The 72089-nt window shown below is 34.8% G+C and overlaps 3 protein-coding genes and 1 pseudogene across 3 annotated transcripts; 1 reads left to right on the plus strand and 3 right to left on the minus strand.

Moving 5' to 3' along the window:
- The first annotated feature begins 23586 nt into the window (after positions 1 to 23586).
- Positions 23587 to 26861, plus strand: LOC110867205 (annotated as a pseudogene).
- Positions 26862 to 27566: 705 nt separating this feature from the next.
- Positions 27567 to 28448, minus strand: LOC110867203 (ATP-dependent DNA helicase PIF1-like). The gene has a single exon (XM_022116333.1). The coding sequence runs from the start codon at positions 28446 to 28448 to the stop codon at positions 27567 to 27569; it is 882 nt and encodes a 293-aa protein (XP_021972025.1).
- Positions 28449 to 28517: 69 nt separating this feature from the next.
- On the minus strand, positions 28518 to 30852 carry LOC118480311. Its single transcript, XM_035975090.1, has 3 exons — positions 30645 to 30852; positions 29352 to 30572; positions 28518 to 29227 (listed from the first exon to the last, which is right to left on the minus strand). The coding sequence occupies exons 1-3, from the start codon at positions 30850 to 30852 to the stop codon at positions 28518 to 28520; spliced, it is 2139 nt and encodes a 712-aa protein (XP_035830983.1).
- Positions 30853 to 54632: 23780 nt separating this feature from the next.
- LOC118480506 (zinc finger BED domain-containing protein DAYSLEEPER-like) lies at positions 54633 to 55549 on the minus strand. Its single transcript, XM_035975411.1, has 4 exons — positions 55510 to 55549; positions 55133 to 55442; positions 54890 to 55046; positions 54633 to 54785 (listed from the first exon to the last, which is right to left on the minus strand). Exons 1-3 carry the CDS (start codon positions 55525 to 55527, stop codon positions 54910 to 54912), a joined length of 465 nt encoding a protein of 154 aa, XP_035831304.1. The 5' UTR covers positions 55528 to 55549; the 3' UTR covers positions 54633 to 54785; positions 54890 to 54909.
- Positions 55550 to 72089: the final 16540 nt, after the last annotated feature.

The following is a 72089-nucleotide window of genomic DNA, read 5'->3' on the forward strand; positions in this document are numbered from 1 at the left end:
CGCGTCGGATACGTGGCCACACCTGGGCTCGCCTGATCCTTTAGTTGTCGCGGCCCGCGTAAAGGTTTAGTGAGACCTTACGCGGCCCGCCTGAACCTTATTTTCTTTGTTTTTTTATTTATTTTTAATGTTATGTTATATTTCGGGCTCGGTTTTCACATATGGGGTGTATTTAAAGACATTTTGGGATATTTTAAATATTTTTAGGGTGTCGGAAAAATTATCAAGGGTGTCGGTTCAGGATTGTTATACCGGTATAATCCATTTTACTTGATAACTGAAACAATTGGGGGTTATTGGTACCGTGTCCGGACGTCCCGACTCATTAACTGTTAGGGCCATACGGAATAGCGTGCAGGGGTAGGCATACCAACTGTAAGACGCGTTTTATTCAACTTTGGTGTGTACCTTAATTATTATAGCACTGAAAATGACCGACTTTGATCTCTGGTTCCCATTGTATGACAAGTATATAAATCTGGTGACAAGAAAGAATCCCAAGAAATATTAAATGATTACTTACGAGTTTTCTCTATGTATAAAACTCTAGTTGAAAAACTGTTTTCAAAACAAGTCAGTTAATCGTATTTACCAGCGAAAGCTAACGTATTTTCAAAAGATTGAATCGAAGGTACCTTACCTTATTATAGGCTGGGAATCCGGGTCGGCTAGAATGAAGGCTAAGGAATTTTCAACTCCTAAACTTAAGGCCTATGATGTCTAAAGCTCTGTTTATTAGATCCCGCATGTGGGCTTATACTGAAAGACTTGTAGTACTTTTATATATTCAAGCTTTATTGTATTTAATAATTTTACTCCAATAATTCCGCTGCATGTTATTATATTGTGATACTGTTATCCAACCGTCACGATTATACCCACCCGGGCCCACCGGGAATCGGGGTGTGACAATATTGTACTCCACGTTCATAACTTTTTTGCCATTTTCATCCAATTCGCTAACATGGTTTATGTTTTCAGTTAACGAAGGGGCAATTTGGAAATTTTACTTCTATTTTTGTTTTTTATTATCTTTTCTATATGCTTTTAACATTTAAATAAAATTAAAAATAAAAAAAATATTATGAACCCTACGCCACCCCCACTCCCCCTCACTCTCTCTAAACCTCTACAACTATCTTTCTCTATCTCTAAACCTCATCAAAGCTTCCACTAAACACCATAAACCACCACCCCAATCTACCGGAAACCGACCACCATCGTAAACCTTCATCTGTAAGCATCATCAGCGTCAACCTGTCACCATCTGCCACTGTTGTTCCGGCAACATATAGTACCGGAAAACCCTAATTGTCGCTGCCCTTCATCCCCGTTGAACCCCTCCCCACATCCCACTACTATAAGGTCACGTCACGACTCACTAACAACAACATTCACCATACTTACCATCACAATCCTCTTCATATCGAGGATTCAATCGATCGGAATAAACAAGGGCACCAACGCCTCCCACACTCTGTCGCCGGCTCAGGTGGTTGAGCTACTTAAACTCAACAAAATCACCAAAGTTAAACTCTTCGACCCCAACCCATAGGTCCTGGAAGCCCTCTCTTCTGTCAAGTCTGCTGAAAGCTGGGTTCATGTTAAATTTGTGTGATTTGTGTTGAATTTGTGTGTGAAAAGTTTGTTTGAGGTATTTGTTGTGGGTTTGAGTAATAGTTATTGGTGACGACGTTATGTCAATTGGGATAATAAGAGGGGAAATTAGGTGCATAGGGGTAATTTCTAAGGTTTTTGAAGAGTTAGATCTGAAGGTGTTAGCCGAAGCCGGCAACGGTACTAGATCTGTTTTCCTGCGAATTTGTTGTAGCATGATGTTGTATGGGATTTTATTTATGCCAATTTGACTAGTGGTGTGGTGGTTAAGTGTATGTGGTGGTTGTGGTGGCAGTTGGTGATGATGGTTGTGGCAGCAATGGAGCTGGAGGTGTGGTGGTGATGGTTGTTTTTGTCACAGCCACCGATCCCTATCTCCCGGGAACGGGCGGCCGTGAGCCAGTTTCGGTGGTATCACATTCATTTATCCAATTTGGCAGCGGAAATTTTCATCAGGACCGTAGTTAGGAAATATTTTAATCAGAGTAAACCACCATGTTTTATAACATTAAACATATGGGTAAAAACCCAAGTTTCCAATACACACGTTTCATAGGAATAAATCCTATTTATTTAATAAAAACATCCATTTTATTCTTAGGTAACTTTATTGCCACTTTTCCAAGCCTTCAGTGCTGTCCAGCTGGCTTCTATTTGGCTTTCACATTTTGTTACCTGAAACGCGTTTTAAAAACATTTTGTCAGTGGGAAATACTGGTGAGTGAATCCCAGTTTAATCAAGTTTAAATAAAACCAATTTGCAGTATTGAGGGCACATCCGCAATTACATTTGTATCCAAGACATCACAATTAACATCAGTGGTACGGTCATACTCAACTTATGGGATGTTACCACGCCAGTAACCAATTTTGTATACAAAACCCCAACATACCCACTATAATTGTATTCTTTACAAATACTCAATAACTGCTTTGTATATATTTAATTAAGTGAGGTTTTGTAAAAACAGTAAACAAAAAGGTTTACAAAAGTGGATCAACTCACATTGCTGTCTTAGGTGATTCTTTAGGGTTTCCTGGTGAATATCTATAATTTACACAAATGCACGTGTGTTAGTATAATAACCCATTTTAACATTAGTAATACCCTCCCCGAGACGGCATTCCAACGACTACGTCGGGCAGAACCACGACAGCCGTTACGGAACCCTAGATCAATCGGGCAGCGTATCTAATACGTCTCCAGGGGTTATAATACTTACATCGTAGCAGAACCTCGCTATTTTAGGGGATATTGAACTCGGGTATAATGCCCACTATTTAAAAGTGTAGAGAGACAGAAAGAAAAGTGAACGAAAGCGGACTGAAGGCCGATGGCCTCCATTTATAGGGCTGTAATTGAGTCCCCTCGCGGCCCGCGTGGAGTTTGGGCCGGGCTCACGCGGCCCGCGTCAACTCCGGGTCAAAGCGTAGCTTGGTCCGGTCACTCACTAGGTTCGACACGCGCTGGACACGTGGCGGCTCCGGGTCATGCCACCATTTAGGACGTGCGCGGCCCGCATCAACTAAACCGAACATGTACGCGGCCCGCTTGGGCTTATGGTTTTAGTGATATACTGGTACATACTCGCGCGGCCCGCTTTAACTTGAGGTGAGGCCCTACGCGGCCCGCCTCAACTTAATAATTATTGTTTTTATTTATTTTATATAGTATAATCTATTTTGGGGCTCGGTTTTCACATACGGGGTGCATATAAAGACATATTGATATATTTAAAGATATATTAGGGTGTCGGAAATATTATGAGGATGTCGGTTTTACTGAGGGTTGTTATATCCTCCCCACCTTGTTTTAGAGCTCGTCCTCGAGATCTACTGGAACAAGTGTGGACATTTCTTTTTCATTTCCGATTCAAGTTCCCATGTGTACTCGGGTCCTCTTTTGGAATTCCATTTTACTTTGACCAGTACTAATCTCTTATGCTTGAGATTCTTAATCTTTCTATCTTCAATCTGTAGAGGCCTTTCTACAAATTTGAGTTGTTCATTAACCTCTATATCCTTGACAGGTACTACGAGTGATTCATCAGCTAAACACTTTTTGAGATTAGATACATGAAACACATCATGTATTCCTGCCATTTCTTCTGGCAGTTGTAGCTGATAGGCTACAGGTCCTATTCTTTTAAGAATTTTGAAAGGTCCAATATATCTGGGACTAAGCTTTCCTCTTTTGATGAATCTTACCACTCCTTTCCAGGGAGAGACTTTCAATAACACTTTATCTCCCACTTGAAATTCTAATGGTTTGCGTCTGTTATCAGCATAGCTCTTTTGGCGATCACGTGCTGTTTTCAGTCGTTCCTTGATTTGAATGATTTTATCAGTTGTTTTTTGTACTATCTCGGGTCCAGATAATTGTTTTTCCCCAATTTCTGCCCAACAGACTGGGGTTCTGCACTTTCGTCCATAAAGTGCTTCGAATGGTGCAGCATTGATACTTGTGTGGTAACTGTTATTATAAGAAAATTCTATTAAAGGTAAGTGTTCGTCCCAGTTACCTCCAAAATCAATTACACAAGCTCTAAGCATGTCCTCCATTGTCTGAATTGTCCTTTCGCTTTGTCCGTCCGTTTGAGGATGATAAGCTGTGCTTAGATTTAACCTGGTTCCCATTGCTTTTTGGAAACTTGACCAAAAATGAGAAGTAAAACGGCTATCTCTATCGGAAACGATTGATAAAGGAATGCCATGTAAAGAAACGATTTTATTTACATATAATTTGGCTAATTGTTCCATACTAAAGGTTTCCTTCATTGGTAAGAAATGAGCTGACTTGGTTAACCTATCTACAATCACCCAGATTGTATCATTACCTTTCCTTGTTTTAGGCAATTTGGTAACAAAATCCATTGTTATCAATTCCCATTTCCAAACTGGTATTTCTAATTGTTGTAACAATCCTGAGGGTTTCTGATGTTCAGCTTTAACTTGTGAGCAAGTTAAACATTTAGAAACATAAGCTGCTACATCCTTTTTCATTCCTATCCACCAGAAATTTTTCCTTAAATCCTGGTACATTTTATCACTTCCTGGATGCATCGTATATTTAGACTTATGGGCTTCTTCTAATATACGGTGACGTAAATTTCCTAATTTAGGTATCCACATTCTCTTTTTATGGAACCTCCAAATTCCATCTGTTCCTTGTTCTAATTCCTTAATCATTCCTTTTAACTTTTCAGTATCCTCCTTGATTACTGATTTTTGTGCTTTTCTAATTTGATTGTTTAAATCTACTTGTAGATTTAATTTAAGAGAACGTATCCTTTTTGGCTTTTCGTGATATTTTCGACTTAAAGCATCAGCCACCACATTGGCTTTTCCTGCATGATACTGGATATCACAATCATAGTCACTACGTAATTCCATCCAGCGTCTCTGTCTCATATTCAATTCTTTTTGCCCGAAGACATATCTTAAACTCTTATGATCCGTGAATATGGTAAACTTACTACCATAAAGATAATGTCTCCAAATCTTAAGGGCAAAAATTATGGCTCCTAATTCCAAATCATGGGTCGAATAATTTCCTTCATGACTCTTAAGCTGTCTAGATGCATAAGCTATAACCTTTTGGCGTTGCATTAATACGCATCCATAACCTAATTTAGAAGCGTCACAAAAGACTACAAAGTCTTCAGTTCCTTCTGGTAATGCTAGTATCGGTGCATGGGTTAATCTTTGCTTAAGGATTCTAAAGGCTTCTTCTTGTTTTGGTCCCCATTCAAACTTAACAGATTTACAGGTTAACTTAGTTAAAGGAATGGCTATTCTAGAAAAATCTCGAATAAATCTTCTATAATAACCGGCCAATCCTAAGAAACTTCTAACTTCAGTTGGTGACTCTAGGGTTTTCCATTTGGTAATTGCCTCGATTTTCCTTCATGGTTAACTAAATGTCCGAGGAATTGTACTTGTTCTAACCAAAACTCACACTTTGAAAACTTAGCATAAAGCTTCTCTTTTCTCAATAAACTTAAAAGTAAGTGCAAGTGCTTTGCATGCTCATCTTTACTTTTAGAGTAAATTAGAATATCATCTATGAAGACAATTATGAATTTATCCAAATATGGCTTACATATTCGGTTCATCATGTCCATAAATGCGGCTGGGGCATTGGTTAAACCAAATGGCATGACAGTAAATTCATAATGACCATACCTTGTTCTGAATGCGGTTTTAGGAATATCCTCTTCCTGTACCTTTAATTGATGATATCCTGATCTTAAATCGATTTTAGAGAAAAATCGAGCTCCTTGAAGTTGATCAAACAAATCATCGATCCTCGGTAATGGGTACCGATTCTTAATCGTGACTTTGTTCAATTCACGGTAGTCAATGCACATACGCATTGATCCGTCCTTCTTTTTAACAAATAAAATCGGCGCTCCCCATGGCGATGAGCTTGGCTGTATGAATCCCTTTTCCAACAACTCGTCTAGTTGTTTCTTCAGTTCTTGCATTTCCGCGGGTGCCAAACGGTAAGGTGCTTTGGCAATCGGTGCTGTTCCTGGTAACAGATGAATTCTGAATTCAACTTCCCTGTCTGGCGGTACTCCTGGCAATTCTTCTGGAAAGACATCTGAAAATTGGGATACTACTGGGATATCTTTTACTTCTTTTCCTTTAGTGTTAGTGATTATTGAAATCAAATACACTATAGATCCTTTTCTTATACAACTTGCAGTTTTCATCACAGAGATGAATTTAGTGGATCTGAAAGGTTTATCTCCTTTAATTGAGATCTTTTCACCTCTTGGTGATTTTAATTGAATTGTCTTTTGATCACATAAAATACTGGCTTTATTGGCTATTAACCAATCCATTCCTAATACTACATCAAATCCAACCAGATTCATTGGGTAAAGCTTTGCCATAAATTTTTGATTAAAAATTTCTATTCTTGCTCCCTGCAAGATTTCAGAAATCTTAACAGTTTCTCCATTTGCGGTTTCCACTAGACATTCTTGTGGTAGTTTAGTTAATGATTGATTTAGGAGTTTGCAAAACGAAGTATTAATAAAACTTTGGTTTGCACCAGAGTCAAATAATACTTTAGCAAAAATATCATTAACTAAAAACGTACCAGCAATTACGTCTGGAATCATCCTGGCTTCCTCTGTAGTTAGCACGAATGCTCTGGCATTTTTAGGATTTTTGTTGGTTGCAGCTGAAGCCAATTTCAGACAGTTTGTCCTAATGTGACCTTTTTCCCCACAATTGAAACACATTCCATTACTGGATTTCTTCTTGCAATTCTCTTCCTTGTGTCCTGGGGCCTTGCAAAAATTACAGTAAGTAGAGCATCTTCCAGAATGCTTCTTTCTGCAGGCTTTGCAGTAGGGTGCAGAGGTAGAACCTACATTCCTACGATTGGAATTCCCAGAACGGAATTCTTGAGTAAGCCTTTGGGTTAGGTTTCTCCTCTGGTCGTCTTCTCTAGTACAGATTAACTCATCTGTCAAGGTATTGGCTAGTTCTACAGCTTCCTCTATGGTTTGGGGTCTAGCTGCCTTGACTACATGTCTAATCTCTCCAATTAATCCCCAGATATAACGGGAGATTAATACCGGTTCAGGTGATGCAAGGGTAGGTACTATTCTAGCATATTCAAAGAATGTGGTAGTGTAACCCTTACTATCTACCCCGGTCATTCTTAGATTCAGAAACTTATTTGCTATCTGTTCTTTTTCATTGGGAGGGCAGAATTTCCTTTCTACCATGTTCTTGAATTCTTCCCATTCCATATTATAAATCCTATCACTTCCTCTGGATTGGAGGATAGCGTTCCACCATTCTAAGGCTGCATTTTTAAACAGATTTGAAGCAAACATTATTTTATCTTCTTCAGCACACTTGCTTATTTTCAGAACTGCCTCAGTTTTCTCTATCCAGCGTAAAGCTGCAATGGGTCCTTCATTGCCCGAGAATTCTATTGGTTTGCAGGACCAGAATTCCTTGTAAGAACAACCATGTGGCATGGTTCTTCTTCTTTTGGGGACGGGCGCTTGAAGTATGGGTCCATTGTTCACGCTGTTTTCTGGTTCAGTTGGTCGCTTACTGCTATGCTTACTTTTATTATTCGCTTCCTGAACTGTTTGAATAATAAATGGCATCGCATCTATAATTCCCTGTGCCACAATATGCTGAACGGCACTATTATCCATTTGGTTTCCGTTGTTATTATTGTCCGAATTCTCATTAACCACGTTAATGTTACTCTGGTTATCGTTATTCAGATTTTCTTGATTTCCCGCGTCGGCCATCTGAATTTTAGACATTTACCAAATATTAATATCACAAATAATATTTATATATAGCCAATCACATGACACGCACTTTTTAACCAAAAGCGTCGAGCATTGCGACTTTTACTCTTTTTATATAGTATGCATCAATACACACCAGTACAGAAATAAAATTTACAGTACCGACTGAAATGTAAAACTACAATACTAATAGTATGCATCCGTAGTTTTTTTTTTTTAACACATACACACATATATTATTATATTATTATTACTACTACCGTATCGTCATCACGTTTACTGATATGGATTCATCCAGAAATCCATATTACGCTCATCGTATTTCCATACGAGGCGTTCTCCCACCTGTCGCATACGATCACTGCTTTCTAAAATTTCCTCCCCAAAAGTCCTAAGTTCCTGGACATTTTCTGCACTCATTGGGGGTGCAGGTTCTAGGACTGGGTTTGGAAACTGAGGTACGGGTTCCTGATACGGAGGCATAGGGGCTTGGTACGGGTATGGATTTTCTAAAATTTCCCTAACATATGCGTCACTAATGTTGTAGGGATCTTGAGGATCTAACCCTGGATAAGCTCCTAAGTTGGGTATTGGCACATTTTCCTGAATTGGGTTTTGTTGCACGTAGTCCCTAACATCGTCCCACCAGGGGTCGTAATTGTTTGGGTCTAGAGGATCAGGTGCAGGTACCCTAGGTATCTCCTCCGGGTTGAATTCAGGCATTTCTATCTGGTTTTCTATTTCCATGGGTTGATCAGGATTTTGTGGTTGTGGTGCTAGCATTTGTTCCAGGTTTGGGTCGGCAGCAGTGGTTGCTAAAATATGGATATTAGTGATACCCCTATTGAGCATATCCTGATTATAAGCATCAGTTTCTCTTTTTGCTGCGGCTAACACTCGCTGTTTCTGCAACTTTTTCATTCTTTTCCTACGCTCGTGCGCTCCCCTACTGAACCATCCCCTCTTTTTCTGAGGAAATGGCTCTTCAGACTGAGCCTTAAACACAAAGATTCCTTCTTCTGTGTCAGCAGAATACCCTGAGAGGGCAGGCTGAGAAGAGGAGGTGCCTTCGCTCCTAGGCGAACCAGACAGTTGACGATAGGCGTCAGAAGGTCCTTGGTCACTCATACTGTAAACTAACAAATAGTCAGATAACACATAGCAAGAAATACAATTATACACGTATTTCCATAGTTTATTTCCTAACACTTTGAATTTTGATGTCAGCAGAACACTTCTGTGGCTGAATCAGTGGCATAGCTCTGATACCACCTTCTGTCACAGCCACCGATCCCTATCTCCCGGGAACGGGCGGCCGTGAGCCAGTTTCGGTGGTATCACATTCATTTATCCAATTTGGCAGCGGAAATTTTCATCAGGACCGTAGTTAGGAAATATTTTAATCAGAGTAAACCACCATGTTTTATAACATTAAACATATGGGTAAAAACCCAAGTTTCCAATACACACGTTTCATAGGAATAAATCCTATTTATTTAATAAAAACATCCATTTTATTCTTAGGTAACTTTATTGCCACTTTTCCAAGCCTTCAGTGCTGTCCAGCTGGCTTCTATTTGGCTTTCACATTTTGTTACCTGAAACGCGTTTTAAAAACATTTTGTCAGTGGGAAATACTGGTGAGTGAATCCCAGTTTAATCAAGTTTAAATAAAACCAATTTGCAGTATTGAGGGCACATCCGCAATTACATTTGTATCCAAGACATCACAATTAACATCAGTGGTACGGTCATACTCAACTTATGGGATGTTACCACGCCAGTAACCAATTTTGTATACAAAACCCCAACATACCCACTATAATTGTATTCTTTACAAATACTCAATAACTGCTTTGTATATATTTAATTAAGTGAGGTTTTGTAAAAACAGTAAACAAAAAGGTTTACAAAAGTGGATCAACTCACATTGCTGTCTTAGGTGATTCTTTAGGGTTTCCTGGTGAATATCTATAATTTACACAAATGCACGTGTGTTAGTATAATAACCCATTTTAACATTAGTAATACCCTCCCCGAGACGGCATTCCAACGACTACGTCGGGCAGAACCACGACAGCCGTTACGGAACCCTAGATCAATCGGGCAGCGTATCTAATACGTCTCCAGGGGTTATAATACTTACATCGTAGCAGAACCTCGCTATTTTAGGGGATATTGAACTCGGGTATAATGCCCACTATTTAAAAGTGTAGAGAGACAGAAAGAAAAGTGAACGAAAGCGGACTGAAGGCCGATGGCCTCCATTTATAGGGCTGTAATTGAGTCCCCTCGCGGCCCGCATGGAGTTTGGGCCGGGCTCACGCGGCCCGCGTCAACTCCGGGTCAAAGCGTAGCTTGGTCCGGTCACTCACTAGGTTCGACACGCGCTGGACACGTGGCGGCTCCGGGTCATGCCACCATTTAGGACGTGCGTGGCCCGCATCAACTAAACCGAACATGTACGCGGCCCGCTTGGGCTTATGGTTTTAGCGATATACTGGTACATACTCGCGCGGCCCGCTTTAACTTGAGGTGAGGCCCTACGCGGCCCGCCTCAACTTAATAATTATTGTTTTTATTTATTTTATATAGTATAATCTATTTTGGGGCTCGGTTTTCACATACGGGGTGCATATAAAGACATATTGATATATTTAAAGATATATTAGGGTGTCGGAAATATTATGAGGATGTCGGTTTTACTGAGGGTTGTTATAGTTTTCTATAGAGAGAGAGATGTGGTGGTTGTAGTGGCAGTTGGTGATGGTGGTTGTGGCGTCAATGGAGGTGGAGGTGTGGTGGTGGTGGTTGTTTTCTAGAGAGAGATGTACGGTGGTTGTAGTGGCAGTTGGTGATGGTGGTTGTGGCGGCAATGAAGGTGGAGGTGTGACGTTGGTGGTTGTTTTCTAGAGAGAAAGATAAAGAGAATACTGGTGTTTGTATATATAACATATATAAAGTGCATGTATTTATAATTTAGAAGCGAAAAGACTAATATGCCCTCACTTAACATCGTGAAATTTCAAAAAAAAAAAAAAACACTCATCAAATGGCTGTTTCTAACCCAGTTAACGAATTGGATGAAAATGGCAAAAAGTTGCAAACATGGAGGGCAGTATAGTACAAAAAAGTCATTTTGGATGAAAATAGCAAACGGACCCAAACCTCAAGGATGATTTTGGCAATGTAATCTTTTTTTTTAACTTAAAAGACTATAACTACACTATACTCAAATTAAAGAGAATAAAATATTTGTTTTTTAGTAAAATTTTAAAAAATAATATTAATGTATGATGAAGTTATGATCAATTAAAAATCGTGGGCTAGTTAGTTTTTTATAAAATGATAAAATGTAAATACCAACTAATTATCTATAATTTAGTTAAAGATGAGAGAATTAAAGTGTAACTAGTGTTTGAAAAACTAATTTATCCTTAATTTTGGATTCTACATCATTCATAAAACTAAAAAAAGTTCTTAATTTTTTATATCTTAAAAATGCTTTCCCGTGTATATATATATATATTATATTATATTATAATATAGTATAGATACTATTCATTGAATTTTTTTTACTTCTTTTAATTCATATTTTTATTTTCAACTGATAGTTTATCAAGTTTGATCATTAAAAAATATCTAGCCAACTAAAATATCCTAGATTCGTTTATAACTTTGGCAGCCTTTTAATTTATTAATTCATATTTTTATTATCAACTGATAATTTATTTTGATCATTAAAAAATATTTAACCAACTAAAATATCCTAGATTCCTTTATAACTTTGGCAGCCTTTTAATATAATAAAAATGTCGTGTGGCTGATTCAATTATCACCAAATCCTCATTACTCTCCAGATAAAGATTTGGTGACATTATTTAATTAGATATTATCAACTTGTTTCCTGAAATTATTAGTTAATCCATTGTCGTTTTCAACTTAGAAAATTAATAATCAACGACGTTAACTTTAAGGAAATTAGCTGGAAACACTGAAAATTATTTGTCAAGCAAAAGAATATGAACATGCGTGACCAATTTGTATTCCTTATTGTCGTTATCCTAATTAATTCTTTGTCCACAAAAAACATTATTTCAGTTTTGTTGTATCTAGTATCTACTTTCTAATTTCTATTCACATCACCACAAAACTTACCAAACGTACCCAACTAACAATTTCATAAGTCTAACAATATTATAATTGATCGTTGAAACTTTATGTTTTGGAAGATCATGTGATCGTTTCTCATGATATTTTGACATGCATGCATCATTGATGTATCCAGTTATCAATGTATCATATTTAATGAAACCAACATAAAGTTGGATTAATAACATGCTATTTATGGAATGGAGACTATGCATGTAAAGGTGGGATAAAATTAAAGGGTGAGAGAGGTGAGGGATGGTGAGCGGAGGAGGTTTATTGGTCGGATGAAGGTTGATGTTTGAAGAGATATGATGATGAACCCACTTACCCAGGTCGGATTTAACCCAACTGGGTCACGACCTTTGGGATCCATACTATGTCGAGTGTATTCCTATGTGGCAAGCTTTACGAAATGCATGCTTATATGACAACCAATCAGAGTAGAGATATCAATATCATTACGTTTATACATGTGATGGAGACAACTAACAATACCTAGTATGTGAACAATACCTAGTACGTGCGTATATACACAGTGCCGGATCTAGGATTCGCGCCAAGCGATAACGTTGTTGGAAATTTGGTGAATGGATATTAAATATATTTATAATTTAATGAAATTATAAATATTAATTAGAATATTCATGTGGTAAATAAAAGAGTAACTCTTGAGTATTTAATTAGTTTTATTAGAGTTTTTAAGTCTCTAATTAAGTGACTAATTAAGTGAATCCTTTCACTAGTCTTATTCAAATAGTAGGCTATGTGCTTTCTTTTGTAAGAAGAGAATAGGGTATTGCTTTACACATGAAGAATACTAGAAGTAGGATAAACACTTGAAGACCAACTAGAGAGATGAATATTCTCTACTTGTTTTCCACCACATGAGTTCAAACACTACAATTACCGGATGTAACCTTGGGCCGGTGAGCCATCTCCGGCAGTACAGACTGCTTCGGCTGTTGTACCCTGGGAGACAGACGCGTCGTCTTTAGTAGAGGCGCGAAATTTGTTTTAAGGGAAGCGTGTTGAACACATGCCTCAACCAAAATCGTCAACGTTTTAGTGTGCTCTTTGTTGCAGTCAAGGAGTATTTTTCAAGACTCAAGATGATGAATACTCGAGTCTAGGATGCTATCAAGTGCGCGTGAAGGACCCACTAGAGATGCGACTTGAATCAAGATTGGCATATATAATTATATTTTATATTCTTTTTATTTAGGTATTGCAACTGGTATTGTACTATGATATTTCCTACGAATAACGAGAGTCTCGTTATCATATATTTTGTAATTATATTTTACAAAAGGTGAACCTAATTCCTACAAACGTTTTATAAATAAGCGGTAACGAAATAGAAAAAACGTCAAATTTTTCCAAAATTTACACTAATTTTACACTACCGCCGGAGCGCCAAGGGATAGCGGGCATTACCCCTTATTATACACTAGATCCGCCCCTGTATATACACACACCTCAATAGATCATGAGTCTCTTTTAATTCATATGCTTGCTAATCTATGTCCAACCATCATCCCATATCTACTCTATAACTAATCAACCAACATTAATTTGATCAAGTCTGATTTAATTCACGCTCTATTGTGTTTGGATCATTTAAGGTATCTTGATAAACTTGGGCGCTTCAAGGGGAAGAAACCGAAGTCCCTAAACATGCAAACAATAAAGAGATCGAAAACCAGTTCATAGCCATTTAAGAACAAGTTAATAATTGGTTATACTTTAGAAGGTTAATAAATTAGTTAGGTGTTATATAAGTTCCTTGTATACGTTATTCCTAATAATTTCAATGTCAAATAAAAATCGAAAGTACGAACTCAACAAAGAATTGAAAAGGTGCCTGAATTTTTGCTTCGCTTTGGGGCTTGGGCCCCCGACATTGTTGAGTTAGACCTGCCCTGATGACTTCACAATTCAGATCATTTACTCTCAATAATCAATATTCTCTCTCTTACATGTTTGTTTTCGGATGATAAAGATGTACTAAAAATACAGACTGGAGGGTGATCTCAAAGAAAATTTCCTTGATGTAACGAGGCTAAGGACGTTCTATTTGCATGTTCAATCGAAGGTCATATTCCTCAAATGCTCATAATCATCTCTTGTGGGAATCATTCCCAGAGCTAATTGGTGGTTAGTATATGGTTCTTCAGTGTCGTTTGACTAGGGCTGGCATAACAGGCCAGACACAACATGATAAGACCCGATGATCTGAGATGCTAGACATAAACACGACACAATAACTTGACAGACACGATAACTTATCGTGTCATTTTTCCATACATGAACACAACCTATTTAGAAACTAGTCAACATGAAACGAACTGCTAAGAAGCCTATTTTGGGGGACACGATAAATATCACATATTTAAGAACAAAATATAAACGGGTCACTAACAAGTTAACAATTAAGTCATTAACATGTTTAGACACGAATTTTATCGTGTCCTATATGTGTTGTCCTGTTAAAGACACGAAACCATCTAAGCTCAAACATGAAATCTGTTAAAAATGTGTCGTTTCATACCATGTTAAGACCATCTGTAGTGGTGAACAAACATAATGCCCTCACCATGGGGCATTATCCGACACGTGGCATCCTAGTCAGCGTTGTGGCATTATAGCAAAAGTGGCGTAGTGGGGCATTATGCCAATAACCCCCATTCAATCATTTCACAATTATTTTTTTTAACTTTAAATACTTCATTAAATTAAAAAAAAAATACAATACTAGAAATAAAAAAATATCCGATTAAATTTAAAAAAACAAAAAAAACACTAGTTTTCGTCTTCGCTTTCATCACCCTCGCCAACTTCGTCTTCCTCGTCCTCCGTTTCTTTCTCTCCCTCAGGTGGTACATACCGAACCGACCATGCATGATGTACCAAATCAACCATTAGCTGGGAATGGTACGGTTCGTAACGCAACTATCGCGCATTATTCACTCTTTCTTCCATTGTCGCCTGTGGATGCTCCTCTTCAACGGCTTCTGGCACATAATTCTGGCATATCGCCTTTCCTTCGTCTTCCAAAATCATGTTGTGCATGATTATACAAGCGTACATAGCATCTCTCATTTTTTGCTTGCTCCATGCACGACAAGGATTTCTCAAATATTGCCAGCGTTGTTTAAGAACCCCAAAGCATCTCTTAATGTCTTTTCGTGAAGACTCTTGAACCTTTTTAAAGTATGCTCTTTTTTCATCAATAGGATCACTATACGTCTTCACGAAAATCGAATACCTAGGATAAATTCCGTCGCTCAAATAATATCCATGAGGGTAGTAGTTTCCATTTGCGTAAAACGACGCTTTTGGAGCTTTGCCGGAAATCCACTCCTCTAACAACGGAGATTGTTCAAAAACATTGATATCATTGCATGACCCGACCACGCCAAAGTAAGCCGACCAAACCCAAAGGTCCTGTGAAGCAACCGCCTGAAGAATAATAGTGGATCCTTTTTGGTCACCACGTGTGTGTTGGCCTCGCCATGCAGTCGGGCAATTATCCCAACGCCAATGCATGCAATCTATACTCCCGATCATACCAGGCAAACCATGCTCAGCATTATGTACCTCGTAGATCTTTTGAAGGTCGTCCCATGTGGGCGTTCTAAGTTAACGCGCACCGTACACATCAATTATACCTTTATAAAAAATTATAGACAAACATAAGCTTCAAAAAAAAAATTGTAAACATACTCGTCGTTTTTTTTTAAAGTAAAGTATAGGAATTGTACCGCGACAAAAATGCTTCAAGCTGTCTCGTGTTGTTTTCTCCGCCATTTTTAGATACTCGTCGTTGATGTCGGTAGTGTTACCATAAGCAAGGATTCGTAACGCCGACGTACACTTTTGGATACCGGTAAATCCAAGTGCCCCTCTCGCATCCGGTTTTTGTTTAAAATAATCGTAGTTGGCTTCCAAGTCGTCGACTATGCGTAGAAACAACCGCTTACTCATTCGGAAACGACGCCTAAAAAATTCGTTCGAAAATGTCGGCGCCTCATCAAAATAATCTTTCATCAAACGATCGTGTGCCGCGCGTCGGTCTCGTTCAATATGACCTCTTTTATTTTTTTCTGCTTTGGGCGACGACAATGCTTGACATATCTCACCACTAGTTGACAAGCACTCGTAACCGCCTCTTGCTCAAGCTCCTCATCGGTCGAACCATCGCCATCCGCAAAATACTCGTTGTAGTAAAAATTTACCATGAGTAAAGAACTAGGAGAATCCATCAAGTTTTATATAAAATGGTTGGGTTTTTTAGAGAGCTTTTGAGATTGTTTTTGTTGAAAATGAATGAGTTTATATATATATAGGTAAAAGGTTAAAAAAAATAAATAAAAGAAGTAGCCGTTAATACATAGCCGTTGGAAGACATTGATTGGCCGGTCAAATCTTGCAAAGCGTTTTAACTAAAACGCCATTTTGATTTTTTTTCGAAAATAACGCCCGGAAACGCCGGGTGTAGTGGTATGGGGGGCGTTATCTGGCGTTTTTTTTGAAAAATTTTTAAAAAAGACGCCCCACTACGGGTGGTCTAATAGGTGTGTGTTTGAAATTGCCAGGCCAGCCCTACAATAAGTTTGGTGTGAGCTTTTTAAGGCTAACGAAGAAAGCTCTTTTATATTGTTTGGTTTTTAATACTAGTTACCAGAAATTAAAGAAAAATCAAACCGCAAAAACCGGTGCATATCAACATATTATCAATATCAGCCATTTTCAGGTCAATAGTTACATTGATTGGGAACACATGGTAAGTTCTTTACATTAAATCGTAAGTTTGAAATTTCGTTATAATAATAAGTGTTATTCATTGCATTATATTATAAATATAATAATAATCAATCAACATCGCCCTTTTGGGTTGGTCGCGTTTTTTTTAATGAAGTTAATTTAAAAAAAAAAAAGTTATGTTACTTGAACAACATTTTGGGAATTCATGTGATAATAATAAGATAATTAAAAATACATGCATTAATACATTATCATTTATCAATAAGCATAATGAAGTCAATATATGGTTAGATCCTACGTACATGCATTATCATTTATCAATAAGCATAATGAACTTCTGAATGTCATTGGATGTCTGGCTTCTTAGAAGGAATGTCCTTTCGCGCAATCGGTATGGGTGATTGTTTCTCAATAGTGCAAGGTTAGTTCGATACATGCGTTTGGTATTAGAGACATTCTTGATCTCCATCACTGGCGAAGCTTGACCTGAATGACCGGGGGGTCGAAAACGTATATACCAAAAAATTTCTATAGAACCAGGGGGTCGAAAACATATATACCAAAAAATTTCTATACGAAGCTACATATATAACACTACTGAGCGAAAAGTTCGGGGGGTCGGGCGCCCCTCCCCGCCCCTTCTATACTTCGCCACTGATCTCCATAAACATGTTAGCGCGTCCCAGAAATTCAGGAAGGCGTTCCTTGCTGTGTGTCTTGCGCTGTTGTGGTGCATGTGGAAGTCACGTAACGAGGCTGCTTTCAACCGAGTTGCATGCTCTTCGCCTCTTCGAATCGATCGGTTTGTGGCATAAAAACTTTTAAGCCTTTTATGGGTTTGTGGCCGTTCATAGCACACAAGGCTGGATTGGAGCTCTTGGTCTTCTTTAAAATAAGATTAATTGCAACAAATATTTTCTTGATAGAAATTATATTAATGGGCAATAAGTTTTGCCACTATCCTTTACGGTAGGTTGTGTTGTGCTTTTCTTTCTGTTTTGTTTGGTGTAGTTGCATGAGTTGTATGCTTTGGTTTTTGGTGGCTAACTTGCTCTTAGCTGCCCTTTGTGAAATAAAAAATAAATTCTATGTAATGGATTGTAATGGAATTGGAATGAGAATTCACGCAAAAATTGAATTTTGATTTGTAATTTAAGTGTTTGTTTTGTAAAATGGAATGAATTTTGGTTGGAAATAGAATGCAGATTTCCTTCCATATAATTTTGTTCAATTTCAATTCATTTTCTTGTTGAAACCAACAAAATACGAAATGAAATCAACATTTCAATTCCATCAAAATTCCATTTCATTCTGTGAAACGAACACTGACTAAATTTCCACATTTTATAATACAAGGTTTTAAATTTTGAGCGTAGAACCACATTGTATACCTCCAAAAAAAACCTTTAATCCTAAAAGTACACATCGATAATTATAACGATGACTACAAATTGGTCCTAGATAACGGTGAAAATAAAAAAAGAACTAAATCAAAACATGCAACTTTTACAGGTTAAAATTACGCAATATAATTACTAGAATTTGAAATTTTAAGTGAATGAAGACATTTGGAAAGAAAAATCAAATTTGAAGCGAATGGAGACATTTTGGAAAGAAAAAAAGTGGGAAAAGAATTCTATTTTTCTAAGCATAAAGTTATAACTTTAACCATAACTAGGAACTAGTTTAATACCCGTCCGTTGGACGGCTTACGCTAACAGTGTAACAAACAAAGATAATGTATATTGAGGGTGTTCAGCAACGCTTTTCCTTTTCTTCTTTTCCATATCCTTTTTTGAAAAGGTTGCAACCATCTAACTTTTTCTTTTCTTCTTTGCAAACCACTAAACCTCGTTCTCAAAACACATTATCCAAAAACTATAAAAATGACCTATTAACTTTTAAGAGGTCAAAAACTTAAAAGGAGCTCAAAATAAGCAATCTCAAACACCCACATTAAGTGGACACAAATCTAAACAACATTATAAACAAAAGTACCATTTTTAACTTATAAAAGGAAAACGAACGTGAACAGTGTACAACCACACAACAATATAAAATAAAAATGACAGAGTGGCAAAACATGAAATGGTGTCATTTTAATAAGTTTAGTATATTCACTAATTACGATCTTGAAGTCACCAAAAACCAAGATGTGCCTTTCATGTTTTGGCCACTCTTTGTATTCGAAGTTTTCAATTTGGAAACGGCTTAATACAAACATGTTGCCAACCAAATTCATGTCATCGTAAAAGTGAATTAAAGATGCTGGGATGAATGTGGCTACTTTTTGTCTCTGAAAGATGAAGAGATTTTTAGTGATTTAAGTAAGAAATAAATTTTTATTTAAAAAGAAAGAAAAATGACACTTACGGCTTGATCGAGAAAGATAACCAATAATTTGTTTTCACCAGCGATAGACAAAACAAAGTCGACCCAAACGAATGTAACGGTATACCAAACTCCGTATTGTGTGAGAGATGAAAAATAGTCAACAATGGAATGCACATCCATTATCAATTAGACCTACAACTTTAATGTTATATGACAAAAAACAAAAATTGAATGTGTTGTTATAATTGTAGTAGTTGAAGATATTGATTTGAAAATTTATAACTTATACGAATTCAAAATAAGGTTAACATATTATTTTATTATAAAAACATAATTTAATCCCTTTAAGAATATTATATTTATTGTGCCTTTGGGATGCTATACATAATTCAAATTAAGGTCAATTTATTATTGGGTAAGTTGAAAGTCGGGAGTGGTACGGTAAAAATCATTGTTATTGGTCAATTGGTGAAAGTTAAGATTATTTAAATCCAATATCCCTATAATGTATATCAAAATTCTCAGTCAATGTCACATGTTTGTGTAATTTTATTTTATAAGTAGGCCTTCAAAATTATAGGATATTATTAATAGGTCTCTATAACCTTACTAAATTCTAATATATTTGATTTTACCCAACTCGTTTTGTTGGACTCGGTTTTACCCGACATGTACTTAACCCCGGTTTTACCCGACATGTACTTTACTAAATTCTAATATATTTGATTTTACCCAACTCGTTTTGTTGGCACATAAAAAATGGAAATAGAAATAATAATAATTGGGCTCATAATCTCTAACCTAACAAAATGAGTTTGATTTACACTTGGCCCAACCCATTTATTCAACCTAAATATATAAGTGAGTGTGTTATAATAAAAACCCTAAAACCATAGAGACACATTCAGCAGCCGACATCATCTTTCAGCCCTCTGGTTTCTCTGTCCGATCATCGGCGACCGGTACCGGTTACGGCCGGCTACCGGCGTCCCGTGCTTGCTCGCATGTCGCCACACAACCCCAAGCTCCGTCTTCATCTTAACTCGCCGCACATACGCTGCCCTGTCCAGAGAGAGAGAGAGAGAGAGAGAGAGAGAGAGAGATCGGAGAACGGGAGAGATCGGAGATCGGAGCACATACGCGGCGACTTTAATTCCTTCCGACAAGTTCACCGGTAAAACATGGTGGTGTTCTTGATGAAATAATCCAATCATTGCAACATCAAGTTGAGGTAATTCTTGTTGTTAAGTTACTTGGAAGATCTTTTGTTTTCTCAATACCCTAATATCTAATCAAACGCCTATCACCATGCTAACCCTTGAAAGTTTTTGTTTGTTGATTTTTTGAGAATTTGTAATATATGTATGTGTATATATTCTGTCTGTGTATATATGCATCGTGAAATAGTATGATTTGGGACATGGTCTATAAACATGTATATTAAAATGATACTAATATGATATAAGTTTTGGGTTCATGTACTTCTTGATAATCTGTAGAGTTAGATGGTTAATTCTTATTCAAATTAATTGTTTATCTGTGCTGCTAAAAGTTATAAAGTCTTGTATTTTCTTGATTTAAAGGATCTTGATCTCTGGTAATGTCAAAATGTGATGCATTTGACCTCAAAAGTCAAAGGGTATTTTGTTTTCTCAAAGGAAAGCAGGTTGCTTTTTGAGTTAAATTTAATTTTCACAATTTAAAGACTTTGTGTTGATGTTAAAAGTTTACTGATAATCTTGATCAGGGCCGTCTTCAAAAATCACGAAAGAATTTTTGGCCCTGTGCGTGATAAAAATTTTGGGACCTATTCATTAATCCATTATGTTTGTTTATTGATTTTGCCCAAGTCGTTAATCCATTACACACTAAAACAGTTGGTCTTTTGAATTTGATTGGTAAAAACAGTTGAGCTTTAACGTTTTTGGTTCATAAATATAGGCCCTTTAAGATTTTTCATTTAAAAACATACAAATTTTTTAAAATATGTACATAAAAAAAAAACTTAAAATTTTTTTCGGGCCCTAGATCATGTTATTTATCTGTAAGGGCCTATTTTTTTTATAAATCAAACGATACCATCAAAAGATATAAACAAAAAACAAAAGATTGTTATTTTTTCTCATGTTTCCCTTACACTTCTCTCTACATGCAAATTAAGCTTGAACCAATGGTGAATACATGAATTTTGAATAAGGGGCAAGATATGGGTCGGTCAAAATAGGGTGAATATATGCGGACTCAAAGCGCTATTATTTTTAAGTAATTATATATTTATCTCAATAAAAAATAATAAAAATTAACTAACAATTGAACAATTTTGATATAAAATGTAACTTGAACAATCATTTTTTATAGACTTCGTTAGGGCTGGATAATATCATTTAAATAATTACAAATATATATGTTGATACTTGATTTGATGGGATTTTGTAAACGTAGGTATGATATTTGAATATTTATTGTTGTACTGCTCAAGTAAAAGAATAATATAATACATATGTTGAATTGGTGAAAAAGGATATGATGTTGTAGGGGCTTTTGTTTTCATATGTGATATTTGGGTTTGTGTAATAGTAATGCAAACAGGTGAAGTCTTTTAATTGTGTGTCTTCAACGTCCACTAAATCTTCTTTTGACTTAACTTTATTTAATGCATTTTAGTTAAAAATTTTCTTTGATTCATAATCCCGTTTATTGTATCATTGATATGAACTGAAAATTAGGAGATTATTATAAAATAAGGTTGAAGTAAAACTCTTTAATGTGGTATTGTATGCTGGGATAAAGAAAATTAAACGAATGTTTCGTATTAAATAAAAGATTTTCGTATCTGATAATCTTATACAGTGATGCTAAAGAGAATGATAATCAATATTCTGCCGCAACGCGCGGGTTAACGTTAACTCGTTTTTTTTATAAATCAAACGATACCATCAAAAGATATAAACAAAAAACAAAAGATTGTTATTTTTTCTCATGTTTCCCTTACACTTCTCTCTACATGCAAATTAAGCTTGAACCAATGGTGAATACATGAATTTTGAATAAGGGGCAAGATATGGGTCGGTCAAAATAGGGTGAATATATGCGGACTCAAAGCGCTATTAAGCGTAAACCGAATGAAAAAAAAAGTATTGGGCCCCAAATTTTGGGGGCCCAGAGCGGTGGCACACTCTGCACACCCTCTGGGCCGGCCCTGATCTTGATGACCTCAAAAGTCAAAGGGTAGGTCTATTCGCTCAACATAACCTTGATTGCGTTGAGGGGTGTTCTCTCTACTTTACACCATGATTTAGCACTCTATTGTTTAATGAAGTTACTTTCGTGTTTGCCAGGTTTAATTTGGCCGGTCTGACATCAAAGGTCAAGGGTTTGAATGTTCATGTCTTCTCTCAACATAAACTTTGTGAGTATTCTTTTTCAGTTTTATATCATGTTTTGCACCTGTAGGTTTAGTGTAATTTCCCAATTGCCCTTTATATATTATCCTTACATGAATATAGGCAACAACACCTGAGTACAAGGCGTACCGAGAAAGTCATGAGTAATAGTGCCACATTTGTAGAGGTGCGATATAATTAAACCACATCTAATGTCTGGAAAACTTCGTGTCGATTTATTCAAATTTAAGAACCGTCATAAGAACACATCTTTATTTAGTTTATCAAGTTATTAAGCTATTCATTCAACAATATTCCGGTTTAGGATAAAAATATATTTTACTTATATACTTCATTTTCTCTATTAAAAATACTTATATTTTTTTAAAGGATTAAAAATACTTATATACTTCATGTTCTTTATTAAAAATATATCATCCACCTGTAGTAAATGAGTTGGGGGAAAAAGGTTAAATCATCATAATTAAAATTAGCCTAAATAAATAAGTCAAACTCAATCAATCAAGAATAACAAAAGATCATCTAAAAAGTTATCTAGATTTAAATCTATTAGACCTGGAGTGGAGATCATGGGCTCTAAAAAGTAGGAGATCATGGGCACAAAATGTGGAGCAACCCATCAGGTCAGAAAACTGCAAAGGTTTAACCATTTATCATGTTATGTTGATATTATTAATTTGATGTTAAAACTATTAGTAATAAAAGTTTGATTTAATAGTTTACCTCTATATTAGATAATTTAATATAAATTAGCTTTGTGTACACTTAATATAAATTAGCTTTTATTTGTAATGTTGTTCAAAAGTGGCTGGCTATATTTCAGTTTTATGTTACCTAAAAAATGGCCATATTTCAGCAAATCAGTTTTTTTTTTCAGTTAGATTAAATTTAAATTCAAAAGTGGCTGACTATATTTAAGAATGCTTTGAACTTGATAAGCAAATAAGAATGCTTTGTAGATGAAGAACATGCCATTTTTTGGGTAACATAAAATTGAAAAAAAACTGATTTGCTGTAGATGAAGACTCGAGATCTTTTGGACAATTTGGTCCTTTGAAGGGCAGTTACTCGCAGGTGAGTACCTCATAAATGTTGATGTCACTCCTTAATTGCATGATAATAAATAATAATAATAAATATTAATAATAATAAAAAATGTAATAAAATAATAAATAATAATAATAATAATAATAAATTTTAATATTTTAATAATAATAATAAATAATAATACTAATAATAAAAATAAAAATAATAATAATAAATAATAATAATAATAATTAAATAATAATAATAATAATACTACTAATAATAATAATAATAATAATAATAATAATAATAATAATAATAATAATAATATTATTATTATGATAGTTAGTGTTTTATGATAATAATATAAAACTAATAAGAATAATCATAAACATAAGAGTGAAAAAAAAAACTGAATTGCTGAAAAATAGCTTCCACATATTTTGTGACTTTGAAAAACCATCCACATTTATGAGTTGTTTTCTTAAAAAAAAAAATTTACATTCAAGCCTGATTAATAACAATTTTCTTTTAAAAATAAAGTATTTCCAATATTTACTTTTAAAATGTTATATGTAGGGTAAAAAATGAGTTAAGGTGTTTAAAACCGAACTTTTGTATTTTACTCACAAATAATTTGTCTTTACACAGAGAATAGCTACATAGTGCGAGAGGGAGATCCGGTAGATGAGATGCTGTTTATAATGCGCGGAGACTTGCTAACTGTGACTACAAATGGTGGAAGAAGGGGCTTCTTTAACTCTAGTAACCTCAAGGCAGGTGACTTTTGTGGAGATGAGCTACTCACATGGGCTTTGGATCCAAACCTGTCTTCGACTCTCCCCCTCTCAACGACAACTGTGAGAGTGATTACAGATGTCGAAGCGTTTTCACTTAAAGCTAATGACCTCAAGATTGTAGCCTACCAGTTCAGGAGACTACACAGCAAGCGCTTCCAGCATACGTTTCGGTAATCTTTCTTTACTTAACTTATCATATTTATATACAATCTAAGAGAATGTTAAACTTGTCAGGTACTACTCGCAACATTGGAGGACATGGGGAGCTTGTTTTATACAGGCTGCTTGGCGTAGACATCGTGGGAGGCAGAAGTCCAGGATGCAGTAGCACACACTGCCACCGGTACCTCCCCATGTCTTGGTGCAGCCATCTATGCCTCCAGGTTTGCTGCCAATATATTACACAACTTGAGGAGGACCAACCATTCACTTACTCCTAAATTATTGCCACTGCCACTCAAGCCAGTGGATCCCGATTTTAGCAGGTAGTCTTTTTGAGTCTGTACATTCAGCAAGGCCGGTGCTTTTATATTTTGGGTCTGTCAATATAGAAGGACAATTATACGCTATCGATCTATTGGATTTTATTAGTCGTGGCAAAATAATAAAAATAATAATAATAATAATAATATATAATAAATATTAATAATAATAATAAATTTTAATAATAATAATAATAATAAAAATAATAATAATAAATAATAATAAAAAATAGTTAAATAATAATAATAATAATAATAATAATAACAATTTTTTTAATAATAACAATAAAAAATAATAAAAATAATAATAATAAATAATAAAAAAAGAATTAGTGGTGGCAAAATAATAATAATAATAATAATATATAATAAATAATAATAATAAATAATAAATAATAATAATAAATAATAATAATAATAATAATAAATTGTAATAATAATAAAAATAATAATAAAAATAGTAATAATAATAAAAAATAATAATAAAAATAGTAATAATAAATAATAATAAAAAAATAGTTAAAAATAATAATGATAAATGATAATAATAATAATAATTTTTTAATAATAATAATAATAATAATAAAATAATAAAATAATAAAAATAATAATAGTAATAATAGGAATAATAATTATAATAAAAGGTATATTGTAATGACTGTTTTGTTAAAACACTTAATGAATGCCACCCTTAACGAATGCCACCCTCAATACGATTCTAAATTAATGAATGCCACCCTCAATACCATTCTAAATTGTAATAATAATAAAAAATAATAATAAAAATAGTAATAATAAATAATAATAAAAAAAATAGTTAAAAGTAATAATGATAAATAATAATAATAATAATAATAATAATAATAATAATAAATTTTTTAATAATAATAATAATAATAATAAATTTTTTTAATAATAATAATAATAAAATAATAATAGTAATAATAGGAAAATAAGAAAGTCTTGGGGTTAAATTGAAAAGTTGGAAAACTTTAGGTTAAAACTAAAAATGTCAAAAGGTTTAAAATGAGAAACATAAAAACCTTTGGGTTAAAACTTAAAAAAAACAACTTTTTTTTTGAAAAACACTCAATACACATCTTACAACCATCAAAGCAACAAAAATTTGGAAATTTATAGTTTGGAAATAGATACCTCATCACAAGCTGCTCCATGTTTTTTTATTGTTTTCTGCTCATCATCCAAATTAGCAAGTCCCATTTCCTGAAATAAGAAATCAATGAAAATTGATGATCATGAACATATCAAGAGTTATAAGTTTATATTAACGGTATTAACCTGATTACATGCAGGTCCATTATGAAACAACGTTTTCTGCTGCTCATCATCCAGAATGGTAAGTTTCATTTCCTAAAATAAAAAATCAATCAAAATTGTTGATGATAGAAATATCTAAGTTTATATTAAGAGTATCAAATAAAAATAAAAACCTGATAACATTCTGGTCCACTTTTTATGAACGGATTCTGATCCGCATCAGTCAAATTCTTGACGGTGATCTCCTAAAACAACAAAATCAATACAAAAGTTTAGTGTATGTATAGTGACAGTAGCAGGTTTGTAAACAAATGGTTTTACTAACCTTTGCTGTAGTGGCCGATAAAGATGGTAAGGGAGATTGATTTTCATTGGTAGAACACTTTTGGTCGCCTAGTTCGAGTTCAGTTATGCTTTGCTTCATTTTTTTTGCTGAAATGCTTGATCGAATATGTTTGAACTTGTTACAGGCAGGTGCATTATATAGCACAAGATCATGGGCCTAAATTTCTGGAGGAAACTTGCAAGAGGAGTGGAGATCATGGGCCTAAATTTCTGGAACAAAACCACCTGCAGAAAACTGCAAATAACCTCCATTAGAGTGGTTATTTTTGGGAGTTTAAAGGGCTGAGATTTAATCTCAGCATGATCCGACGGTCAAGATGGATTTCAAAGTTAACTCCCACTTAATGGGTTCCATATATATATATAATTTATAAAGATGAAGGTTAAAAAGAATTATTTCAAAACAAGAAACCTTTTTATATGAACTAAGGCGAAATGGATTGATCTTTGAATACTATTAGTTATTCAACTATTATTTATACAAAAATCTTACATATTATGTATAAATGTATAATTCTAGAAATCAAAGGGCGTGTGGCCCATTGATACTATGTGTTGAAATCGTGTCCCTTCTAAATTATGAGAATCCAAATCCCATTGTAAGCAATGATGTAGATTTAAATTTTCGTTTATAAAACAAAAAATATAATTCTAGAAACTATATTACCACATACGAAAACCCTAATTACATATCTACTCTTTTTGATTCTTATATCTTATTTACTAGTTTAAGTACCCGTGAATTTCACGGGATGCAAAAAGGAAATATACTCTTGATCACTGTTAACATAAATATTATAAATTGATACACGTTAAAACACGAACAAATATATAATATTTGAACCAAATATTTAAATACATGAATAACCAAGTATCACAAATCTTTGAAAATCTGTCTATACACGATATTAGTTGTTTTATATCATATGTTTTGTATGGATTACGAATAAATGAATTGATTTATATAAAATTTAATAGGAAGATTGTTTAAATATAAATATATGAATATGCAACAATCAGAAATCATCAAATGTTAGTCATTAATTAGAAGGAACGCAATAAATTTATCAATTATAATTCGTTGAAAATCTCTTTATAAACAACATTATTTGTTTTATCTGTCGGCTTTCCATTGTTGTCAAGTATGAGTAGTTTGACCCCATCTCTTGTTTTCACCCTTGATAAAGCAACATACAATTGACCATGAGAGAAGACGGGTTGTTTCAGGTACAAACCAACTCTAGAAAGCGACTGCCCTTGACTTTTGTTTATTGTCATCGCAAAACATACGGAAAGTGGAAATTGCCTCCTTTGAAAAGCAAAAGGAATCTTTTTATCAGAAGGGATCAAATTAATCCGAGGTATATATGTGGAAGTACCAATATTTGCACCAGATATTATCTCGGCTTCTATTACACGGTTGTACAACTTTTTTACTTGTAGCCTTGTACCGTTGCACAAACCATTCCGTTGGTCAATATTTCGTAATAACATTACTGGAACACCAACTTTTAGCACCAACCTATGATTTGGTAAGCCAGAAATTTTAAGTCCATTGAGCACATCCGGAGAGTATATTCTTTGTTGTGTAGCATTTACATCTTCGGTTGGACAAAGACTGTCAGAGCTAAGATACTCTCTTTCTTCACCAGGAAACATTGATAGCAACCTGTCATTAATCTCATGCACAACATCATTCTTCGGTGCAAGTATAGCACGCTCACTAAAATAATTATGGTTGTTGATGTTTTGCAAGATTGATGGATAAACGAAATCAATTAAAGCTGCAATTGGGTCAGATTCATCAGTAATCAGAAGATCTTGTGGTATTTCAATAGTTGCTTCCCCATCATTTGGACCACCAACATTACCCTCACCCAAATCCAAAAGCCATTTCGCAAAAGTGTTTATTTCTTCAATTTCTTCCGTCGACCTTCCAACGGTTAACCTCATGTTTCTTGTTAATCTTAGCAATTTACATTTACTCCACAAGTAAGATGAAGATAAGGAGGCATTAACAATCTATTGTCTTCCACCGTTTGGAACGACAGGTAATATTTGTCTGAAATCGCCACCAAAAACAATTACCTTACCTCCAAACCTGATGTCTGAATTGAGAGATTGGTCGATGTTGAAAACGTCATTCATTGTTCTATCGAGCGCTTCGAATGCATGTTTGTGTACCATAGGTGCTTCATCCCAAATTATTAATTTCGTCTCATGCAGTAATTTAGACACATCACTTTCTGGATTTATATTACATACAGAGTCTTCAGTAAGATTCAAAGGTATGTGAAACCTGGAATGTGCTGTCCTGCCACCATCTAACAACAACGATGCAATTCCACTTGAAGCCACATTTAAAACGATTTGACCTTTTGATCTAATTGCAGCGGACAATGTCTTCCATAAAAATGTTTTACCTGTTCCACCATAGCCGTAAAGGAAAAAAATCCCACCGTTATCACCATTCACTGCTGCCATAATTTCTTCAAAGACAGAGCGTTGTTCATCAGTTAACATTGTCAACTGACTATCGTACAGATTTCCAAGATGTGTTATATCATACGCCCGCTCCTCAAATATCAAACGACTATCTGAACTGCCTGAAGACGACATATCTGGAAATGGCATTGTTTGAAATCTTCGCAAGGATGAATTATTTCGCAGTAAAAACTTCTCAATCTCGCACAAAGCATAGTTTTTCAGTTGGTGCTCCGGAATTGATAACGCTGTGCAATACGAAAAATATATCAAACTCCTCATAATAACAAAACATAGATTAAATAATATATAAAACGTTAAATAATTTATTTGATAATATAAATACTAACATTTATAGTAAACAAAACTTACCTGTAACTCGATGGTATTTCTGAAGTCTATATAAAAAATCGTCTGTCATGTATTTCCATGAACTTTCCCAAACAACCTCAGGTCTAGAAATACTACTCGATAACAGCATGGTACAAAATAAATTACGAATATATGAAGCACTTCCTGATAAACTTACTTCCTTTATTGCCTCCACATACTCGGAGTCATCATCCAAAAGACCGAGCGCGTAGCAAGCATCTCTATATGTATCGTAAACATGACCATTAACTGTTTTAATGTCATCGAACGTTGTTGGTCCTCTGACCTTGTTAAGCAGAATTCTCAAAAAATAAGCTTCACCAAGTGACGGAGGTACGGAATGAATCCTGCCAATAGCTGTTTTCCTTTGTCTAGGTTCCCATACTCGCTTATCAAGCTTCCAAACATAAAAATTGGGAAACTGAACATATGTAAGTGTACGGGCCAACGTGTCATTTGGGTCTTTATTACGTTCCATCCATGAGAGAAACATTGAAGATTTAACAGATGGTTTGTTTAGAACATAGTTAATATCCTCATCAGGACCAAAAACAACAGGTTGTTGGCCAGGTAGATGGAACGGAAGTCTCATAACAGAAGGTCGTCTATAATGCACTTCATTGGCAAATATCCTCCAAGATGCTTCACAAGCTGAAATATATCGACAATCATAATACTCTTTTATCTCGTCTTGTACTTGTTCGTCAGATTGATTATCGCTTTGAACAACGGCTATAGTCGCTCGGTCAGGTCCTTTATTAATGTATTTAAACAGATACTTTATCGAAGCGGCCTGATTGCACCATTCAACATTTATATGAGCTTGATACCTTTTCAATAATTTTTTGTTGTACGGTACCACACTTCTGTTATCAAGGTCAATTTTATTTTTCACAACTAAAGCGCCATTGTTTCTCCTTCTGTATAAAGGAAAGCCGTTTGAATCTAGTGTAGTATGATCTTGAAAGTCTTTGGGAAAGCCTTTTGAACACTTCCTATCAACCATACATGGAGAACTCAACCTTGCATTACCACATGGACCGTGTATCATATATTCTTTCACAAGCATGAATAATTCTGGATCTTCATTTCTGTCAGGTATTTCTGCGCATATAAATCCATCAACATGGTCCACCGTAGGTAATTTCGATTCAGGCTCCATGAATAAGCATAAATGGGCATGAGGCAAACCACGTTTTTGAAACTCGATTGTGTAAACAACTACAAAAACAACACAAGTTTTTACATTTTACGGCATAAATACTAATCTGATTTCTATTTTAAAAAATGTACCTGCTGAAGCTTTGCCAAATAGATGGTTCTTTTTTAAATCTTTGCAAATTGAATCAAGCTTAATTTTGAACAATCTGGAAAGGATATCAGGCCTATCTTCCGGACTGAGATTGGTGTCTTTGAGAAAGCGTTGTACTTCTGGCCATTTGGGATTGCATGTTATGGTTATAAAAAAATCCGGATAACCAAAGCATTTACACAAAGCCATAGCGTCTAAATAGTTTTGCATCATATATCGTGCTCCACCAGTAAAGGAAGATGGCAAGAAGATACGTTTTCCAGCCTTAGATATATCATCTTGACCATGTGTTTTTAATTTACGGAGGCTTTCATATGTGTCAGACCTAAGATCTTTCTATTGATATCGTATATAGCTAAGTCTCTCACTCTCTATCATAGTATAAGCATCAACCAAGAACTGCTGGAATAACCTCCTGGAATTCAAGATTAACGAAAACTGATTTATCCGATCCTGCATACGATAAGCAAAGAACTCTCTCATAGTACAATTTGGACGTTTCTTATTAACAACATCAATGACACCTCTGTGAGGGATATCAATTCGGTAGCCATCATCTCCGTATGGAAACAAAATCGGATACTGTAGTGCGAGATATGACGGGTGCAACTCACTAATTCTCTTCAGTGTACCAGTTTGAGTCTCAACAACAATATCTCTATTGTCAATTACATTTTCTATATCTCCAACAATGAGAGCGGCAATCTCACCCCCCGTTGGTAAGTTATACCTCCGACCATCTTTTCCTCTTGTTCCAATTAGGCGAAGCTTCAAATTTACATGAGGGCTGTCTTGAAGAGAATCCCTAGCTCTTCTATAAGTTTTGACCAACTCATTGTCGTTATCTAAAACATCTTTTATATGTTCTATTAACTTACGATCAAGAGTAGCAGAATAAGAAGACGATGAATCCTCTGAACGACTGTTAACAAAAGGTATCAAATTTTATTAAGATTGACATATAATAAAAAATGAATAATGTAAATAAGTATGCGAATGTTGATAATACCCAACGGAAGTTACCTAAATATCGCTTGCCTGTTTGCAAGTTCGTTCTCAGTATCATATATGTATAGTTGGCAAAATTTTGGTTGCGCTCCGTTGTTTGGCATAAGACTTCCAATTGAATGGTAATTTTCTCCACTTATTCTAAAGCAAAACGGTGCATTGCCTCTATTAACCGTTGAATCAACCTTACCACCCATTGAAGTAAATGCAAACATGGAATTGTAACGCCGAATATTCTTCAAAAAATGCTTGCTTTCATTATTTTTTTTACTAAATAGGATACGATAACTTCCTCTGGCATCTTTGTAATCTGGAAGCTCTACTATGCCGTAAGAACAACATAAGAAATAACACATTTTCCCATCCTTTCTTCTTCCTCTTCCTTTTTCTGCGTCCCATAACTTTGCATTACATACTTCACAGGTAACGCATTGGTCACCATGATCGAAATAATCTGTATTGAAAATTTTAAAAAATAAAATAAAATAGTGATTAAATAAGAAAAATACTATCTAATTGTAACAATTAATACCATAAAGATGTTATACTATAAATAATAAGAAATGTACCTTTTGAGAGACCCTTGAACGGATCTTGATCTACAATTTCCTCTGTATTGAAATCAATAATTGGTATTGGAGATGTAATTCGTGGTGTGCTAATTAACTTTCGTTTTCCGGATGACAACCTTTCCAAAGATGAATTTTGAAGCATAGTGGAGGTGCCGGTGAATGATGTCAGGTTAAGAGAAATATGACGCGGAGTACAGTTTGTTGGTTGAGTGCCATTGTTAGTAATACAACTAACATTACCTAGTAAGATATATAAAAAAAGTTTATAAAAAAACTAAAGATATTAATTTAGATAAAGCACAGAAAAATATACGAAGGTTAATAAGTCCTTACTTGTTGGCATCAATGGTGTGGTTTCGGTAACATTAGAGATGGCATTTGGAATTGACTCGGTTGGAGAAGAAGCCGGTAAATTTATATTAGTGAATGATATGATGTGTCTCGTATCAGATCTTTTACTATCCAAAATATCTACCCTTAATCGGCTGTTATCTATGTATTAAAAGAAAATCGAATGTGGGAAATAAAGAAATCATGAAAAAAAAACAATACAGTAATCAAATAAAAATTATTACAAATAAGTATTTTCTATGAAACGCGCGTACCATGAGTTGTTATCAAATCATTTGTTGTGGCATTATTACTGACATCTTCTGATGGACATCCATGTAATTTACACCTCTTGTTATCCAATAATAATTTCCTTATTTTCCGACTTTGTTTTGCCTCATCTTGACTAACAATGGGAATAACAGCTACAACACAACAAATAGATATCGCAATTAATAATTTAACACACATTGCATAACAGTTATATGTATCAAGGTTAATAAGTGATTACTTCGTGGCCTGAATGGTCGGGTTGTCGTAACATCAGCAATGACCTTTGGAGTTGAATTGGATGGCTAAGAAGTCGGTAAATTTATATTGGTGTCTGATATGCTGGGTCTCGTATGAGATCTCTTATTATCCAAAATCAATTCCCTTAATCGGCTGTTATCTATGTATTCAAATACAACAGAAGGTGGGAGATAAAGAAAGAATATAAATATAACATAACATTCAGTTAAAAGAAATATATTTATGAATATTGAAAAAATGCAAGACAAATATTATATGTTATTATATAACAGCTATTAAAAAGATGCATAATAATTAACCTTCTGAGAAAACCGATACTTCTCTTGTAACAATACACGAAACAGACGGAATTGTTATCGAATCATCGGTTAGGACATTATTATTGATAGAACCTGATGAAGATCCAGCTAAATTAGATTTCTTCTTATCCAACAATAATTTCCTTATTTTACGCCTCTGTTTCGCCTGATCTTGAGTAACAACGGGGATAACAGCTTCGACACGATCAAAAGATATCACAATTAATAATGAAACATACATAAGATTAACAATAATGTTTTTAAAAACAAATTGTAGCTAAATTGCAACATATGATTTTAACAGAAATATTAAATTAAAGTTAAAAACACAACAACGTAAAACATATTGTTAAGTGGTACCGTTTGTAATGTTCGATAGTGGTCTTCTTCCTCGACGAACTGCACGGCAATAAAAGTATGTTAAGTTTTGAAAAAACAAACTAACTTTTAAGTCATTGCTAGTATTCATATTAGCAATCGTAGTATAATATATGAAATCTACTTTATTTCCTTTGGCCATTGGAAAAACTAATTTATGTATTAAGTTATAATACATATAATTCAAAGATAACTTAAATTATTGCGAAGTTAGAATCGTACCGGATGTAGAATTGGAGGATGGATTAGTAGGTAAAAAAGATGTATCATCTGTAATAAAAATTATTATATAAAATTTAAATATGTTCATAAAGATATATTATAAAAAGCTGAATGAAGTGCTAAATTCACGACATTACCGTTTGAAATGTTTTCCTTTCCGATGTTATTAGATAAAGATGAAGAGTCGAAACATTTTCTTTTAGACATTCCTGAATTTCTGCTAAGATGTAAGCATACAACATTACAAATGTAAGTCCATTTAAATTGAAAATAAGGATTAAAATGTCGAAATTAAAGTTAATATACTAATTCTTACGTAAGTTGTGTTATCTTAAATCCTAAAATACCATTATACAATGAAAGAATGGTAGCATGACAAAAGTTTGAAATAATATCATTCAATAACAATAAACTGAAATATAAGCTAGAAATACATTTATTATGCATACGGAAACAACCCCAAAAAATAAGAAGTTATTTTATCAATAGACATAAAAAATAAAATAACATAACATACTTGAAACAAATAATAAAGTTCTAGAACCAAAAGACAAAAAAGTATAAAATCCAATCATAATTTATATTCGAATGGAGAAACGGTGGTCTCGATAAATAACGCCCCTTTCGGACCGTTGTAGTTGTCAACATGTTGGAGGTAGTTGAAAGCTTCATTGCACAAGTCAACTTCAACAAAATCACCCCAAATACTTGTTATCAACCACTTTTTGTCTTGAATTATATTTGTCCTTTGCATCCTTGCCTGATAATCAAGTATGTGAGGGTTATCGAAAGAAAAAACCTTGACCCAATCATCATGTTCTAATTTGTACAAATCAGCCTTTAGTTCAACAGCACGTCCAACGACAATCACATGTAGGTTGTTCGAAATGCTTAGAAAATGTCCTTGACAGGGATTGACTTCCATACGCTCGGGAAAACAAAGTACGCTGAAAGATTCAGAAATAACATCAAAAGTAACTATGTTCCTCTCCCCAGGAGGAAACCAATAATTTGAAACCATGAAATATATGGTTTTGCCGCAATAAGTTGCAGGAGACCATGAATAAGACGATGAAGCCAGTTTAGAATCCTTAAGGAAATCAATTTTTCTCCAAGAGTCAAGATGCCGTGAGTATACACGGGCAGTACCAACGTTACGGCAACACTTTATGTGAAGCACTTTGAGATCGTCGAACTGGTCAAAGTACATTCCACCGGTATCAGAGTTACGATCAAAACGATGATTAAAGTAGTCGTCGGATATCAACTTATAGCGGCCCATTGTTGGGTTCCAAAGCATAAGCTCACATAAAATTCTTTCATTGCAAACCAACAATAGACCGTTAAAAGACGATATAATACGTAAGTAGGAAGTGTGGATATCGTATGGGAAAGTTATTGTTTTGCTCGTATCGAGTTCCAAATTACCACCTATAATATCGTCAACGACTATCGACTCATATTTCAAGGACAGTAATTTCTTTTTTAGTGAATTTCCAGTCCGGCGAGAATGCTTCAACTCAAAATTATGAGTCGATAGTTCCTTACGAAAATATTTGGAAAGAATTTTGAATCGACAGCTTTTGCAGGGAGCCTTGAAAAAATTTCTTCGACAACCATTTCCATGCCAATCTTTTCCATTTTTACGATCTACTGTGTTAGAATATAAAACATAACAAATGAAATACAATTGATGTATATAGTTGTGTAGAAAAAAAAATAAGTATTAATATAACTATATAAGAATATATCGGAAAAAAAATAGAGTTGGAATATTTAAAAAAATAAGATCACATAATCATGATAGCATACACATTCAGAGAAATTAACAAATGTAGTCAAATTATAATCAACTTCATATTACACAATTACTAAACATTAAAAGGATACATATATTTAAATCTTAAGTTCATATTGAACAAAAGCATGTAGCAGTAATAAATTATATATATATTTGGATGAGATAGAACTATATATTGAGTATTTGTTCAATTTATATTTTATAACATAAAAATTAACATCTTACTGATTTGAATAGCAACAACATTTATATTATTGTATAACAATGTAATAACTAACATGTAAAATCTAACAACGTATAGTGTTCGCATAGTAAATTTAGAATAGGTGATTAAGAAAATTCATCATATCTACATCAACATATTGAAACAATCCGAAGTGATGTTGAAATATATTTATTTCCTATAAACCGATTACAAAACTATCAGTTAATTTAAAATCATATTAACATTAAGGAAGATTAACATTTACACAGATGAAGATGCAAGTATGAAGCATTTAAGATGACAACTTTTTGTTATTACTACAACATAATACGATAACAATGATGAAGAAATATTTTTTTATTAATTAGATCCCAATTCTAATGCTTCATCATAATAACATACGTAATAAAACCATACCTCTGTGTGTGTGTCTATGAGAGAAGGTAAGAAGGTTGGATGTGTATGAATTAAAAGGTAGGAGAAGGATATTTATAATACATGAGGCAAGGTAAGTTTGTAAATGATATAGGTAAATATAATGTTATGTTAGAAGTTTACTAAAATACATTAATCTGCGATAATTATTACTTGTGATTGAGACATTTCCATTTTTTGCATATAAATAATAACTTGAAAAGTTACAAAGATTGCAAAATTAGGATCCTAATTGTAATTTTTAATGCGACTTTAAGTATTAATTAATTACAATAACTAAATAATTGGAAGTAATTGGATGTGATTCTACAATTACCATATAAACTATATAATTTAAATTAAGAAAGATTCGAAAAATTTAAAGATAAGAATACATAGTTTTATCTCATTAAATGTGTATGAAAATAGTTTGTTCCATTTAGGATGTTAGATAACAAAAGGAAAAAAAAATTATTGAAAACACATACCTTGTTAATCGTTACTCATTTCAAGATAGTTAGTTCGTTGAAAAAAAGGGTATTCTTTGAAATTTATGTCAAAAGCACCTTATTAATCGTTTTCATCTTTATAAAATAAATTCATAAAAAAAATCAGATTCTATGAATTTAATATCAAAAGTAACTCACGATAATATATAAGTTATTAAAGTTGATCTATTAAAAAGTTCAATATGGATTTAATTTAATGTTTACTTTGATAAATAAGATACCGCATGAAATTAAGCAGCATATGTCTATATATATATTGACACTAAATAAATTATCTTTAGTAATAAGGTAAACTGCAATTTTGAAATTCATTTTTAATTGTAATAATATAGTTTAACATTCACGTTGTACACAAAATTAAGTACCATACAAAAGTGTATTATCAATAAAGTCGATAAACGTACATGTTCAAAACATACTTAGCAGAAGAAAAACCAAACAGTCGTTCAACATACAGCTTATAAACGATAGGTGCACATTGGCTTAGTCAGCGCGGACATTTTTTAAAATGACGGTTTTTTTGGAAGTCACATAAGTGAAGTCAAGCATGACGCCATCATCCAAATTATTTTCCGCCATAAATATAGGCCAGTTTATTACTGAATAGCGTGATGCACTTCCATTTTTTTCTGGTTTGACTTCATAAAGACTAACCTGCCCCTGCAGGTTTTCAAACCTCAGTGTATGCAGCTTCTTTGTAAACCCTGCGCGTTTTGATACCAGGACAGGAAGACGCTGCGTGAAACAACGTGAATTCAAAAGAATACATTTTAGACGATGAATAATAAATAAAAAAACAACCTATAATTAAATATTGTTTAAGCACAAATCATACCAGTCTGTATTCCCCTTTACGTGTAAAGTTACAAAACTCAGGATCTTCAGGAATAGTGTGTTTTCCACATTTCTTAGCAGGTAAACGCTTCTTAGACTTGGAAGTACCAATATAGCTTACATTTTTGTTCACCTTTACGATGAAAAAAAAGTTGTTGTTTTACAAAATATAACATATTAATGTGAACAAACTAATATTAATTGTATAACTTCATACACTTACATCTCTTGTGAGAGATGGGGAAACTTCATCTATAACCCCATTGGAAGTGCAATAAACGTCATGTTGTTTAACATTACTTGGTTCTCCAAGTCCATCCTTTATGGTAATAGCATTCTGATCTTGAATGCAAAGATCCTGATTCAATGACACATTTTTCATTAACATACATAATGTTTATACTTACCGCTGAATGTTGAAATTAATAGGAATTTTATGTGTACATACGTATATATAAGTATACGATTACCTGGTGGACATTTGGTTCTTCATGTGAGAAAACGAAGCCATAATCTTTACGTATGGCCTATAAAGGACAGTATGCAAAACATTAGTGATAGATAACTATTACGGAATAATGTATATACAGATAACAGAAGATTACCTCGTCTAGTTTATGAAGGTACTCATCACGAGATACTTCAACAACGTCATCATCAGAATTGTCTCCCATTATGAACAAAAACAGCAATTGAACTACAACAACAGTTTAATGAAAGTGAACAATATCAATGTTCTTAAATATCGATACATATTCATCATATAAAAAAATTATTCAAACGAATAACTACAGTCAAAGAAGCAGTTTATGGAACCGACATATTACAATAATAAAACCACTTTTTATACTAAATAAGATTCAAACAGTAGAATCCGAATATCAAAAAATAAATTATAATTAGTTATAAAAAAAATATAAAATTATTCATGAAACTATAAAATCTGAAAATAGTCATCAAACATCTAACATCTAATATCTCAAATAAAACAAAAATAATTCCGAGAGGATACTAAGCATGATAAAAAAAATACAGTTTCAAGTTATAACCTGCTTTTAGCCTAAAGGTTAATGATATTTAAACATGTAGTTTATGAAACTTATCGCATACAAACTTAAAAATTAATTTCATTAATAACAATAAATGCAAAAATACTCGAACATCTGCAAATGATACTATAATTTCAGATTAATCGTCGTAATTCATTTTAGAAAAGTTCAACGAACTACATCCTTGCATCCATACAGACATAAAAAAAATCATCTGAAAAATGATTAAATCAACTGTAATGTAAATAAGTAAATACATCATAATTTTTAAGGCAATAGTAACTAAAAATATATGTAGAACAAAACATTTTCAGATCAAATAACATGCATATATGTAGATGTAAATCAAAATGCGGAAATCTTTATTAGCATTATGATTTAACAAATTATTACAAAGTTCCAGCCATACAAAATAAACGTATAAACATAGATTAAAAGCGGTTAACTTACCGGTTAGGATCTAATGAAACGAAATTATGATATCCAGGAACCTGACTTTGTGTATATGCAAATGGGTTTCTCCAAGAACTACCAAAAGGTTATTATGATCAAAATAAAAATAAAGAGTGAAATAGATGATTGAGATGATGGTTGAGGGGTAATGATGGCTTTAGGTTACCAATGTCTGATATTTTGTTTTCATTATTTTATCATATTTTATTTAGAAGGAAACAGAATATTATAACCATATATTCCTTTACCTAAAGTTGTGAATAATATCATTAGATATATATATTATTGATTAAGAAGGTAATTTTCATTAACATATATTAGTTAGCCGAAAATTGCGTATATATTAGTTTGCCAAAATTGTGTATACTAAGATTAGATTTGAGACCACAAATGATACAAAAAAATAGAGAAAAAAAAATAAATAACAATTCGGATATAATAAATTCATCAAACTTTATTTTACTAAGATAATGAAATAAAACAAAACATCAAACATTGTGCGCAAGTAAAGAAAAGAAATAAGTGCGATTATCATCCATAAATAAAAATAAGAGTCCAAATCATATTATCAAATAAGATAAGGATCCGGATTAATGCCTTCTTCAAGAAGTTCTTCCTGGTAAAAAAAAAGGAAAGATTTTTGACAATTACTATAATCAGTATTAAATTTAAAAATAATAATAAATATCACTTCATATTTATTCTTTTTGTATATGACAAAAAAATATTACCAATCTATTACTAACGCGAGTCGAATGCTTAATGAGAAAGTCAAAACTTGTTAGTGCTTCATTCCAATCTTTAGATACAGTTCTGAAACGACCAACTGATTTGAGAGGGAACCTAAAAAAAATTTCCATCAGCAACAAATCGAACGGGATATTAGCCATCATACGAACAAACCTATCAATAATACACACATATAATAATCGAATTAACAACATTATTATGCATACATCAAAAGACAATAGGTATTAAAAAAATCCTTTTTTGATAATACCTTCTTGAAGAAACACAAAAATAAGAAATAAGTTTATATGTATTAGAGAGAAATGTTGATGTTACTTATAGGAAAAAAAATATACACGGAAGTATATATATCAGTGATTATAATATATAAACAAATATGTATGAAATATAAATTGGTTTGATCTATGATGGGAATATGTGATAACAAAATGGAAACGATAATTTCTTTTTTTAGAAAGGTAAATCCTTTTATTCCTTTCAAATAATATTACAATATTCTGATTCAAATTTATATATTACTATATTAAATTTATAGAAAGATATCATAAAATTTGGTAATATATTTTATTTGGTAATATATACAAAATCAAAGTTTTCAAAAGATCATAATTATTTTTAACGAATGGGTTAACATATAAATATAATTTTATAAATATTACAAATAATGCTTTTGAATGATCCTTTTTTTGGGATGGATGTTAATTAATAATATTATTTGGTAATAAAGAACGAAAATTGATTAGGTTGATCATAATCAATTTCCTTAGTTAAGAAGAATAACTTACCGAAATAAAAGACTTTATAAAAGTGTGTACAATATCTTTTGAATGATAAATGAAATTGGAAGTTATCGACCATAAACCTTAAATTGGCAAGATACAATAAAACTAAATTTATATGATAATGTTTAATAAGTAAATGGAATTACCGGTATAAGTTAAACTTCGTAATTTCACCAAATGTTTATTAAATTTAATTTTAAGAAACACAGCAACACAAAACAAAAATTAGTTTTTGACCATCATGATTGAAATAAACAAATTACTAACGTTAAAATATTTACAAAACATGATCAAGAAAGTTGGTTACCAAATATACCAAAACACGTACATAACATGCAAAACTTAGAAAGCTAACATATCGTTGATGAAACTATAGCAACATACCAAGAAACACAGTTACTGGTACTAACATAACAATTAACAAAAGGATAATTCCACTGTTTCTAACCACCAAAATGTAAAGATCATTATACTGTATTTTTCCACAAACACATCCCATCGACCTTGACCGCCTCAATGGTAAATCAACATACCTCTACTTTTGACGTAAACCATATGAAACTCAGAATCCCATGCCAACTGTTTGTCTCGAACAAAATGATTCATACCAGCGACATTGTAGCGCGGACATCCTTGAGAGTGCTCGACACCAATGGATACGTCCCAAGTGAAACCAGCGGAGTCCTTGATAATCAAATCCATTTTACGATCCAAACCGTGCTTTTGAGCCCACTTCTTTTTAAGGCGCTACGAAAAAAAATAAAACACTGTAATAAACTAATTGCTTAAACAGGGATGATCAAATTATAAGGAGTAGAAAAGAAAACATACATTAGTATTATGAAAAGGAAAAAAGCACAAACTTACATAACGATTGTCCACGCGAAATACAACCGGTACTTCGTCATCCGGATTTCCTTGAACACCAACTACATGAATCGGATTAGGCAAGTCATCATCAGAAAGTTCAATCACTTCATCTGTATGTTCCTTTTTATAGAGTGTAGTTCGGGTGGTAAAGTTAACAGCGCAGGTTTCCAACAGAAAACACTCATCTCATAGGTCCTCAAATCAACCATTTCAAAAACCACCAAATGATGATCAGTGATAGACATCTCAGATTTGATCCGACTCCATCCAGTTGTAATGTAAACTTCATCGTCAAAAACTTCCATACGGACGAACCATTTACGATTACCGGACGACCGTACCACAGCAGGATATCTCGGAAAAGTATTTAACATCTTGTGATGAACAAACATCCTATCCACATACTACACGTGATACGGGAACATATATAAGTACACTATGAACATATATAAATTCAAATGTTAAATAGATAAAAGTTAAAATTGATAGGTACCATGCAATTATCTCGATCCTTTGATCCTCCAGGTAGGTAGTAGAAATACTCAGACAGCGCAAGCGATATGTCTTGGTAAAAGTATATAAGTCGAAAAGAAGACAAAGCTTCTTCGAACTGTAATACTAACCAGGAATTTGATGGTAACTTCAAGGAGGTGACCATATCAACCCAGCCGTTATAAAGATAGTATGCGCCAGCAATCTTAATAATTTTTACTTTAAAAATCCTACCATCAACAGTGCGGATGACAGCATTCTTGTCTGGGTAGTTGAATGTTTTAATCCACTCGTGATATAATTCAGGAAGCTTCTATAAAACAACACAGTAGGCAATGTCAATAATAACTATACGATAAGATAAACAATGACAGAGAAATTATTATAAAAAAAACATTAGTTTTTTCAATAATTGTTATAGAATTAATACTAACCAACGATGTTCTGAGATTGTCACGCACACGAGCAACGAATCCGTAAATCATTTCAGCTATCAACGTATGCCTTGAACATGACACGAACATATTTATATTTATAGCATCAAAACATAAGAGAACACATTTAGAAGCTCAAACAAGATCTTCAAATACGGAATAAAAAAATCAATTACTAAAATAAAGTTTTTATTCTTACACCTTAAAATTAACAGTCAACCTAATCAAAACAAAATGCATTACTAAAATCACCTTGTTTTAGCATAGCATTAGGTTTTGACCCAACAACATCCCCAATGTATATACGGAAAATAAAAACCATGTACCATTATCTAATCAGAAACATTCAAAAACAATCTCCAGAGTGTTATATGTCTACGGCTTAACCAGAATCAGAAAAAAAAAAATAAAAAAAAAACATAAGATCCTTATATAAGAACGAAGATGTAGAATCAAACCGGATACAGAATCGTAAATTTAAATTAAATAACATAAAAACAATACAAAACAAAGAGATGAGATATCAAAACCATAGAGATTACCTGCTAAGATTGTGATGAAGTTTGGATGAGGTTGTTGAAGATCAAGAGGGTTTCTTGGTTTACGTGTAGAAGAAATATAGACAACTTCGATTTTGTGTAGATTTTTTACAAAAATAGAATTATATATGGTCCATTTTTTAAAGGGGCGGGTCGGGTTCATTGAATTCGGATGCCGCGATATAGATGACCAAAGTAGGAAAATGAGTAAACATTAAATTATTTATATTCTTTGGAAAATTGGAAATGCAACCATTTACTCAACTGTTAATATAAATATTAAATAAAAAAATAATAGTAACATCAATTTATCAATACTAAATAGGTGATACAACGGTCTCTTCAAACGATGCTACATTGTGTAGTCCTTTATAGGTCACAACATCTCCTAAGTATTCAGACTCCTTCATTCCAATTTGTATGTCCATAATACCACAACGATCGATCTCAACAGACCAAGTGTCACCTTTGTTCTCATATAAATTGTTACGCCATGCCTCATATGAGAAAAATACCTTTACGTTTGAAAAAGACAACACTTCTGACCATAAGTCATTTTCAAATTTATATAGCTTAACGATTGTTTCAGGGGTCTCTAGAAGAATAAACATATGAAGTGTGTTGCGGAGTTTGAGAAAACTTCTTTGGCGACCTTTAAGATTGGTAGATTGGGGTATTGGGAACTTGGAGAAAGTTTCAGATTCCACATCAAAAGCAATCGTATAACTTTTAGCAGGCAACCAATAGTGTGCAGATGGAAAATATAAAACTTTATTGCAAAAAGCTCCGGAAGACAACCAACATAAGCAGAGTGAACCTAAATCCGGATCTTTCATGAAAGTTAAAGTTTTCCATTCACATGTCTTCCGAGAATAAAGACGCGGTACAATATGATCCATACGACGTTGAAGAAGTAATATTTTAACATCGTTAGATGAATCAATATACATCCCAACTGCATCTGTGGCAAAATCAAAAAAATGTTTGGGTTTCTTGTCACACAAATTCTTAAATTTGTTAGTTGTTGGATTCCAAAGAATCAATTCGTTCGGTAACCAATGGACGGAGATCAGCAAAAGACCATATTCAGAAGCAAGAATTGTTAGATTTGAAAGACAGCTGTCAACAGGGAATGAAATAGTCTTCTTTGAAGAAATGTCTACCTTTCCGTTAATCAGGTTAAGAAGATCAATTGATGAGTTGGTCAGCGTGATAACCTTTGGAGCTTCATATTTAGCCGTACGGTGATAATGAGTAATCGCAAACAATTGTGACGACAATTCGTAACGCCATTGTCTGGAAACACATCTTAATCTACCAATACACTTTGTTGGTAACCTTGATAGGATTTCATTAGCAAACATTTCAAATTCAAGACGTTGCATCCTACAAAATATGGGAAAATAATCAATTGATAAGAATTATGTAATCAAAACCGTGAACTATACAACCGATTTATATAACTTATTACTTATAAAATAATATAAATAGACAAATTGTAATCACATCCATAATACTGATACCTTCGAGTTAGAATGGATGAAATAATGTGAGAAGTTTGGATGTGTATGAAACAAAAGGTAGGAGAATGCTATTTATAATATATGTGGTTATCTAAGTTTGGAAATGATGTATCTAATTTAAAATCAAATTTCGAAATTTATTAACATAGATAAATTTCCATATTGAATGTGATTGACCAATTTCCATATTCACAAATAATAAAATATCTCTTAAAACATAAAATAAGAAAGTTTGATACGTGATGTAGGTAAAGATATTTTTAAATTTATGTTATGTCCAGCTGTATATGTATAATATGTTATGTCCAGCTGTATATGTATAATAGATATTTTGTTATATAACCTGGATATAGTTTAAAATAAATAATAATATTAAATAATGGTATAAATATATTTTTTGGCCGGAGTTGATGATTAATGATACAATATTAATAAATAGTCGACCTTCGTTATAAAAGCAAAAAAAAATATAGATATATCGGAGTACCGTTTATAGAAAGAGTTTCTACCTAATATAGAATACAATAATATGCATTAGTTGTTTATTGTTTTTTTAGGAATTAAACATGATTAATGTCATATATACAAAGTTATGCCAACAAAAAACAAATCACTTTAAAGAAATAAAAAAATGCACAGGCTGATTAATAAAACCATCTCTTATTCATCAAGCGAAAACAAACAACTCAAGATAAACCGAATATATATTCGGTAACAAAGCAATGAAAACCAAATGTCAAAAACCATAATGATAATGAAAACATAAGAGGAAAATTAAATTGTTCAATCACATTGAGATGATAATTATACTGTCCGCCTACTTCTCGATCTTGGGCTTCAAAAGCTTTTCAGTCTCATTCGCGTCTTCCTCCATGCCGCTATCACTCTGACGCGGTTTAGTAGAGGACTGGGAAGAACAAAAATCAGCCTCATAAACCGCATCCAAATTGCGTTTAAGTTCCTTTTCCATCATAGAAACAGAACTACTGTTGACAGGAACGGAAGGGGTCGTAAACATGCTCCCATTCAACTTAGAAATCGGAGTCTCCTCCTCACCAGTACGGGAGACCGAATCCTGTCAATAATATATAAAAACATTAGAATATGAAATAAAAAAATTACTCAACAAAATGTTCCAGCATTTATTAAATAAATGTAGCTCAGAAACCTTAACAGGAACCTTGACAGTTGGATTTGAATCAGCGGAAACAACGTTTAACTGTTCCTCGTCAACAGGCTGTTGTTAATAACGTTTATAAGATATGAGTTAACATATAATTATAAGGTATAATACTTTATACCAACATAGTTTAAAGGTAGAAATTACCTGGATAGCATTAAAATGGTGATCAAGCTCAGCCATTATTTCTGGATTTTCAGTCAACTTTGAAACAGAGTAGCCATCTGCTTTGTTTCTGAGGTTATAAGAACCTATGGCTATCTTGAAAGCAAACTTGCGATTTAGCAAAGAATCAAACTCTTTAGGAAACTTCCCTTCGCTAGCCAACTGTTAGACAAATGTAAAAAAATTGATCATGAACAACGTTGACAGTGTTTATAACAACATAAGAAACGAAATATGACATGTATAATACATTAGTAAATTTACCTCTATGTTGTTTTCTAATAGATGATTTGCGGAAACACCGAGTAGTTTCACAACTTCACGTTCAAACAGCGTCAAGGTGACAATCCTGGTACAATCTTGAACACGTATTGGAACTTTGATCCTGCAAATATTTCTCAGCGTTTTATCAATCAGTAAAAATATAATATGAGGACAATAAAATAAATAAAGTGGTAATTTCACCTGGGAACTGAGATGACGGTCTTTTGATTGCAACGATCAGTTTGGCATTCCAACACTGTTACTTCATCAAAACCTTCGCTTCCATCCTCCTTGTCCTTGCAAATAGTTGTTGTAAAAACCTTTTTGGTGCACGATTTACAGGCATTGTAAAACCATGTGCTTTCTGATGCAAAGCTCTTGATTGTACCAAGGATAATAACAGCCTTTTTCTGTGCATAACAAAGAGTAGTTTAACATACTTTTCTATAATTATTACGATATAACTGGACTATAAAATAAATACAAAGTGTAAAACTAACCTCTGAGATACCGCTTAAAGCTCCAATTGTACTGAATGCAAAATCTTTGAGATATTCATCAACGGGTGACTTTATAAGAGAGGAAGTCAACCCAGAATAACCAGAAGATGTTGAAGCAGAAATCTGAGCAACAAAACTAATAACACACAACAAAGATAATGAAAATTATTTGTAAATGAAGTAGAATATAGATAATTTGATTATGAAAACAAACCTTTTCTTAAAATCAACAATCTCCGGAATGTCACTGTTGATGAATACTCGAGTTACAGTATACAAATTGGATACATTGACATGTCCTGTGTTTTAAATAAAATGTAACTTAATTTACAGCTTAAATAGATGTAAAAAAATCGGTAAAATAGAATTGATATTGAAAATATAGAATATACCTCCCCGAAAACGGTACTTCCCAAACTGAATAACGACAACAATATTCTTTTCCGCTGGATGGTTAGTTTCAAATGCTCGAATTTGATCAGCATAACCATCCCATAGTGTAACAAAAATCTGATGGTGCCTATACAAAGGATTTAATTATTAACTTGTTATTTTTAGGTAAAATTATAAAGTAAAATTGTAAAAACATATATAAGTATATGCAAATTTATTCGTACTGCAGGTCTTCAAGAATAAAAGTAACTTTGTTTTCCTCTTTGCCGTTGTTACTATCACTCTTAACCTCAGCCGGAATGCTCTTCACAACAAACCCAATAACATCTAAAAATTAAAATAATAGAAAATACATAAGATATATACAGAAATTCAAAACTTTTAACAAATCAGCTTATATATTTATATAATTTACCAATGGGACTTTTGAAAGACTTGAAGTCCTCATCAGGATCCTCCCGAATAGAATCAAATGGAGTGAAATCGAATCCCCACTCAGAACCAACATGCCCAGTGTACGCCTCAACAACAGTGTTCTCATTTAGATTGATCTTGAACGTACTATGAACGTATTTAACTTTCTGGCGATTCTCACCCATAGATGGGTTACGAATAGTTAAACACTGATTTTCTTTCAAAAGGTGCTCATAAACGGTAGCATTTCTTTGGAGTACAAAAGCCTGCATTTTGGTGCCCTGCAACAGCACGGGTGATAATAATGTGTTATGTAAAATTAAAGTATTTATATATACATAAATATAGATAACTTATTAAAATATATATATCTGTACCTCTTGGTCCATGAAGATCATGTCATAGCAGTAAATTTTTCGAGGATTGTTGAACGCAGGTCTTGTCCATAATCTGACAACACGGACTCTGATTGTGTAATCATCAACATTAAGATCAACATTGTTGAGAAGTGTAATAGCAGGCTGCTCCATTTCTGCAATTGAATAATAGATAAAACATTATGTTTAATCATCAAAGCAATATGTTAATCGAACACATAAAAATATAATGAACTAAAACGAATAAAAAATGATAATGATACATTGCTATGAAAGAAGTGGTGGGAGTACGATGTGAATGTGAATGTAATATGTCAAAAGATGTTATTTATAATAGAAGTGTGGAGGTTAATTATGGAAAAGAAATTTGTTATCATAATAAAAATTTGAAATAAATTATTTATTAAAATAGAAAATTCAGTTACATCTATTTTTAGATGATTGATAATTTCTATATAATACTCACGAAAGATGAGCATTGGTAAAAAATTGAAATGAAAAAATGCGACTTCATATCTAATAAAAAATGCATGATAATTATAGTGTGGTAAAATCAATAGGCAGAATAAATATTTCACATAATAAATATCGATTAATTACTTATACAATTATTATTAAATATATTAAATATAATAGCTGATTACTACCAGAATGGTGGCAAACAGGGCAATAGCATACATTGGTATACAACATAGAACAAACTTTTTTTTTATCAAATTCATCATATCCGATAAACGAACTCGGTAAAGATCGATCAAACTATAAGCTACAGTTCCATATAACACAAATGCATGTATTGTAAGGTGTCGTTCAACAACATGATTATTAAAACTACCTTATGAACGCATAACAAAGGGCTCAGAGTAAGTATTCCGTTTCTGACTGCTGCTTATCAGGTTGCAAAAAGAGAACAGAGCGCTCGCCATCCATGATATTCAACATCGAACCAAGTTTTTTTTAACAATGTCATCACAGCCTAATAGTAAATCAAAATATGTACGAAAACATCAATATTATGTAAAGCTTATGACACTATATGAAAGGGTTCAGAATACGTATCGTGGTTTTCATGGACGCAACACAGGTTGCAAGAAGAAAACAGTGCACTCGCAATCGATGGTATGCAACATCGAACCAACTTTAGATGATACAGTTTCACGTAAAAAAAATCAACCCTCTGTTGAAGAAGCAACCAGTGACAGATTTTTTATGGAATTATTATGAGGGGTCGGTGACATTGTCAAGGAGTATAATAAAATGCTATCACTAAGCATCTAATGACACTCCTTGACAACTTCACCGACACATCCATGTTTCCAGCAAAAGTTTGTCAATGGTTGCTAATTCAACAGAGGGTTAATTCTTATTAACTTTAATGTATCATCTAAACAGTATAAACTGTGCACTTATGGATTTATTTTTTACCGCAATTAAACTATCTGCAAAAAAAAAAATGGATTAGAAAAAAAAACAGACAAATAAATATGACTACAGAAATATGTTAATTGATGGAAACATGTTCAAGTATTAACCTATAGTGGATCTGTTGATGATAAGCAATAACCAAAATTTGTTTAAACAAATGAACAACATCTTTCTTTATGTGTATTTGAAAACAAAAGTGTTAGACTTAACTAATGGATACGTCAAAAGACAAACCGGCGGAGTCACATAAAGAAAACCGTCGATTCAAAACCATGAACATTCAACCTCTGCCAAAGAATCATCCTAATTAATTGTGTCAGTCATATCAAGGACTCCAATCAACAAATTTGGAAATTCTATCAGCCCAAAAACCTTGTTCATAGATACACATAACAACAAAATTTAAGTAGCAGTCATTTGTTATCCGGTTTAATCCCATATTTCAATTCACGCGTTAAATCAAAACACGATTCGAAGAGCAAGGTTTAGTTAGAAGCCCTAATTAATCATCAGTCATATACGGACTTCAATCAACAAATTTGGTAATTATATCACCCAAAAAACCTTGTTCATAGATACACATAACAACAAAAAATTAAATCGCAGACATTTGAAATCCGGTTTAATACAATATTTCAAATCAAATCAACCAAACAGGATTCGAATAGCACGGATTCATAACATCATCATCATGAAATTAAACATGTAAATACACGCGATAAATCAAAAACAGGATTAGAATAGCAAGATTTAGTTTGAAGCCCTAATCCGGTTTATAACCCTTTTTCAAATCAAATCAATCAAACACTGATTCAAAACATCATCATCATCATATAAACTAAATAAGGATTAGGGTTACACGTGATAAATCAAAACAGGATTCGAATAGCACGGATTCAAAACATCATCATCATCATATAAACTAAATAAGGATTAGGGTTACACGTGATAAATCAAAACAGGATTCGAATAGCACGGATTCAAAACATCATCATCATGAAATTAAACATGTAAATACACGCGATAAATCAAAAACAGGATTAAAATAGCAAGATTTAGTTTGAAGCCCTAATCCGGGACTACAGATCTGTGAATGAAAAATGAACTTTAAAAACTTACCAAAATGTGATTAATCAGAAACGGATTTAAAGCGAAAGGATTCTAGAGGTGGACGATTAGCAACGAAATCAAATCTGCTATTAGGAGATGGCGATAGTTGAAGTCTGGTGTTCTCTAATTCCGTTTGATATAACGATACGAAAGACATTGAAAGAGATTGAAAGAATTGAAAGTTGAAAGTTGAAAGAAGGAGAATAAAGTTATTGAAAGAAGGAGAGCGGAGATAATGAGGATAGCTGCCCTAGGAAATTGCCGCCCAAAGAACCAATTATCTCATCAAAGAGATATGCCACCTCAATTACAAATGGTTTAAGAATATGACATGTGGCATCAAGTGTATTTTTTTAGTATAATAGGTAGATGTTTTGATTCTTATTTCTTATTTATGTATTTATGTTTGGATTCTTATTTCTTATTTATTATTTATGTAATGCATGGACACTGGACAATTTTTAATCTGTGTATCTCACAAAAACCTTCGGGATAGAAAGGGGACATTGCCATTAGAATGGTGACATCTACCATTTACTAGCTTCATCACGTAGGTGACAAGAGCCTGCAAAGGTTAATCGAAAAACAGTCATTGATATTAACGCTCTCTCCAAAGTAAAGAAAGAAATTATCATTGGCATTGGCAATCTCTTGCTTTTCTATGAAAAAATATATATAGAAAAACGAAGACATCGTCATTAGCGATCCCTAAAAAATAGAAAGATTGACATTGCCAGTGACAATATCTCACTTCCTAGTGCAACCTCAACTACTAACCACCTATCAGCAGGGAGCGGACCCATATAGTGCGGGTCGGGGTCCACGACCCCAATGTTTTTAAAAAAAAAATAGTATAATCGGTATGTTAAATTTTTCAATGACCCCATAAAATAAATTAGTTGGACTCTAGATGATATGGTGGTAAATCCTCTTGTATTCCAACAAATAAGTCTCAAGTTCAAGTCTTATATATCTTGTTTTTTAGTTTCTTTTTTTCATCAAAATTAAACTAGTGTTTTAAAACAACACAACTACCCATTGACCCTTTAATTTGCTTCTTTAAAATGATAAATTTAATGTCTTCGAATGATTTTATTTCACATTTGATTACCAAATAAGACTCCCAGCATATAGTGGCATTAAAAAAAAGCTTAAACGAAATTTTGAAGTTATGTGAAGTAGTTGTGTTGTTTAGCTTTTGGTTTCTAGCAACTTATTAATCACCGCAATTTGATAACTTGATTCTTAAAAATGGTTCTTAATAATGTGTTAGCTTCATGTCCACTAAATACTTGTACATTACTTTCTAGCCCCGACCCGACCCGACCCCACCTGACTACGATGACCGACCCAAAAATTTTAATGTTTGGTTGTGAAAAATTCTAACACAAAAAAATAGATCCCAATGAAAAAAAATCTTGGGTCCGTCACTACCTATGACTAAGCTAGTGAAGAAGGTTATTATGGAGTACCCGAAATTAAAAAACAAAAAACAAAATTCTTAACTCTTATATTAGTGGTGCCATAAAGAACATCGTAAAGTCTTGTTGAACTCTCGTAGTGCAATCAATACTTTTAAATAGTGTTCCTTTTCACCTAACAATGTGTTAAATGTTAGCTTTGACGTTCTTAATAATAAAATTAAACTTGACGGATCTAAAGGGAGTAACCCTGAACACTTTTTTTTCTATTTACTTTGCATTTTATCTAAAATCATCATGTTGATGTTATCAAAACAATATTATTAGTATAACAATTGGCTTTATTAGTAAAATATTTTAATTTTGGTATAATCACTAGCCTAACGGATATGGAATAAAGCTCCATATCTAGTTAATATGTCATATTTGCGTCACGCAAGGGCCACGTAGACAGGGACCTTTAGACTATGGGGTGTAGAGGGGTTTGGGTTGGGGGCATTGATCGACACGTGGTAGGTGTGGGCTCCACCAGTCCACACTAAAAAAAGTGGGTGTGGAAGGTGTTGGTTTCAGGTCCCTCACTCTGATCTCGGTCAAACTGACCGTTTCGCATGAACATGCAGATTCGAAATCAGGGTATAATTCCATTATTCTAATAAGATTATGTGAACAACTCTTGACCCGTTAACCCGTAAACGAACCCGTGACTGATGAACCCGTATCCGTGAACCAGTGACACGATAACGTGCCAACCCATGACCCGTAAACTGAACCGATTAACCCAACAGTCACCCCCTTAATCGGTTTGTTTACACCCGTCACCGCAGCACCGAATCATCTCGGTTTCGAACCACTATGACATCTAACGGACACCCGATCTTCACCTCGATCACGTCCAATGTCTCGGTTCATCCCGAATAAAAAAACACCACCCCCGTAACATGTAACATGGCATAACGTTGGAACACCATTCATTCACATCTTGACTTATCACGGATCACCGACCTCTCCCCGGTCACATCCAAAGCCACCCGATTGAACTCCAACGCCATAATGTCACCACCGTGTTCTTCTCCAACGTTTTTCTTTTTCCGACCGCCTTTGTTCAAGAGGCCACTCCACCGACAAAGAAAACAAAGCCACCCGCTTCTAACGTTTTCTCACCTTGCCAAACGAAGCGAATCCAAAGCCACCTGCTTTGACGGATCCATTCTGCCCGTTTTTCACGCACTACGCCGGTCTCCTCTTATCACGAACAACCGATCAAGGCAACCATTCTCACCATCTACTGTTATCACCGGTTGTATACCAGCCGCGCAAACCCGCAACTAACAACCGAACAGCCCCGTTCTTCCTTTGAACATCGCTAACAGACACGGAACACAAGTGTTTATCACCGGTCACCCCCGTCGTCTTAACCGGTACGTCTACCACAACAACGGCCTACCGAAAACACCATAACGCCTCCGTCTTCTGCTGTAAAACGACACCGAAACAGCCCCCCTAATGTCCCAAAACAGCCCGTTTTCCTGCTACGTTTGCCCCGCAGCGATGGGCTAGACCCTTTTCACGAAGCCGACTCTCAAACCGGCCTTCTCCGTCTTCACGAGCCCTAGGCTCTGATACCAAATGTTGGTTTCAGGTCCCTCACTCTGATCTCGGTCAAACTGACCGTTTCGCATGAACATGCAGATTCGAAATCAGGGTATAATTCTATTATTCTAATAAGATTACGTGAACAACTCTTGACCCATTAACACGTAAACGAACCCGTGACTGACGAACCCGTATCCGTGAACCAGTGACACGATAACGTGCCAACCCGTGACCCGTAAACTGCACCGATTAACCCACCAGAAGGGGCGTGGCCAGGCCGGCGTTGGGGTGCCATGTGGCACATTTTTTTTGTTTTTTATATTAATCATAGAATTTAGTAAGTAATTTGAAAAACACATTTTATTTATAATAAATAACTACAATAAAAAAATACATTACATTACCAAAAATAAAAACCAATAATCTTCATCTTCATCTTTATCTTCATTGGAGTTGAATCCAGAAAGTGTTGAAACATGTTCTACCAAATCAGCTTGAAGGTTTGAATTTAATTGTCTTGACTCGATTAGATATTGGTTTTGTGTTCTCTCTTCGTTATTTAATCCGGGCTACTCGCCATAATATTCAACGATTGCACGTCCGTCATCCTCTAAAATCATGTCGTGTAGAATGATGCACGCGTACATCACGTTTCTTATTTGAACTTTTTATCGACAAGGCATGCTCAAAATGCGCCACCTGAACTTTGTTAGACTTTATTCTTTTATGATCTAGGGTTCCATCTCTTGAAAATGATTTCACAAAAATAGCATACTCAGGGTAAATTCCATCAACAAGATAGTGGCCATACTTGTATTCAACCCTAGGGCTGGCATATCGGGTCAACCCGATCTGTTAAGACACGAACACGATAAGACATGAACACGACACGAAATCTTATCGTGTCAGATTTTCCAAACACGAACACGAACCTGTTAATAAACAGGTTACACAAAATGACCTGTTAAGACACGAAAATGTTGCCAAGATATCATATGACCTGTTTAAGACACAAACACGACCTGTTAAGACCCGAACACGACCTGTTAAGACACGAACATGACCTATTATTCCATATTTGAAATTAGCAATTAAGGAACCTGTTTAATGAAAATTTAGTCGTCAAAGGTTCACAAAAGTCATAAAAATGCATAAACACATAATGTTTTAACAAACTTAAAACGAAATCCATAAAAGTCTAATCATAACATCCAAATAGTTTCAACATTCAAGTTCCCATATGCTTTTCTTTCTCAAGATCTTCAATTCCAAACAATCAAACCTACACACAAATAATTATAATCGTATTAGGCATGGACAATTTGACATAAACTCATTCATATAGTTTTATCAAGCAACATTTCTAGAAACATTTGAAGTGGGTACCTTGAGATGTTCTCTGATTTTTAACAAGCAACACTACTTGAAGCATTTGGAGTGGATACCTTAGGATTGTTAATGGGATTTGAAGCATCTGATTCACGGCTAATGTCAAGCGACATTATATCTTCTGTGAGCTCATCTACACTAACTTGGTTCGAACCCTGCAAAGTACAAACAAATATACATAATAACATTAATAGAAAATCATGCAAAAAAACATAAAAAAATCAAGAGAAAAGACATTACAATAATCTCCAAATAACCAATCTTTTGTGCATATGAGAGCCTCAACGGTATCTTTGCTAAGTGAACTTCGATGTTCATTAAGGACTCTTCCACTTGCACTGAATGTAGACTCCGATGCGACAGTAGATACCAGAATGGTCAAAAAGTCTCTTGCCATTCTCGCAAGCGCGGGATATCTAAACTCATTGGCTTTCCAAAAATCCAACACATCAAGTTCACAGCTTCTGTCAACCCTTGACACCTCCAAATACATTTGCAATTCTGATTTTTTGTTAATTGTAAAATCTTTACTTTGAAATTGATCAAAATCCTAAAAAATAATTGGAAATTAGTTAGTCAATAATTAAACACATTGTATAAATATATAAATAAATTACCTTAAGCCTTGCGCTCATTCCATAGGCATGTGTAGAATCATCCATTACGTCCTCAACCTCTTTACTTGCATTTGAAACACGTGTTGGGTCATCTCTTCTATCATCACCGGCCACATTTAACATGTTGACATATTCATTAAATGTAGAATTCAAAAACTGATCAACATTTGAACATTCGGGGCTCGCATCTTCGTATATTTGTGAATAACTCCAGTCGATAAATAGCAACTTGTATCTAGGATCCAACACTACGGCTATAGCTAAGGTAAAACTAAAATCTGACCAATATTTTTGAAACTTGGTCATCATCAGTTCTGCCATATTCTTGATATACCCATCATTTGATCTCATACCCTCAAACAACGTAAGATAAGCCATAAAGACGTGTGGATAGTACAAGTTTGTAGTCGGATATTTGGTACCCGAAAAAACATTGGTCACATCATAAAAAATACAATTTAAGAAACAAACCTAAATAAATGACAACTCAAATCTAAATATATGAAGTATCTATGAAGTATACAACAGTGAACGATGAACTTAACAACATGTAATGAAGTATCTATGAAGTATACATGTAATGAAGTATCTATGAAGTATACAACAGCGAACGATGAACTTAACATTTAACAACAGTGCATATACATAGAATGTAGAATCAGTGCATATTTGTATAGTCAAAAAAAATCAAATCATTATTTTTTACACTACATAGAATGTAGAATCAGTGCATATTTCAATTATTTAAAATCATTATATTTACAACAGATGAACTTAACAAGAGAACGATGACACAAATCAAGTATCTTTAATTTACCTGAATAGCTTGCCGGGCGGACAACAATGAACAATGAACAGAACGGGCGATTGATTGCGGCGCCAGAACGACTTAAAAACTGTAATCTGTGACTAAAGTGAAGGGTTGAGCGGCGAGAACGACTTGAAAGCGGCGCCGGTGACTGAAGTGAAGGGTTAAGCGGCCGGCGATGAAGGTGAGCAGCGATGAACGGTTGCGTGGCGGCCGGGGATTAACGAAATTTAGGGTTTATTTGGTGTGCACTGAAGGTTCGTGAACTGTGAGTCTCCATATATATTTCATATATTTTTTAATTTAAAATAATTAACAGGTCATTAACGGGTCTTAACAGGTTAACGGGTTTTAACCTGTTTAGACACGAAATTTAAACAGGTCTTATCGTGTCGACCTGTTTAGACACGAAACCTGTTAAGGTGTTCGTGTCAGAATTGCCAGCCCTATTCAACCCCATTTACAAAAAAAAATGTTTCTTTCGGTCCAATACCATTTATTCGATCACTGAAAATAGGCGAGTGGTGTATAATGTTTATATCGTTATGTAAACCAGGCATACCAAAGAATGAATGTCAGATCCAAAGATCTTGTGATGCAACGGCTACAAGCATCATAGATGGCATTCCATGATATCCACTTGTGTGAGAGTCTTGCCATGCAGTTAGACAAAGTTTCCACTCCCATTTCATACAATCTAAACTACCGATCATCCCGGTGAGACCATGATATTCAGCTTGACGTTCCAAAATTTGTTGCATATCACTAAACGTCGGTTTTCTCAAGTATCTTTTCATGTATAGTTGAATGATATACGCACAAAAATTGTGAAGACTTTCCCTAGCCACTCATGCCGACATTTTTAAATAGTCGTCCATTATGTCGGAACTATTGTCGTAAGCCAATTGTCTTAGGGCGACCGTGACCTTTTGCCACGTGGTAAATCTTAAATTACCACGCGCATCGGTTGGGAAGTCTCTTCATTTGCATCGTCAACAATAGCTTTCACCACCATCGACAATGCTGATAATAATAATTTCGCCCCATGAGGATGACAAAGCAAATTTCTCAGACGAATCACTTGAACTTGAAGAAGCCATTATATATTGAGTTTGTTAGTTGTTTTTCAATTTTTGGATGGTAAAAATGAGTAAAAAATGAAAGGTTTATATAGTAAAAAAATTGAAAGATTTTTTTTAAATAGCCGTTGGCCAACGGCTATGCCAAGCGGCTAGCCAAACGATCATCAACACCCAGCCAAACATTGTCTACCACGTCACCCCAGGCCAGTGCCCCACACCAAGCAGGCAACGCTGACCAAAACATCAACCCGGGATGGAGCAGCCGATGTTAAAAGGCCAAAACGCCACCGGTCTTAACAAGCCTCCCCTTTAACATCTACACTTTGTTCCCGAGTATCATTTAACAAGGGGAGGGGAGGGGAAATGAGGGAAAATGGGAGAAAACCATGTTCCCGAGATTTTTTGGATGGGAGGGGAGGGGAAAGGAGGGAAAATGGAACCATTTTTGTAGCTATCTTTATCCTCCCAAATTGGGGAGATTAGGAGAGAAAACCCTATCAATTACTAAAATACCCTCCAATTCTAATAAATCTCACGTACGGTTATTATGGATCAATTTTGGCGCAAACTTCTTCATCCCCTCTCACTCTCTGTTCTGGAATCGAACATCTTCTTCACTTCCAGTTACATCAATCTGTGCGTGGAATCTCCAGGTAATCTCCCTCCTTAGAATAATCGGTATGATATCCGTGTAAGATTAACACCATGAATATTTGATTCTTCTAGAAGCTCTTCAATTGTTAGTTTTCACGTAATTGAGTTTATTGAGTTTTAGCCTTCTGTTAGTAGAGTGGAGATTTAATTTGTACTAGTGTGAGATATAGTAGAAAAATCATTAGTTTTTTTTTTTTTTTTGATAGAAACCGTAGGTTATTTGAAGTTAGAACCCTTGTGTTGCTCTAGCTTACAAGTACTGAGTTATTGGTCTTTCTTGATGTTAAAAATAAAATTGTCAAATTATAACAATCATACCTTTGAAGGATGTAACCTGTAGTATGTTGTGATTTTAAAGATTGTTCATAGTCTACTTAGGTTGGTTTTGATGAAAATTGTTAGGTCGTTTAAGGTTGTTCTAAAAAAAGTTCGAGCCGAAGCGAGCCGAACTCGAGCTTTAGGTTTTACTCGCGAGCCGAGCTCGAGCATAAACTCACACCAACAGAAAAGTCATCGACCAGAATATCAAAATAAGTTAGTATCATGTGTAATTGTGTTTATCATGGATTAGTCTACTCCAAGCTTACTCGACCCCGATGCTGCCACGGATGCATTATGTGCGTCCTTTGGGTGATGGAGAGTGTGAAACATAAGTGTTTAAGGGTTTATCTTATATGTTTTGTGCGCTTTTATGTGATTATATGCTTTGAATTGGTTTATTGCGAGAGTTTGTACGCTTGCAGGTAAGAACGCGTAATACGGAGAAGTTAAGGGGGTGAAATGATATTTTGTGAAAGTTGATTGTGAGATGTTGTTGTGGCTTACGGACTAAGATCCGTAACTTACGAAATTTTTGCATGGGTTCACAAAGAGAAACAGTAAGGGGCTGTTTGGTAGTCTCTGAATGGTCATTAAGAGGCTACCTCTTAATGGAATCATTAAGAATTTTACCAATGAGAAGGTAGAAAAATGTGACATTTGATGATTTATCATTCAGAGGTTACCTCTTAACCATTCAGACTTGAGGTTACCTCTTATTCATTCAGAGGTTTTAAACCATTAAGAGGTAGCATCTGAATGGTCATTAAGAGGCTACCAAACAACCCCTAAATGGCATATGAGGTTTATGTATTATATATGTGGCTTACGGTTTTCATGCAAGGCTTCACACAAAACAAAAGGCAACATCATAATGGAGGTGCACGTGTTGTTGTGGGTGAGGACTTTAAAAGAGTTTTTTAAAAAAAAACCCTAGTAAAAAAACAACTTCCATCCCATTGAAAAGTAGCAGCCAATCACGTTATCTTGTGGAGCAGCATCATCGAATTCAAGGAGCTACCATCAAGTTTATTGGGCTTTCAACTACCATCCATTATTGGACCAATATTAATTATCTTGGGTCAGCTCCCAAAATCGGCCTAAGCCCAACATCATCATTATGATCGATTGACAAGAGGATCACGATTGATTGGCAGCCATCATTCAATATTTTTTTGGCTCTCAAATCTCATTATCACTCACTTCGATATCATCATCATCAACATCATTATTCATCATCAACATCCGAACCAATCATGAACTCAATCTCATCTCAAGCTTTGGAAGAGTGTACGAGCATCATGAGCGGCTAGTCGTCCCGTGACCGTCTCCGGGACTAGGGTTTATGTTTGAACATTGGGTTTGCTTTTTGTTACAACTTTTTGGATTAGGATTCGATTAAACTTTCGGTTAGCCGTTTCTATTGTTTTTGTTTTGATTAAACATTATTTGATTATCGTATTCATTCGTGTTCATCAATTATTTGGTTTGTTCATCAACAACCGGGATTAAATTCTAGGATGTCATTGTTTTAAACATTTAACCATTGAACCTGTTAATGTTTATGAAATCTAAAATTGGTAATTAACTGGATTACTATTCATTTGCATCAATCTTTCGGTTTCGATCGTGGATCATTGCAATCAAATATATTGTCCGTTAATTATTTATCAAAACAAGTTTACAAATCATGTCTATGTGATTTCCAACTGGTCGTAACTAAGTAACCTGATCTTTAGCATAACCTGAAAACCCGGAGATTGGTCCCCTTTTCTCATCATTGTCTACAATCATAATTTACATTTGTTTTCACAATCATTCTCAAACTGCAAAAAGCAATTAGTTTAGAATTAGATAATCATTAAAAACAACGAGCTCTGATACTTTCCACTGATTCCCCGTGGATTCGACACCCTACTTACCATTTACTAGTAAAAGGTGAATAGGACATTTTCACTTATATTTTTGACCGACCTTACGACATCGATCAAAATGGCGCCGTTGCCGGGGAATCGGTGCGCTTAGTTTAGTTAGTTGTTTTTCTTAAAAAAAAATTAAAAAAATATAAAAATTAGAAAAAACCAAAAAATCCAAAAATATTTCCGTTTGTTTGTCATTTATTTGTTTTGTTCCATATTACGCTTGGTTTCTTGTTTGTCTGTGTGCAGGTGATCCTCGTGTTGCATGCATACCAGGTTTTCAAAGAAATCATCACCGCTTTTGTTTGATTCAGAGATAGAAAAGACTGCTCGACAGAATCGCGTTCTTCTACGTTCAGCAGTGAAAGCTAAAGCTCAGTCGTCAACAGTTGCTCAAGACCTTGAACAAGCAGCTAACGAGATGGCTGATCAAGAGCCACAAAACCAAGCCCAAAACGAACCAATTCCACCTATTCCAGATCCACCAATCCCTCAAAACCAAAACCAGCCCAATAACCAAAACCAGAATCAACCACCACCACAACCATTTCCACAATTCAACCCAGGCCCACAGAACCAACCAGGAAATCTGAATCTCCGACATGGGGAAATTATTCGTCTCAACCAACCACAGCATCAACACGGGTATGATGAGGGTTTTCAACACAGAGAAGGCAGTGTGCATACTTGGGAATCTGGTTGGGAAGAAGATGATTATCAGAATCAGTATGATGGGAGATATGCTGATTACAGATACGATGAGGGATACAATGTGAATCAAGGCTACCCAGTACAACAGGTCAATCAAAGAAATTACATCCCCTGCCCGATTCCACAAAATCTAGTTCAACATGGAGTCCCACGATTCAATGCGGGGAATCAACGAGCTATTAATCGGGTTGGGGGCGATCAGATACAGTTTGTGGATGGTGTCCCACAAGTCGTTCAAGGGGCACCAATTCAAGGTGTTGAAGGTCATTGTCGACCAGTTGTAGTACCGAACTCGTCAGCTATAGTTACACCAGTGGGAAATAATAACCGACCTTTTGAGGTGAGGCCTCAATACTTAGGCCATTTGCCAGAGTTTTATGGAAAACGGACCGAAGAACCATACTTGCACATTGCAAGTTTTGATTCAATTTGCCAAACAATTGGGGTTTCGGGGTTTACAAAGGATGAAGTTAAGTTGATGCTGTTTCAGTTCACCTTGAAAGACAAAGCTCGCCACTGGTTCGCCACATTACCTCCAGGTAGTATATACACTTGGCAAGAGATGCAGCTGGTGTTTTTGGAGGAATACTACACCATGAATAGAACCAGTGAAGCTCGGGATGCAATCAGAGCATTCCAGCAACATTCAGGGGAAGCGTTCCATGAGGCGTTCACAAGGTTTAAGGAGTTGCTTAATAAATGCCCCCATCATAGCATTCAGACATGGGAATTGATTAAAGCGTTCTACGATGGGCTACTTCCTGATGATGTAGGAGATCTCATAGCTATCAGTAATGGGACGTTTCTCACGAATACAGAAGCTGCAGATTGGGCATATTTGGAGAGACAGAGTGCTACTTCTAAGAGACAGGCACAGTCTGGCAGGAGAGCGAGATCAGCATCGGCGAGATCAGTTGATTATGAAGCTGAAGAACGGGTTGAGAAATTGAAACAACATAATTTGCTATTAGAGCGACAGGTAGCTCAGATGAAGTTGGGAAAGGGAGCTGAAGTTAGGGAAGCTAATGCATTCACCGTATGTACAGATTGTGGTGAGTTAGGACACCAGGTTGGAGAGTGTCTCGCAAGGATGGGTCCGAATGAAGAAGTGAACCAAGTATTCGGTGAACGAAAGCAGTATGATATGAAATCGAATACATATCATCCAGGTTTGCGAAACCATCCCAATTTTAGTTACGGTAATTCTACTAATCAAATGAACCCTAATTTTCAGGTACCCATGCAAGGAGGCCAGCAGTATCAGAGTCGTCAAGGTAACTACTCGCAAGGTAATTACCAAACTCAGGGCCAATATAATCAGGGTAATCAGCAGGGGAACTCCTCAAGTGCTAGTGGTGGAACAAGTGATGACAAGTTGGATGCTATTATGAAGTTTATGAAGGACATCCAAAAGGATAATGAAGTTCGAGACAAAACTTCGGAAGCAATGGAGAAACAGTTGGGGCAGCTAGCAGAAGATCTAGCTCAGTTGAGAAGAGATCCAGGTAAGTTACCAAGCACTACCACAGTTAATCCAGCACATCAGTCATCTAGCTCAAAGAATGGAAGAAATGTGCATATTAATGCGGTAAGTGTTCGTCCAACTTTTGACACTGGCAGCGTTGAGGTAGCTCCACCATCACAAGTAGTTGAAGAGGTGGTGGAGGATGTTGATACTGAATCAGATTCTCAACATGATCAGGAAAGCACTAAGTTGAAAAAATCTTGTTGTGAAAAGGAAATGTTTAGGGAAGTTGATGGTAAGAAAGTGAAGGTTCCATATCCTATGGCTTTATTAGAACCATCTGAAACATTTGTTTTGAGTAAACGGGGCCCACCAAGGGATAAAAGGTGGGAGAATTTTAAACAAGTTAAAATTAATCTACCCTTACTCGATGCGATTAAAGAGAATCCTGATCAGGTTGAGTGTTTGAAAGAGTTAAGTACCCAAAAACGACTTCACCAGTTTCCTAAAAAACTTGATTTGACTGCAAATGTGAATGCCGTTTTGTTGGGTACCCTTCCCCCAAAACTCCAAGATCCAGGAGCACCCATTATTTCAGTGCAAGTGGGTGAATTTAAAATAGACAGGGCACTGTTGGATCTTGGAGCGTGTGTTAGTATCTTACCAGGGAGTCTGTATGACCAATATGAGTTTGGTCCGCTATAAAAGGTCAACACCACTGTGGTGTTGGCTGATCAGACTCCCATGTGTCCGAGGGGGATTGTAAGGGATGTAATTGTGAAGGTAGAAGAGTGTTACTACCCAGTTGACTTCTTAGTGCTTGATTGTGCCACAAGTTCAAAGAACACGCACCCTCCAGTCATTTTGGGTAGACCGTTCTTAGCGACTGCTCATGCCATTATCAATTGTGTTGATGGAACGGTAAGTATGAGGTTTGGTGACCGTGAATTGCGGTTAAATGTGTTTTCAAATGCTACTGATCCTCTTATTACAGGTGAACACTCAAAAGCTGAAAGTGGTGAAGAAAGTGTTTCTCCTGCAAAGGAGATTCAAACCAAACATGAGTGTTTTATGGTTGACAGGTTTGAAGTCGCACCGAGCAAAGCAGTAAGGAAAAAGGAAGGTGTGGCTCATGAGGAGTTTGAGAGAGACAAAGGGAAGCCACGATGGAAGAAGAAGAAAAAGAAACCGCCTGAATGTGATAATGCAAAACATAGGTTAAATTTATTCGGTCCAATGTAGAATACAGTGGACGACTTACTAGAGCATTGGCGGGGTACATACTTAGAGGCCATGGGACGCAAGCATCCCACTCGACCACCATGAGGGTATATCAGGTACGGTCTGGCTGAAGACCCATAAACTTAGCGCTCTCGGGAGGCAGCCCGAGAATGTAGAGTAGTGTATATTTGTTTTGTTTTTGCGTGAGTATTTTTGCAGGTTATCAGGTTATTCATCTCTACGGATGCAATGGTCCAAGTGTGGGGATGTTTGGCGAAGTCCCATATGTTCTACTTGTAGTTGCGGACATTGCACGGATTAGAGTTCAGTCAAAACTGTCCATACTCAATCTCCATTTGGACGGGGATGATTTGCACACCAATCGTAGAGATTAACCCGAGTACTTGTTGGACATGACCGCGAATGAAATGCTATACGGTCATGGTGGAACATGACGTATGAGGATTCTACACGTTAAACCAGGGGAGTCTGTTCCGCTCTTATTATTGTTTTTTTTTTATTCGTGTTTTTGGTGGTGTGAACTATGTGGTGTTTAAGAAATGTGTTTGTGTCAAGTTGTTTTAGGAATGGTTGCTCATGATGTTTGATAGTAGGTATTCCCGGGTTCTGTCTTTGTTAAATACGATACATTGGGGACAATGTCGCCCAAGTGTGGGGATATGGGAACCCGGGAAGGGTAAGATTTGGGACAGAGGCTTGAAAGAGGTTGAAAGTGATTGAAAACGATGAAAAGCGGAAAAAATTGAAAATTTTGAAAATTTTAAATCATTTTTTCATCGCCTTAAGTGAACTAAATGGATACAAAAACCGAATGTTTCAATCACTAATGGATTCCTTGTCGGTAGTAAACTAATGTAGTCCTTTGTCATGGTCGTTCCTTTAAGTTTCATGAGAGTAGGTCCGACAGGTGTTTTAGGAAAAAGAATTGAAAAGAGATGTCTATTTAGGGGTAACATGCTTTAGATTGCATATGCTACATGTCGGCAACCTTTTTACCCTTCTTTGGTGAGATTTGAGCCTGTAGAATGATAGAGTGATTTACATATGGAATTCATTTGTTGAGAGCAGGCCGCATGTTATTTTGTGTTAGAACTTGTATGATTTGATACATGCTGAGACTGTGATTTGACATGTGCACGTAAATGATAAAGGCATTAGGAAATCCCTTACACTAGTTGTGTTTGTTTCATGTTTACCGAATCATCACCCTTAGTAGCCCTGTTGAGCCTATTTACCTTTCGTTTGTCCACCTAATATGCATTGTTGATACCGACCGTGAACGACAGATCATGAAAAAAAAAAGAGAAAACAAAGAAAAGAAAAGAAAAAAATAGAAAAAGAAAAAGAGAAAATGTTGTGAATATTGGCTATGTCTTGGGTAGAAACCAACCCAAAAGTATGTTATGTTTGCAAATAAAGTTGTTACGGTTGGGTCGTTCGTTTGTTCGCCACACAAAAATATAAATAAAAACCAAAAATCTTCCTACCTTTAGCCTAAGCCCAAAACCGAAAGTCCTTTTGATATGTGCTATGTTATATGATACAGTGGAGGTTTGATTGTCGTACAAGCCTATGATTACAGAATTTCATGTTTGGTTTTGAGTGTATAAATGCTAGCACATTACACGCTAGTTCATATTTTTAAACCGAGAGGAGAGTTTATTGTGAGGGGCGTGTATCATGTGTATAATCCTAAGCATGTTAGTTTTGAATAGACAAGTCTCGAGTTTTAGAAATTGCACCAATTGCTTGTTGGACTGTCAATCTTGATTGTGTCAGTCTATGGAACGGGTATGACTTGGGACTTAAACTGTTGCATCGGTTAAGGGGTTTAGAGGTGTTGTTACTATGGTGAGTAATTCCGTATCGGTTTGCTTGAGGACAATCAAAGGTAAGTGTGGGGATGTGATGGAGAGCGTGAAACATAAGTGTTTAAGGGTTTATCTTACATGTTTTGTGCGCTTTTATGTGATTATATGCTTTGAATTGGTTTATTGCGAGAGTTTGTACGCTTGCAGGTAAGAACGCGTAATACGGAGAAGTTAAGGGGGTGAAATGATATTTTGTGAAAGTTGATTGTGAGATGTTGTTTGGCTGGTCAAACACGTCGCCCGGTTACGGAGTTGAAAACGTGACTTACGGTTCTAGTAGAATGTCCACAAAACTCACAGCAACATCAACTTGTGGCTTACGGACTAAGATCCGTAACTTACGAAATTTTTGCATGGGTTCACAAAGAGAAACAGTAAATGGCATATGAGGTTTACGTATTATATATGTGGCTTATGGTTTTCATGCAAGGCTTCACACAAAACAAAAAGCAACATCATAATGGATGTGCACGTGTTGTTGTGGGTGAGGACTTTAAAAGAGTTTTTAAAAAAAAACCCTAGTAAAAAAAACAACTTCCATCCCATTGAAAAGTAGCAGCCAATCACGTTATCTTGTGGAGCAGCATCATCGAATTCAAGGAGCCACCATCAAGTTTATTGGGCTTTCAACTACCATCGATTATTGGACCAATATTAATTATCTTGGGTCAGCTCCCAAAATCGGCCTAAGCCCAACATCATCATTATGATCGATTGACAAGAGGATCACGATTGATTGGCGGCCATCATTCAATATTTTTTTGGCTCTCAAATCTCATTATCACTCACTTCGATATCATCATCATCAACATCATTATTCATCATCAACATCCGAACCAATCATGAACTCAATCTCATCTCAAGCTTTGGAAGAGTGTACGAGCATCATGAGCGGCTAGTCGTCCCGTGACCGTCTCCGGGACTAGGGTTTATGTTTGAACATTGGGTTTGCTTTTTGTTACAACTTTTTGGATTAGGATTCGATTAAACTTTCGGTTAGCCGTTTCTATTGTTTTTGTTTTGATTAAACATTATTTGATTATCGTATTCATTCGTGTTCATCAATTATTTGGTTTGTTCATCAACAACCGGGATTAAATTCTAGGATGTCATTGTTTTAAACCTTTAACCATTGAACCTGTTAATGTTTATGAAATCTAAAACTGGTAATTAACTGGATTACTATTCATTTGCATCAATCTTTCGGTTTCGATCGTGGATCATTGCAATCAAATATATTGTCCGTTAATTATTTATCAAAACAAGTTTACAAATCATGTCTATGTGATTTCCAACTGGTCGTAACTAAGTAACCTGATCTTTAGCATAACCTGAAAACCCGGAGATTGGTCCCCTTTTCTCATCATTGTTTACAATCATAATTTACATTTGTTTTCACAATCATTCTCAAACTGCAAAAAGCAATTAGTTTAGAATTAGATAATCATTAAAAACAACGAGCTCTGATACTTTCCACTGATTCCCCGTGGATTCGACACCCTACTTACCATTTACTAGTAAAAGGTGAATAGGACATTTTCACTTATATTTTTGACCGACCTTACGACATCGATCATTGGGTCCGATACAACAAGATATGTTGAGACATAACGCTATGAAGATTGTGACTGCAAGGTTGGGTCGATCGGAGCCAGCATTGGGTCAAGAAGTGGTTCAGTTTATGTTGGATTCGGATACTCACACTTGGAGCATGAGGAGAAGCAAGTCGAACTGGTTTCGGATAATTAACGGCTTGTCATGTTCGTTCATTTAATTAAACGAACAAATATATATATTCGTGTTCGTTCGTTTATTAAATAAACGAACTTCCCGCCGAACAAGTTCATGAACGTACGGTTCGTTTACAGGCCTACCTTTAACTGTATGAACTGTACTTTGTTGGCCTGTTATGTTATCTTTGTAATTTAGATAACAGAGGCTTAATTAATTGGGGACTATAGGAGTTCAAGTAGCTTTAAATTTTAAGTTTTTGCTGTTCAGTTTTCTTATTGGTTTTGAGTCTTTTAGGGAAGATATTGTATTCTTCTGTTCTTTTAGCCTTTAGGATTTTGTGAATTGTGTGAGATAGGATGTTAAAGTTTTAGACTTGACAATAATTTACTGAGCATCAGCTATCTGAAGTGTACAGTTTGTAGGCAGGTAGTTAAATGGTAGGTTGTGGGTCTTATGTGTGGTTCAAGGTCTTAATATATGGCAGATGATTTAGTTTCTCGTATTCCAGCAATACAATTTTTAGTGGATCCATTATTTCAATTAACGGCTTATACGCCTTCTTGATTGTAGCATTGAGATACCGTTACCGAATGCAGGCCATCTTGCCAAAGTGGCTGCTTTTGACAAGCCGTTAATCATCCGAAACCAGTTCGACTTGCTTCTCCTCATGATCCAAGTGTGAGTATCCGAATCCAACATAAACTGAACCACTTCTTGACCCAATAAACAATTACCTAAACAACGAGACCTAAGGGTGCAAATGAGCCAAGCGGCTCGTGAGTATCAAAAAGTCATAGACCAGAAAATCTTGTCATCGGGTGCGTGTGCCAAACCAGAAAAAACAAACTGATAAATGAAAGTAAGGGTGCAAACGAGCCAAGCGGCTCGTGAGCCGCTCGAGATTGGCTCGAAACGAGCTGAGCCTTATTGAGCTTGAGCCGAGCTTGAGCCCAAAATAAAGCTAGTTTATTTACGAGCCTGAGCTCGACCCTGGAATCTGAAGCTTATCGAGCCTTAGTGTGACATTAGTTTTTATTAAATATTTAAACATTTACCCTTATTTAAAGTTGTCTAGTAAACGAGCCTAGCCGAGCTTACTTAAACTTGTTTACGAGCCGAGCCCAAACCTAAAAATAAGCTTGTTTAGTAAACGAGCCCGAGCTTCACTTATCGAGCTCGCGAGCCTAAACGAGTCGAGCCCAAGAGTTGTCTAATGAGTTGAATGTTTATTTTTGTTTTCTTGATTTATTATATATTATTGTTTGAAGGTTCACTATTGAACTTTGGGACTTTTCTATGGATTATCAAATACTTCAAGATCAAATACTCCGTATAATTCGTGTTGTGCGAGCTAGACAATTGCAAGCCGCTGGACTAATTTGCTTTTTGCTAGCTTTTATTACACAACATAGATTGTCTAGAAAAAAAACATGTCAATCTACCTACTAGAGATGTAATTTTACAACGACGATATGTACGAGAAGAGATGTTACGTGACCTTTCAAATAGTGGTAAATGTCGTGAACTTATTCGTATGAGTGAGAGAGCTTATATGACATTGTGCAATATCTTAAAGCATGATGGTGGTCTTCAAGCTACTCAACGAATGTCCGTTGAAGAGCAAGTTGCAAGATTTTTGCATATTGTAGGTAATGACATGAGAAATAGGTTAGCCTCTTGGATATACCGTCGTTCTAGATCAACAACCAGTCGGTGCTTCCATAGAGTTTTGCGAGCGATTTTATCGTTAGAAAGTCATTATCTACAACAACCTAAAGGTGATGTTGTCCCGAAAGAAATTCAAGAGAAAAAGAGATTTTATCCTTTTTTCAAGGATTGCGTAGGGGCAATTGATGGAACACATGTTCGTGTCAAAGTACCAAACAAAGATGCCGCTAGATATCGTGGTCGTAAAGGATACCCGACAATAAATGTATTGGCAGCTTGTACATTTGACTTGAAATTTACATATGTTCTAACTGGTTGGGAGGGGACTGCATCAGACTCGAGAATAATAAAGGATGCATTTAGTAGAAGTGATAAACTAGTAATTCCTACGGGTAATTTTTCAAACCAGTTTTAATTAATTGTTATATTATTTTAGAATATTACTAATTACAATTTAATTATAGGTAAATACTGTTTAGTAGATGCGGGATTGCCTCATACAAGCTCACTAATGACACCATATAGAGGCGTTAGGTATCACTTGAAAGAGTACTCAACCCGTGCCCCTGAGAACTCAAAGGAGTTGTTCAACCTTCGTCATGCGTCATTACGTAACGCAATTAAACGAGCATTTGGTGTCCTAAAAAAAGGTTTCCTATCATTAGAAGTACACCAGAACCATTTTACTCTTGTCAAACACAGTCAGGCATCTTTTTGGCATGTTGCATTTTACACAACTTTTTACTAGAGGAAGATCGTGACAAAGATCTTGAAGATGAAGTCTTAAATGAGGTGTTAAATGAACCAGTAGAAGAAGAACGTCAAAGTGCTACAGGCATGCGTGAGGGTAGTACTGAAGCAGACCAATTAAGGAATTCAATTGCAAATCAAATGTGGACCAACTATTTGATGTTACAAGATAATGAAATAGATATGTCAAATTAGTTTTAGAATAGTACATTATAGTAGTTCGGTTTGACATTGTATTGATGATTGGTGTTTGAAACTATTTATGTTATTTGGTTTTTTTATTATTGAACATTATTACATTTACCAATTGCAACTTTTTAATTGTTCTAACAATCTATTCTTGTTGAAGTTGTATTATTAACTATTATTACATTTGCAGATTGCAAATCATCATGACCAAACATGACGTTAGTGAAAATACCAGTGAAAAAGAAAATATGATGTGGACGGAAGCTATGGATAATGCATTCATACAATCCATGATAACGCAAGAGATCAATGGTTATAGGATTGGTGGAAATTTTACTACACAAGCATACAAAAATATGGTTGAGGAGCTTAGCACAACTCTTGAAATGACTTTTACCAAAGCTCATTTGAAGAATCGTTTAAAGACGTTGAAAAACCGTTTTTCTGCCTGGTATGATATGTTTCAGGGAACGTCATTAAGTGGGTTCTCATGGAATCCTGAAACTCAACTAATTGAAGCGGAGGATGAAGTCTGGCAAAAATTAATAAACGTAAGTGCTTTAACTATTTACTAAAATATTCAGATTATCGTCTGTAATACTAATTATTTTGATTTTGTTAAATAGTCAAAGCCAAAAGCTGTGGCGTTGAAGACGAAGAAAGTCACAAACTATGATGAAATGCTACAACTATTCGCAAAGGATAGGGCATCAGGTGCACAAGCTGAAACTGCTAAAGAAAGAAATGCCCGGTTGCAGAAGGATGATGGCATTAACACAGACACACCTACAGAACTGGATGAATTCTTAGTTGCCAATGATGTAACTCTAGAGAGCCAATACAATCTTGATGATGATGTACATGTGGTTGATCTTACGTCTTCTCTACCTGGGCAGTCTTCTAGTGCAAAGAACTACAAGAGTAGAAAAAGAAAAGTCGAGCAAGTAGATGATGATTTAACCTCAAGGATTATGAATGGTGTTGGCAGCATAGCTAATGTTATTGCTGAAGGTAATAAAATTATTCATGAAAGCAATAAGATACTTGAAAGAGTTCATCATGAAAGCAATAAGATACTTGAAAGAGTTCATCATCGCGAGTACACAGGTGATGAAATTATTAAAGAATTGGAACCGATGGGTTTGGAACCTCAAGAAATACCATTGGCTTTCAATTATTTGGTGGAGAATCAAGTTAAAGCGAGATCATTATTTAGTTGTTCTTCTAATATGCGGTTGACTTTGCTGAGAGGTATGATGGGTTTAGGTAATTAAGAACTTTGGCTTGCATTTATCTAGTAATGTTTTTCTTGTTTGATAACATAGTACGTTTATATGACCTTTTTATTTGTTTCTTGTTTATTTGACCCTTTATTTGTTTCTTGTTTGTTTGACCTTATCTAGTAAAGTTTGACATTGCCGTCTTTGTTTGAATATTTACATTTGCAGCTGATAAAGAACTTATTCACTCATATATGCAATTATGTGATTTCTGTTTTTCGAGGATGTAGAAAATACAAACAAGTGGTATACAGGCATACTTTTACGTGTGTACAAGTGCTTTAAAAGGATCGAATGACACATTGGCCAACCATGCTGGTTGCTCCATTTCGCACGATCGCATCCCCTATTCATTTATAGAATAAACCTTCATCAGGTGAAAGCATATTAGAACATGAAAAAAGTAATATCACCAGACATTTTAGCACCTGGCTTGAGATCCACTATATCTTCTATCATTCTTAGAGCAGTTAAAGGATTAATTGTCACTGTGGCAGCATATTCCGCTGGTGTATCTTTATCAAGTTTGTGCCAGAATCTTTTATCTTTAACAACATGTGTCTGCCATGTACCTACGAAGAAATCATATTGCCATACGTAATCAAAATGGTATTCATACATCTATGACCTAAAGCTTTAGCAATTTGGATTGGGCATCTAATATTATTCATACAGTAAATGCACCCATGTGACCACCAATTTTGTAACTTTTTCGTTGATTAAATTATTATATATTTAGAGGATGGTATAATGGTAAAATTGTTCTCTCTTAATTCATTTTCCTTCCCCTCCCCCTGTTAATTAAATGAGACTCGGGAACACGAAAAAAATCACATCTTTTCCCTCCTTTTCTCTCTTAATTCATTTTCCTTCCCCTCCCCTTGTTAAA

The sequence above is a fragment of the Helianthus annuus genome, chromosome 7 (assembly GCF_002127325.2).
Source record: "Helianthus annuus cultivar XRQ/B chromosome 7, HanXRQr2.0-SUNRISE, whole genome shotgun sequence".
Taxonomy (NCBI): Eukaryota; Viridiplantae; Streptophyta; class Magnoliopsida; order Asterales; family Asteraceae; genus Helianthus; species Helianthus annuus.

Bases quoted from the DNA above. Each gene is read 5' to 3' on its own strand.
- LOC110867203 (XM_022116333.1), bottom strand. From the start codon at position 28,448: ATGAGGTTAACCGTTGGAAGGTCGACGGAAGAAATTGAAGAAATAAAC.
- LOC118480311 (XM_035975090.1), bottom strand. From the start codon at position 30,852: ATGGCTTTGTGTAAATGCTTTGGTTATCCGGATTTTTTTATAACCATA. The intron at 30,573-30,644 runs GTACATTTTTTA...TTGTTTTTGTAG, and splicing joins ATTTGGCAAAGCTTCAGCAG to TTGTTTACACAATCGAGTTT. The intron at 29,228-29,351 runs GTAAGTTTTGTT...CGTATTGCACAG, and splicing joins GAAATACCATCGAGTTACAG to CGTTATCAATTCCGGAGCAC.
- LOC118480506 (XM_035975411.1), bottom strand. The intron at 55,047-55,132 runs GTAATGTCTTTT...GTACTTTGCAGG, and splicing joins TTGGTTATTTGGAGATTATT to GTTCGAACCAAGTTAGTGTA.